The sequence below is a fragment of the Teleopsis dalmanni genome, chromosome 2 (assembly GCF_002237135.1).
Source record: "Teleopsis dalmanni isolate 2A chromosome 2, ASM223713v2, whole genome shotgun sequence".
Classification (NCBI taxonomy): Eukaryota; Metazoa; Arthropoda; class Insecta; order Diptera; family Diopsidae; genus Teleopsis; species Teleopsis dalmanni.
Window position 1 is genome coordinate 157,044,252 of NC_051847.1, and position 72,089 is coordinate 157,116,340.

Sequence of the window (72,089 nt, forward strand, 5' to 3'; positions counted from 1 at the left end):
ACACTACATATTAAATTTTATCAAAATACTATTAGTCTTTTAACAAATTCAGAAATTTCTAGTTCTGTCAAATTGCCTTTAGTTGAGAATAGTTGAGAAAAAATGTTTAAGACATAGGTAATACTGAATAATACTCATTAAATTGAATTTCATTTTTTTAACAATCAACCGAAATGTGAAAGTATTTTTCCATATACATTTATTTTTAAATTAAATTAAATTATATAAAACACATTCATTCATTAAAGGATGTTTTCTGTATAAAATACTTTCATTTAATTAATTTAATAATTATTAATTTATCCTATTCCAAAACTATTAAATATAATAGTAAACTTTAACAAGCTACCAGTATATAAATGTTAAATGAGAATATTAAGGAAACCTTAAAAATATCAAATTTGAATAATAATATTAGAAAATACAACTCTGGTGCATATATTTTTGTCTCTGTATTTGTAGCGTAGCCGTAGTGTAATGTAACGGGAAAAAAATTGACAGCGTTACTTGTACGGCTTATCTTAATGCGCCTGTTGAAGGAATCTGAGACCTATAATTTTTAAATTGTGGAGAACAAATATGCCTAAGAAGCAAAAAGTGTTTAAGCGATTCAATGTGGGAGATTATGTGTTTGCCAGACTTCAAGGCTACCCACCATGGCCTGCTAAAGTTACAAGTGGCAGTACAAGGAATTACAAAGTTTTTTTCTTTGGAACTGCGGACACCGCAACGATTAAAGTCCAAAATATTTTCAAATATAAAGAAAATAAAAACAAATTTTGTACTGCACGGAAATTAAATCAGCCCAATTTCTGCAAAGCAATTCAAGAAATCGAAGATGCTATTAAAGCCAATAATACTTGTAGTGACAAGGATGTAGCCACAAGGCGGGCAAATCGCAAAGTTCTGCAGAAAGGTAATTAAGTGATTTAACATTTATATATAGCAAATTTAATTCATTGGTAAAGTGAATAACTGATTTTATGAGACTACCATGTGTTTTGGAATAGTTGGCACAATTTCTTACGGAAGCATAAATTGGTTAATTTGAATCGAATCAGTCTCTTGTTGCTTTACCAACTGTAAAGCTACATTTATACACAATTTAAACATAAGCTTTTAATTTTGCTATTTTAATTTATAAATTTTTAAACTAATATAGTATAATATACTTTAGGTGTTAGTGCTGAGGCAAAACCATCTAAAATCACAAATTCAAATAATCCAAGAGCAGCAACGGTGAAATTAAACTATAATAACATGTTGTTTGCCATGCTTCCAAGTCAAAAATGCATTGCCATAACATTTGGTAAGAATAAACCGAAATCATTTTCATCTGTTAGTGAACGTGTAGAATGGGAAGCCACAGCACGGAATAAAGCGGAATCATTAAAAGAACGTTTAGAAATTGGTGAAATTACACCAGATTTAGTAAAAAACATGCCTATCGTGGAAGTTCCATTTGAAGACCTTAACTCTGAAATTTCTGCAATTCTTAATGCGAAAATGGTTGAGCGTAAAACCGTTCTCATTGCTGAGAAGGATTTTGTTGCACTATTCCAACAATTACGAAAATGCTTAGGATTGAAAAGTGCAAGTGTTGATAGATGTCTCGATATATTGGACAAGATTAAGATGTTTCAGATAAATAAATTGTCGTTGCTTCGCAATCCCGATTGCATAGACATCATGCGCCGGTTGTGTCGCTATGTGGGAAACCTTGCCAATTGGAATTTAAGCAGCGACGATCTTGCACGATTTGTAACCAAAGCTGCAACAATCCGTGAAAAAGCTATTAGCATATATAATAACTTTAAAAAATTGTGTAACTATAATGGCGAAAAACAGTTTTGGAATGAGTTTAGTGAAGAAGCAAATGCTTTTGAAGAGTTAACACGAAACTTTACCGTAGAACATCGCTTGTTACTAACCAAAACTACATATCAGAAATTATTATCTAAGCAAGTGAGTGTAAGGGGTCAAGTCGAGGAATCTAACTCAAATTTAACTGGAAAATAAGAATGAAATTATCATACTAAGTGATGATACCTAAGATGCTTTAACGATAAATGCTTAGACTTTAATATACCAGTTTAATAAAAAAACTATATATAATCTTCAATTAATTTTTTTCAAAACTTAATTTAGTATTGACTTTGTAAATTCTAGCTTTAGAATCTTACTTAACAAAAAATATTAATTATCATGTTACGGACTTTATCCATTGTGGTTAAATGAAGTATAGTCAATAAAGTTAATGTGAACAAATACATCGTATTTGTTTAGTTAAGTTGCATGAAAAATAATAATAAATTATTTAATAATTAAAATGTAAATTTAAGTCCACGTTTATATTTGACCTCACCAATGTTGGCTCTATTGTAAAAGGTGTCTATATAACTGTGATAAGTACAAGAGAATCAACAAATGCATCTTGGAGGGGAGGCTCTACTGAATATGGAGTCGTTGCGACGTTCATCTGTGTGATACGCAAGAGGATATTGCTTGGACAGCAGCTGGTTATGCTCTTTTACAAGAATCATTTTTGATTCTGCATAAATATGGTCAACATGCGACATGCAGACTCATTTGGTTCATATTGGATAAAATATGTACTAGTTATTGGTTTTAGCTAAAGCAGAGGCAACTCAATAATTAACACTCAGTATTTCACTTAGTAATCAATAGTGACAAATCACTGTGTAAAAAGAAGGCATAAAATACGACTTTTTCCACCATCTAACGAATTTTGACAGGGTTGTGACTCTGTGAATGTGGAAGAAATTGTACACTTTCTCATGAGTAAGTGTACAAATTGGCTTGAATAAGATTTAAAATCATTATAGCGACTTTTTAACTTATCTGACAAAGGTGTCATCCTTTAAAATATAGCTAAACTTATATACTTATCAGTTTGATTCCTTTCAACTTGCATAAAGGAGTTACGTCTTCTAAAAATAGACGCGGGCCTTTCACTAAGTGTATATCATTTATACATTTGAGTTCGTTACTTAGCTATGACAAATAAACGATTATTTAACCGTGGTATCACATCATTATTTGTGCTTAAGTGAGCTTTAGTTCATAAGGCTGTTACTCTAACCAAATCTATTCTTTTTTTAACTGCGGAAATTAATATTTTATATAACATACATATTTGAATTTAATTTTAATCTATATGACTGTTTTTAATTTATTTCATATTTTAAAATAAAACTATTTAATTACTTTGAAGCATTTCCATTTCGTACGATTATTGGCGATTACTTTTAGTTCGTTCCATTGTTTCCCTGCTACATAAGACTCGACATGTAGTGTTCGTCACCATGATGTTTTGGATGTCCTTTTCTTCGTTTGCCTTGCGGGTTCCAATTAATTACTTTGTTCTTAAGAAATTAAATTTTATAGAAAGTTTCTTTAATTTTTGTTATTTAATGCTGAATTTATTTTCAATACATGCATTAATTCATATACAGTCGAATTTCCATAACTCGAAGTTCAATTTTGCAAAGAAAAGGTTCGACTTATGGAGACTTCGAGTTTTTATTTTTATTTATTTTTAAAAGAAACTAGAATTACATCCTATGATATTTATTTATTTATTTGAAATTAAATATAGCACAGAAGTTATAGTCAAGTAAAATACTCAGAAATAAAGGTTTGGGATTTTAACTTTTTTTTTTCATATATTTAGTAAAGCTTTTAAGCTTTATAGTGATCATCAGTTGTAGTATCATTCGTTTACAAATATAAATTCATAATTTTGATGAATAATTACATCCATCGAACCCTCCGAACCCGTTGCGCTTATAATTGGACTCAGTTTATTTAGAGCTATAGTGCTCAATAATCGTCATCTGTAGGAAAGCTTGATGTACAAATTTCATTGTCAAGCTCAATATAATCGTTAGGTGTAGCATTAAAAGTTATTTTATTTACGATTTCAGCGGCTGCCGTTTGCACAAAGAAGCAACATAAGGAAGAAAAAATCAAACATTTGGTTTGGAAAATGGGACTTCCCCTAACAGAAAAATGCATTTATATGTTACTTAAAACAAAAATTCGACTTATAAAATGCACTTTCCCATATTACTATCGGCACGGAAGAAAATTTTTGTTCGGGTTATAGAAAAATTCGAGTTATGGAAGTAGAATTGTATGTAATTTGCTCTCTAAAATCTTGGTGCACTGTGTTTGGTTCGAGTTATAGAAAATCCGAGTTATAAAAGTTCGATTTATGGGAGTTTGACTGTATTTGCATTTTTTATATGGTTTTATAATTTTGAATAGGATTTCGTTTCTAATTTATACTGGTTTTAGTTATATATGTATATTTATTTTATATTCTTATTATATTAATAGTTTTTTTTCAAATAATACGCCTTCAGGCTTATAAAAATTATGTTTTTCATGGAAAATACATATTTTGGAAAAATGAAAATATATTAATGTATTTTAATTCTTTGATTCACTTAATCTTTTGAATCAAGGATTGTTTTATTTACACATGTTTTAAACAAGTTAATAAAAATAAAACTTAAATAACGTATGTAGTTTGACATAAATTAAATTTTAAATTGATTTTTACTTAATTACTGTACGAAACATTAATGTCCTCCAAGACCTGAAGGATATGAAATGTTTTATTGAAATGCTACTATTTCCGTTTGAATACATTTCACTACGAATGTATTGTTTTAGTACTCATGCATTATTATTACATGCATTTATGTATTATTCGATATTCATTTCCTTAGGACAATAGTAAATATGCAAAATGTAAGCATTTTGCATTAAAAAAATATCAAAACTTGGGTTACTCAAACGTCGTGTAACAACTTGGAGACGCTCTGCATTGCAACGAAAATAAACAGTTTTCAGATATTTCAGCATTTTTATTTAGCTTTTCCAAGGATTGTGACATTCGTATTTTGATAACAATGCTCTTAAAAACAATGGATATGTTTTTGGATACAAAAGTGTTTTAGACAAGTCATTATGCTGTATTTCGATATACATTATTCTTTTTAATATGAAATGCATTTAAGTTTTTACTTGGAATTGGAGAATTTGGAAAGACGTTATTATGTTTATTTGGTTTTTCCTTTTCCTTTAATTTCAAAATTTATTTAGTATGAGTAAGTAAAGCTCCTTAAAATAGTAAATATAACAATTATTTTGGCCGGATCGAGTAGTTAAATTTTGAATTAAAATTCTCGATATATACCAAATTTTTATTTGTTTAGTTAAATGTGGTTAATATATATAACATATTTTCGTAGAAATATAAACTTGAATGAAATATTACAAAATCAAAATTTTATAATATAGAACTGCTTCGAATTTTTATAGCTTACAATTACTTTCAGTTGTAAAAACAAATAATTAATGGTATAAAAAAAGTATTTAAAATATTTAACTGGAATACGCATTGGCTTAATTGTTACAGATAAAAGTTTTAAAACTATCAGAAACAATGATAAATGCAAAGGATTTTTTATGCTCGAATTCCCTGACCAGCTACTCTTAGTTCTGTTCGAAAGCAGTTAGTTGGCAACCATTTCGCTATTAAGTGCGTCTGTCGTATGCACCCGCATTCAGATTTGTAGAATTTATGCTTTGCCTGTTGGAGCTGGAAAGTTGGCCAAAAAGTAGTATACATATTTATGCATAAACAAAAGAAATTTAGCACTGCAATGTGGCAGTGGAGAAACGCAGAGCACTCTTAAAATCTCACAAACATTTCAGACAAAATAAGTGGAAAAGTATGAGGTTGGTTTTCCCATATGCGATTGAATATGCCAGCAAATTTTTATGTTGCCAATCGCTTGCAAAATCAACCTTTTCTCCATAGCAATTGCAATTGACCCAATTTTTTATTTTTATTTTCGCTTAATTTTTATTTCCCCGTTCGATTGTATTACGAAAAGTTTTCTTAAAGTAAAAATAATTTTGATACAATTTTCATACGTCCAAAAATTTTTATATTCATATTTAAGCAAAAAAAAAAATATTAATAGAGAATTTGTTAATGAACTTACACACCAAATTCACAAAACTCCAGGGTCGAACATATAAGTACAGCTTTGGGGCAGTTAGTTAATGAACACTGGCTGTGAGCTTTGAATTTGGCAGGGCATGAATTTTTGGCAGGACATACTATAAGCTTTTATTTTTTTATTCAGCACATCAACCCTTTTTATTCATCAATTGAATTTAAAATAATTAAAAAACTGAACTCATAACCGTTTTAATTTTCTTTTAATTTTTCAATTCACTAGCGTCGTTACAATTTTTTTCTTCTCTATAAAGTAAACGTTTATGTATAGAAATAAGTATTTAAAATAAATTCAAATTTTATCTCTAACATTATTAAATTGTTCTGTAACTCTAGTAAATGTAGGCAATTTATTCGAAAAATATTCAATTTTATATTGTGCTTTAAGTGAAAATTGTCGTTTTTAATGTTTTTATAAAAATTTTTCCCGTGAGCTTTAACCTTCTGGGAAAACTTTTAATTGCGAAAACGAGTTCTTCGAAATAAAACCTTTTGCCTTTCAATTTTCTATTCATTTCCCACAATCACTGATTTATGCAACCCAAGATAGATTAAATGGATTCGATGATTATTTGAATCTCACCGCAGGAGATTAGAGAAGTTCACACTGATTATGGCTTTCAATTTCAAAGATTAAAACGCTTCTTCATGCCATCATGTCGTCATGCCGTGAAAAGCGTGAAAAGCGAGAAAAGCGTGTGAAACTCGTGTAAACATTTTTCTAATTCTGCTAAAAGATGCAATAAAGAAAATTAAAATGGCGACTGCGTTGGCAGGAAATAAAGGGGAAGTCCCTCCCTTATGAACGAAGGAAAAAATTGAAATTGAAATAACTTCTACCAAATCGCAATTCGGTAATAAATAAATAAATAAAAATAAAAATCATTTAAATGAATAATAGATAAAATTATGTTAAATATGTTTTAATTGCTGATAATATGACAATTGTGGGATTTGTCACTTAAGCTTTTGATTAGCGAAATTTACTTAATCCTGGAAGTGGTCACACTATTAATGTACTATTAAAAATGCTTGTCAACCGTTTTTTGCTGGAAAACGTTTTAAATTTCATGGAAATCGCGGTTTGAGCAGGCAAATGACGATATTTGCAAATAAAATTTAAAAAAAAAACGCGGTTAAAACGTCCCTCAACAACCGCGTCGGCACACAACTCCCGGCGTAAATCAGAATAAATGTTGGTTATCGGATGTGTCAACGGGAATTTTTCACTTATAATTCCAATTGGGAATTTATTTAATTTTTTACTCATATTTGCGTTGCGTGTTTGTTATCCTTGCCGCTTGTGTACGTGCATACAGTGTTGCGAAATGAGTTTATTTTATTTATTATTTTGCAGATACGAGAGTATGGCTGTCACTTTATTGAAATTGATATCCTTTTGATGTGCGCTATATGATTTTATAATTGACATTGACTGGCTGGTATGCAAATTCGCTTGTATGAAAATTTCATTAAATCGTAAACAAATACACAACAGAAAAACGTAAATTAATTACAGTTGCCACTACTGGCACTTGGCAGTGCGTTTTTGTCTATAATAAATAAATTTATAAATTCCTTAAAAAAATGAGTTAACAAATATTCGAAAAACTTAATTTAAGACCTATTTTATGAGTTTATTTATTCACTGTTTTTTTTTTTTTGGAATTTTATCTCATGTTTTCCATATTAAGAATTATTTGTGTTCAATAACAGTCAGTGATGAATGTTAATAAAATAAGCATTTTAATTTAATTTCAGTAATCATAAAAAATCTTTTTAATATTATTATAATAAAGTAAATGATTATATTGATTACATTAATACAGTACAGATTTGAATAAAATATTGTTTTACATATATTATATCATAAAATTTACCATAATCTATAGCTCATATGCCAATACTTAACTAAATTATGGTCCATGGATAAAATAAATTCAAATGAACTTCAAGATGCATATTAACCCATATACACCCAACGTTCGATTAATTGAACAGAAAATTTTACAATTTTTTTATTTTTTTTTTATATTAGAAAAAGTTTAAAATTTATATATGTCATTACTTGGAATGTATGAAGTTTTTGCTTTATACAATGTTCAGACACACCTTAATTTCGTAAAAATCTTAATTTCATCTTCTTTTCAATAAAATTAAGTTGTTTTTTCCATACCAAATTCAGTTTTAAGATTAGAATGAAATTAAGAAAAATGTAACTATGCGTAAGATAAATTTTCAGCAAAAGATAAAGTTGAGATAACGAAATAGTGACATTTTTTTTAAAATAAATGTCAGTGAAAGTTGACTTTAATAAAACCGTGAAAATATTTTGAAAGTAGTGCAAATTTTTAAATTTTAATAAAGAAAAAAAACTGTAAATATTATTAATTTAAAATAGAGCAAAAAGTAATAATTCACATAACTGAAGTCCACTAAAGATAATAAAACTACTGTATGCCATCCTTTAAAATTATAATAATCCACTTTTAAAATTTCCCAGTTACAAATGCTGTTTGGAGCATGTAATTTTTAACATTCGATTTGTAAACAAAAAACATATGATTTCCTTAATTTGGGGCAGTATGAACACTTTCGAAATTAACTTAATTTAATTTTTACGAAATGAACTTAATTTCATTTTTACGAAATTAATTTAATTTCATTAAGAAAATTTGGCTGTCTGAACATAGTATTATAAAAATCTTTACGACTTTACTCCAAATCCCTCACCCCCTTACTAATTAAGCTTTAAAGAAAACATTACTTTTGGACTACTTTTAAAAAATGGTAAAAATATGAAAAGAAATGAAATATAAAAAGAATTATTATACAGTATTACTAGTTGTACTGGTATGAAATGAGCGTAAAGATACAAATGTTCCGACAGGGAACATTTGTTGTGAACGAGGCTTTATTTTTTTTTGTTTGTTTGCTATGACATGTGTGGAATATATTTAGTATACATCAAGTCATTGTACAGACAACATCATATTTTTTCATCGTGTTAAAAATGTCGAATTTTGTACCAGAAAGTGATGATTTGCAGAAAGCATTAATTTTTTGTTTTCATTTGAAGAAAAGTGGTGCAGAGTCGCATCGAATGCTTGTCGAGGTATATGGTGATCATGCTCTATCAGAAGCAACATGCAAAAGATGGTTTCAACGGTTCAGAAATAATGATTTTGATGTGAGAAATGAAGAACGTGGAAGACCGCCAAAAAACTTTGAAGACCCCGAATTGCAAACGATATTGGATGGAGATGACACTTTGGGTCAAAAGCAAATGGCAGAAATATTAAATGTTGCACAACAAACAATTTCTGACCGTTTAAAAGCTATGAGAAAGATCCAAAAGTGTGGAAAATGGGTGCCACATGAATTGAATGAAAGACAGATGGAAAACCGAAAAAACACTTGTGAAATTTTGCTTCAAAGACACGAAAGAAAATCGGTTTTGCATCGGATTGTTACTGGCGATGAAAAATGGATTTATTTTAAGAATCCTAAACGGAAAAAATCATGGATTAATCCGGGACAACCATCAACATCGACTGCAAAACCAGATCGATTCGGCAAGAAGACAATGCTGTGTGTTTGGTGGGACCAGAAAAGTGTGGTGTACCACGAGCTCCTAAAACCTGGTGAAACCGTCAATGCTGGTCGCTATGAACAACAAATGATAAATTTGAACCATGCATTGATCGAGAAACGACCAGAATGGGCCAGAAGACACGGCAAGGTAATTCTGCTCAATGACAATGCACCAGCACACAAAGCAAAACGAGTTCAGGATGCCAATAAGTCAAATTTGTAAAAACACTGTTAGATTTTTTTTACCATGTGTTTCCGTTAGCTTACACAGATGTTTAAAGTTGAGTGTTCGATTATTCGAACACTAGGAACTATTACGTATTTTTTTTTTTAATAAACAGTGAACTACAATGCAACGTTAATATTATTATTATCGAGCAATAGTTATAGCAATAAAAGCACGGTAAATACTTATTTGATTGCATTCAGCAATTGTGTGATTTCCGGGGTTGTTTATTACACTTTCGACCTTTCTATGAAATCATGAATAAAAAATTTATGCAGTTCTTTACATAGATCAAGGAACTCTCAGTTGATGAATAGATGGTCCCAAATTGGTCGTCTTATGTTGAGCTTTTACCGAGTTAATGCAACTGGGCAATTATATTCTTTCTTAGCCGGGCAATTTTATTCTTTCTTAGCTGGGCGGTTTCCACAGAGTCGTTCCCTTCTTTTTGACTTATTTATTTATTCCTCACAAGCTTCGCCGATTATTCGATAACTGATCTAAGATCTACATACCGTCCCGTGCGGCTAGTGACTGCTCTGAGATCAGATAGTGCTATGTGGGGCAGTCGGTCAGTTTTCGCGTATAGCTTTAGGGCCCTGCCTCTTATGTATTTTTTAACCGGGTCTTTTCTGAGCTCTATTAACATGTCATTCGTACGGATGTACCATAGCGCTTTGAAAAGTCTTCGGAGAGCTTGACTTTGAGCAACTTGTAAGTTCTGGATAATAGAGTTGGCAGATTTGCTTCACGCGACACACCCGTAGAGAAGTGTTTGTTTGATTATCTAACAAAATCACACAAAATGTTTTTACATGGAAATCTAATCCGGTTTCGTTGTGGTTGTGTGTTGTGACAATTGGCACGGGTCGCATACGATTTTAAATTTGATAGCACACACAAAATTTTTCATTTATCGTTGGCAAGATAATCACGAAGTCACAGAGATAATTAATTTCTATCAGATCGCCCGAATGTTGCTGCTAAGGGCTAAGGGAGCAAAAAAAGCATAAAGATGGAAAGATGGTTGAAAAGAGCGGATCTATGATTTTCAACCACAGATGAATCAAAAGTACTAAAATAGGAATAGGAGGAGTTGTTCTATATAATAATGCTGCTCAAAATTACCATCTTGCAATATGGCTAGCTATGCTTAATTAGCCATCGTTAATGTATGGAAATTGGATTGGTTTGTTCATCGTTTTCATGCAGAGAGTATTATAATTCAAAAAGATTTTCGTGTAATTATAGCATATTCGCTTATAATGGCAACGGAAGACCAAAAATCATCTAGTAAAAATGATGACTGTGCCGCCGATAATAGTGACCTTCCTTTACTGTCAATCTACAAGGAAGAACAACCTTAAAATATTACCCTAATCAGGGATGACTTCCTAACACGTAGTGACCAGCCAACCTCCTCACCATAGTATTGTGGGCTTTGTTTTTAATTGAACTAGCTTATTGGTAAGTTTTTTGTCGAAATTGGGTTAAGTAAGTCTTACATTCAGACAAAAATATAATTCTACACAGGTTTTAAATAACAGAGTATTTGTATAAAAAACAATCATAACGATTTTTGTACTTCACCTTTTCCACCTTTTAATATCCTTTATATTAACAATATTAATATTTAAACTTAAATCAAATTGTCTATAAAAATATAATATTATATTAAAAACAAATATTGTAAAAAGAATTGAGAAAAAATGAAAAACGGAGATGAGGACCGAGTGCATTTAAGTTTAATTTGTGGTTTAAAAAACCACAAACAAATTAAATTTTTTTCTAAAGTTCTGTGCAAAATAATTTATTTATTTTAAAAAAATTAAATTTAATTTAAAGTGATTGTAATGAATTGTATATACTTGCAGATATCAAATTTTCTGTTTATTCACGTGTATGTTATCTGTGTTTGACAATAGGATTTTTTGGCTGAATGATAGTAGCCAAAATGGAGCTGTTGTCATAAGCAGATATATCTGATGGTAAATACACATTAGAAATTTCAACAAAAAATTACCTTTCTTGTTGTTCATATACACCTTTAAATGGTATCGTAGATTATCTCTCTATATATGAAAATGTGAAAATTTTAACCTGCTGATTGTGAAAGTTGATGGATGTTTGTATGGATGCTGATAATGGTGGATATGATAAATAGGAATACTACTAAATATGAGTATATGTATGCAGAAAATAATAGTTAACCAAACACTGTAAATATTGAATCTAATTTCAGTAAAGCATTGGTCTTACATTTCAATTAGGATATTGTATTGGCGTTTTATATATAAAAATTGGGGCTTAACAGATAATTAACACTGATAGTCACTGAACTATGTATTGATTATTATTTTATGTTTTAAAATTAATGGCTGAAGGAAACTATCTATAACTTCTTCTAGCACTCTTGCTAAACTTTCAGTTATTGCAGATAAAACTTTCTAATGTGCTGATATTTTAACTTCAAATTTGATATTTTAACTTCAGTAATTTTACATATTTGAAACTTTAAAGATCGGAAAAGAAATAATTTTAGCACAGTTATAGCTAGCATTTTTTACTCTACTTTACTCTACTCTACTCTACAGTTGCCAACGACTATTGATCAAACTTGTGCGCAGGTTTCACTCACAACACTCGATCAGAGGTGTGTATCTGGTATCAAGAAATCCAAGTGCTCCTAAGTCGGGTTCCACTGAACACTGGGTTAGCTTTGTGCAGAATTGCCGAGGTAGCTATGCTTAACACTTAAAGACTTACAGAAAGAGTGTTGACATTTATTCTCTAAGCCGATTCATCCATTTTCTTCACGGGGTGCTGTGACTTAACAGCAAAGGTTTAGATAGGACTGGTGACTTAACAGGAAGGAAATTTTATGCAAACACTTGATTTTAATTGCTACCGGCGGATTTTATTCCAATTGGTCATTTATCGGCGTATTACATTGTTGTGTTTTTGAAAAATTGTGATGTCAAGCCTACACGGCAGATTACTACGCAAAATAACTAGAGTACATGTATTCAATATAATTAAAACACAGTAAAAGTCGCCAACTACTGAACCCAACGACTGTAACTTATTCGTGCGTTTGACATTATTCCGTGTCTTGGGTTTAATATGATTACGAATTTTGATGTATCTGCTTGAGTCCTGCAAAAGATTTGTGTTTGCTCTTGATTTTCTTATAATACCGAAACTGTTTAAGATAGGAAAAATTACAGTAGGTGTTTGAAAATGCCACTTTTGTTTGCTGCATTGGGTGAATGACACTTAACTACTTCACTGCAATAAATCAAATAAAAGTTTTTTAAAATATATTTTAGTTTTGATATTATTTTAAAATAGTAACTTATTTTGATCGTGGCAGGTTAATTGCGCTAATTGCAGACTAAACGCGATAACGTTATTAGGCATTTTGCCTGATAATGCTAATATAATCGAAAGTGCATAATGAAGAAGATAAATATTTGGATGCAGATTTACGTCGAAAACACTGCAGTTTAGAATTCATTTGGACTTCATAGTTGCACACGAGTTTCCATAAATTTTTAATATTGTTTAGTTAAAATTTCATGAGTTGCTTCATGCGTGAAATAAAGTTGAGAGGACGTAATGAACAGTTCAGAATGTTGCCAGTCCATTTTTATGCAAATTCCCACAAATTTTGTTATATTTGAAATTTATAATTCATTTTCAGAACGGAAATGGTTTTAATTTAAGCAAAACAAATTAACAAAAATTGCTGGACTGCCAACGAAGTTCGGGACTCAGTGAATTTTATGGGCACTGGTTCAGATACGACAAATGCAGTACTCGTGCAGTTCATGCAAAATGCGAGTAAATTGAATGGAATTCGAATTAATTTGTGTCCGAATTGCAATTTATTGATAACAGAGAATTTGTTTGTAGTTTGTAAAATTGACGCTCGATTTAGTAAAATTCACTTTAATGAAATTAATTTTATTACATTTTGATTTTGTTGTTTATTGTTTATGTTTCGTGTACTTAAAACTAAATGAAGTTTACGCTCGAAAATACTGAACAATCAAAAATTCGAAATGATTGAAACTTGATTTTCCATAATTTTCAAATTCAGTCGAAACTGATATTTTTCCGGAATGTTGAATGTTTAAATAAATAATGGGAGTAAATGTTATCTTTTAATTGAATTGCGTGTATCGAGAATATCAAGTTACTTTATTTCATTCAACTAAACAAATTTTATATACAAATTATTTCTCCCTCGTTGCAGGAACTAAAATTTGTAAACTACAAGTGCTTTCTGTTGCAACTCGAGATTTCACTAAATATTCTGAAATATTTCACTGAAAAACACAAAATAACTTTACTATTTAGTGTTCACATGTATTCGAAGGAATCAAGGAATCACCCAAACAAAAAGACGAAGAGGAAATAAACAAAAAACCTTGTACCACAGAAACTGTGCTTCCCTCGTTTGCAATTTATCGTGAAAAGTATCCGCACTACTTGTAAGTGCCCCATTTTGTGGCACTTTTGTTAAGAGGTCAAACGATTGGAAGTAAACAAAGTGGAACTACTTGTCAGGTTAACCAGAAGGGAAAATCTGCCAGTTTAAATTGTGCTTATTTCTGTTTACAGTCACTTTTCTTGTTTGACGTTTGTTGTTAAGTGAACAATTTATGTAAAAAGAATTAAATATTTTGTTTACTTCCAAGAAAAATTAAATAAATAGAATTACGGTTTCTGAAGTAGAAAAAATAATGAAAATCTTGTTTAATCTCTTAATGTTGCAATTTATCATTAATAATAAAACACGTGTACTTTTCAACTATTGTGTTTGAATTCTAACATATTCCCAGAACCTAAAAATTGACAATAAAAACCACTTAATATAAACCCCTAGCTTAGCAACTCTAATTGCTTTATACCATGTTTCTACTGCTTACTTAGTAACTTACTTAAGTAACTTCAAGATTTTATCGTTTGCATTGGCATACTTACTGCATAGGAAACAACTTTTATGTGTAGAAAGTTCTTTGAAAGTTTTAAGAGGGTTTCCGGTTTTTTAGAAAAATTTCACTCAATAATATATAACACAAAAAATTAAATATATAATTGATTATTAAATCATTTATGTATATATGTTTTATAAAAATGTTAAGTATTCAATAAATAAAACCAAATATTTTAATAAATACACAATTTTTAGTATATTTGTTTACAGCTCAGCTGTTGTTTATTTTTGTTGTTTATCTTTTGTGGCTGGGGGGCTTATCCCTGCCCCACACTAAACTTTAACTATACTAGAACTATTATCATTTATTTATCTTTTAACTGATGACGGACCGTAGATCAGCATATCTTCCTGTGCGTCCTGAGGTGGACTTAACGTATTAACTTTTGTGAATACTTTTAGGGCTCTGTCCTTGATATATTTTTTCACAGAGTTATTTATTTACATTTTACATATAAAACATTCGATGAATATTAAAAATTTTAGTAATTTTCATTGTGGGATATTTATCATAAGAGTTGCATTCGATATTTAACTCCTTAAATGGGCTGATTTTTTGATAATGAGTTCATTTATATAAAGGTTTTTATATAGTAAATCATCCTCATTAGCAAAACCGCCTAAATGAGACGGTGTGAATGTGCTATTACCATACAAAAAGTTTTTATATAAATGAGCTCATTTTCAATAAATCAGCTCATTTCATTAAAAAAAAGTTGAATGCAACTCTTAAAAATAGATTTCTAAAATTTGGAAAGAAACAACAGCTGAGCTGTAAATCAAGTCACTGAGGAAATAAGTATTTAATAAAATCTTTGTTCTTATTAATTAAATTTGTGATTGATATATAAAATGTATTAAAATTATTAAATATATCAATTAAATATTTGATTTTGTTTTTGTAATATATTGTTAAGTGAAATTTATAAAAGTTCTATCGGCTGCATAAATGAACTAATTATAATCAGATTAAATTAGATAATATTTTGAAAGTGTTGGGAACTATGTCATCACGTCAATGCATACCTTAAGAATTATTGTGACAAACCCACTTTAGTTCCAAAGGTGGATAAGAGTTTAAAATACACCTACTAGGTAAGCAGTGGAAACATACTATTACAATCGGCTATATATCTAACAACTGAAGCACTATTTTTGTTTTTTTTTATATATTAGGAGTAATGAGTAATGGCAATATTACATGTCTGACATTGATATATGTATATGACTTTAAACACCTGGATAGATTATGCCAATAGTTGCAACAAAGAAGTTCATACCAATTAGATCAACTAAATTTTTTGGTTAATTTTGCTCAGCTACAGCATTATCTCACTTAGAGTCAACATAACTATTAAAACTTAACTGTGGATTGGGGAAACGATTTCTTAGAACAAAAAAAAGAACAAAACAATTTTATAAACTTATAAACTCAAAGTTGAACTATTTTTTTTAGAACAAGACCGATTTCTAACATTGTAGTGATTTCTTTATTTCTTAAGGTGCATTTCTCAAAATCTAAACTGCTTATGAGCATTTCTGCAGTTCCAGCAAATCAACCTAATGTTTTAAGAAATGTACTAAAGTCAAATGAGAGAATAAAAGAGTATGGGCATGCCACTTTAAAACAAAAAAAAAAAATAAACAAACAATTAAAGATGTAAGTTTTGCTTAGATATATTTTAAACATAATTTTGGATCCACATTATGGTCTTATTTATACTACAATATATATTATAAAATATACAATTAAATATATATATATGATAAAATATAATAGTAAATATATAATATAATATGTATAACTATAAAATGTTAGCTATTAAAGTTAGGGGAATGTTTTGGTGTGGATGCCAGTACACATAATATAAAATAAATTGAATCTGAAGCATCGATTTATTATTAAACTATATATAAATCTAAGCCAATTGACATCAGTTCACCATGAATACTTGCTTCTATAGCAAATACCTAAATTCTAAACTAGAAACGAAAACATTGAAAAATAAAAATGTGTTCCTAAATCGTCAGTTTATATGCTAGCTATATCTAAGTCTAAAGTGATTTAATTTATTTACAGTACACAGTTTTCATTCTTTAGCTTCAAATACATAGATTAGAAAACAAAAAAGTTTTTGTAACCGGAACATACGTCTGAATCCATGGCTTGTATAACAACTATATCTGAATCTGAATTGATGTTAATAAAATTTCGTACATTATCTTACAAGAATATTCTGTACCAAATTTGAATATATCTATTCAAAATAGAGAAAACTTATATCTGATTGTTTAGTTTATGTGGCTATAGAATATAGTGGTTACAATTCGGTCAATTCGAGAAATGAAGTCTTGTTCCAAAAAGTATCTGCGCAAAGTTTCATTTGAATTGCTCAAAACAGAAAGATTAATTTCAATTGACAGACGAGTAGGGTGTAATTCCTCAAGCTGATTAAGGAAATATATTATACATTGTGACCGAAAAGTTTCCGGAAATAAATAAATAAAACGCAAAATTCTTAATCTTCATCAATATTTATTTTATCTCCTTCAAAATATGCTCCATTAGAAGCGATACACAAATGCCAACGTTTCTTCCAATCATCAAAACATTTTTTATAGGCGCTTTCCGGTATGGCTTTGAGTTCCCTCTGCGAATTCTGTTTTACGTCTTCTATGGATTCAAAACGCGTTCCTCTGAGTGGTAATTTGAGGTTGGGAAACAGGAAAAAGTCACACGGTGCAAGATCAGGTGAATACGGTGGCTGTTCGATGGTATTTATTGAATGTTTGGCCTTAAAATCGTTGATAATGTTGAACAAATTGAGGTGAATCGGAACAAGCCGGGCGTTGACACGTCGCATACACAAATTGTCCACCAAAATCAAACGAGCCATCTCACGACCGATGCCTAGCTCTCGTGCTATCTCTCTAACACTCACATGAGGATTTTTGAACACGATTTCCTTTGCCTTTTCAATGTTTTCGTCGGTGGTAGAGGTCGAAGGTCGTCCAGAACGCGGCATGTCTTCGACGGTCGTACGACAGTCCTGAAAGGCTTTGTACCACTCATAAACTTGAGTTTTCGATAAAACTGATTCCCCATAAGCCTTTTGTAGCATTCGCAACGATTCTGCACACGAAATTTCGTTCGAAAAACAAAATTTGATGCAAACTCTTTGTTCAATATTTTTTTCCATTGTTTTTTTCGCAACGCACTACTGAGGTGAACTGGTTTCAACAGCTGCCGTAAACGAACTGTCCGACAGATCGCGCTCATTTTTGGCATAGTAATTAAGGACAGTGCTGCCAAACTACATAAACTTAAAATATCGAAAAATATACAGCGCGCGAATTTTAAATGAGAATTTCCGAAAGCTTTTCGGTCACAATGTACTTCATGGTGTCTATGATGTTTTTTTAATGTGTTACAGAAATCTTGATTTTTAAAACTTTTTTTGTGTGAAGGGTATAGTAATTTCTAAAATTTAATGTTTTCAACAGTTGTAAATACATTGTTAATATTTTTGCAGTGTAAATTTTGTTTAATAAATCTTAACTCATAAGGAACTAGTTTTGATTCACCGGTCTTAGCGCATCTTCACTGTACTTGTTAAAAATTGAGCGAAAACACAACAAATTTGGATGATTTTGAGTGAATTGACTGCGATGAGCAACTTTTACTCAATGGCTAAGTCAACACTAAATTTGTTGTCGACTTACTTAGTTTCGTTTTGGCTAACTCAGTTAGCGGTTGTCAGCGGCTTAGAGGCGTATAGCTTCGTTGACTTGCACCTTGATATTTTTTAAGGTTTTACTCTTAGACACTTCTTCATTTTTTAAGCTGGTTTCTACAAAATCTAAAAAAAAGGTTAAAAAATTAAAGTGTCAACAACCCAAATGGGATAGCGTATTTATTTTACATGAAGGCAGTCCCTAATGAAAGTTTATCTAAGTTAATGCGAGTATGTCTGTTTGTTTGTATGTTTTCGACTTATGAAATCAGTAACATTCGCTGGATGATTTTAGTTTATTGACTTACTTTGTGTGCTTAAATCTGTTGACCTACCACAAAGTTGTGTAAAACGTGAATTTTGAAGCGCTTAATGAGCGCTACTTTGCCCGTTGAAGTTTTTTACTTTACCTTACGAGGAGTTGATTGTCGTTTGAGAGAAATTCGTTCCACTTAATCAATAAAAATTGAAATTAAATTATATGATAACATATATCAGGTTTAAAAAAAGAGGGCATAAAATAAAAGTATTTTATTATTTTATAATAAATTATTTCACGTATATATAAGCGTAAATATAGTCATAGTAATGAAACTAAATACTTTGAACGTCTGTAAGCCAAAATATTTGTGCTTGACATTAAGATAAAATAACACCTAAGTGAAGCCATTAAGTAAATTTAACTTTAAACTTATTTCCATATATTAATGGATCCATACACATAACCTTAACATGTTTATTTTAAAAATGTATAAATTTTAAATTAATCAATGTAATAGGCATTAGTAAAAATTAGATTTCTAATAGACATTGAAGTATCTTTCCAGATAAGAAATAGCTTTAAAATAAATTTGGCCGTAGTAACGTATTGTATCGATAATAGTTCAAATATTTACATATGTACTTCATTTATCCATCATAAACACAAGTAAATAAAAACTTAAATAATTTGTCTTATTTATTTTGAATTTAGGATAATATATTTAATTTAATGAGATATATCTGAAATAATATCTTATATATTGAGATACATACTTGTAAGTGTACAGCTATAAAAAATATGACCAATTTCTACTTTTTGAAATTAAAAAAAGTATTTTATTTTATTTGAGTTTGAAATGATTGTGTTACTCCTCGGGGAGGTGTGTAGATCTAAGTTCAGTTACTGCTTAGTCTGATGAAGTGATAAACAATAATTCAATTAAGGCGTACAGAGCGGTTATGAAAAAACCTCGTAGTTAATATAGAGTAAAAGTGTTCAAGTGGACTGACTCAACTAGGCACAACATAATAATATAATTATTTTAATTACATTATCTTATAAGAAATATAAAAAAAATTTAATAACTAATAGTGAGTGTAAAAATCAAAAATTTTTTTTTTTCAGGAAGAAGGACCTAGCGGTCCAGTTCCTTATTTTTAGTTGACTTAATTTTAATGTTAATTTTAATAAAATAAATAAATAAAATTATTGTTTATTTACTAAAAATACAAAGTTTTATGATTTAACTATAATTCCCAATAAATTAAGATTGATAAATACTATTACATACCACTTTGTATTAATAGGTTTCTCTTGATTAAATGACAGCCTATAATTTCAATAATGCTGGAGGCCAACCGTAGTGATTGAGGATCTATATTGATTTCATGAGATGAAAACTTATTCATTCTAATATTGACATAGAATTTCGTTAAGTGAGATTTAAATCCTAAAAAGCTATTTGTAAATAAATCATCAACTATATTTTATAATCGTTAGATTATTGGTAATTTATTTCATATTACAGAGTTTTTGTCACTTTTATATTAGCTATCTGAACAAAGAATTAAGTTAAGTGGCGAAATTAGACAAGTTTGTTTAAAATAATTGGATGGAAGCCAATTAATTATAATTTATTTATTTATAAATCAATCAATTGATACAAAACAATACGTTCCCGTGTACTAAAGATTATTATTGTTGCTTATAAAATTATTATATGCCTACAAATATAAGACTGAAGTCCAATGTCTTTGTTTATAGGACATAAAATAATTTCTTTATCCTTTATTAGCCTGCACGTACATTAGTCATACCTCAAATCGCAAAATTTACAACATTATTGTAAATCTAGTATCTTCATTGCTGTTTTATCTTTACATTTATTAGTCTACAACTTCACATCACCATAAATTTCAAAAAATTCATTTCTAATCGATTTATGGTAACGGCACTTCTTATTTGGAATCAAAATTTTTCCCTGATACATTAATGATTTGAAAGCAAGAGATTTTAGTCTCAATATGAGAATCTTGATCGTGCTATGTTGATGGTAAACTAGCAATTATAAACTTTTCTTTATAAGAATTATTTTCGAGAAATATGCTCCAGAATAATTTTATGAAATTTAATCCTTTCATTAAAGGTCAGAAAGATGTATTAGTATTACTCAAATCACGCATTCATATTCATATGTACTCGTATCACGTTCTTCAAAGAGAGAGACTTTTGCCTTCTCGAGACATTTTTTGTTCTACTTAAAAAGTATTAAATCATCTATTACAAATCAATCTGTAAAAAATAAAATTTTTGTCATTTATAAACCACTTTCAAATATTAAAAAAAAATATTTGTAACAATTAAAAAAACATTCAATCAATGACAATTATCCTAATATTCTGTGTTCTAATATATTATTATATGAAAGTTTCTTCAGTTATACCTTCATTCATGTCATTCTGTTAAAAATTTGTCCCGAAAAGTTGTTCACATACTTCTTTCTAATCCAATTTCAAAGCAAATAATCGTCTGAAGTTAAGCAAATCCTCAAAATCGTTCTACTAAATATTTTAATTTTGATCACATCTTCATTGAAAATATTCATAAAAATTAAGTGAAAAATTGTTTGAATAATTTTCTTATATATTTTTTTCTTCGATTAGTAAACAGCAAAATTCAAATTCTTTGCTCAGAAGATTTGAAATATATTTTAATATTTTTTTTTACTCATTCGATCGATATGGGTGGCAATTTCTTTGGGTTTTTAAAGGAATTTAGAAGCTACAACAAAGACCTAACACCTGTAGAAAGTGCGAAACAGGCTGGTTCCGTATGGCGTCAAATGTCAGACCATCAAAAATTACAATATACTTTTGAAAAAAGGGTGAGGAAAGTTCAGACATGTTCTCATTGCGGTCAGAGGATAAAAAAGAAGCGACGTGGACGAAAACAGAAGCGTAAAATATCTGCAACAAAAAAAATTGACTACATTAAGAAGAGCAAAGCGACCAAAAAACGGCAGAAACGCCGTCAAAATTTCTATTAATAACATCTTATGGAGGAGTGGATAATTGTGAGTACAACTTGAATTCTTAATTGATCTTCAATGTTGATAACAAATACATTCTCCAGATATTGGTGGCATTAAAAAACTAGTTTCCAGTCCGTGACGCTAGCCACTTATTATTTGGCGTCTTAATATATTGCAAAATCGTACTTCTAGTACGTAAAAATAATGTGAGTATAAGATAGTTTCAGCTAATTTTTATTTTAATAATTTTTATTGTGACATGCTTGACAAAAAAAATTAATTTTTGACAGAAATTTGCCTTCTGAATTCATTATCTGATAACATTCCGTCCAATGCTGTCCAATCCAATCCAAAATGCTCTATTTATGGCGAAAAGTAATTATTATTCTAAATTCAATAAAAATTATATCAATTTATTCTCAAATACAATATTTTGCAGCTGTTCGTAATGTTTCTACATATGTGTTACTTTGATTTAAACCTGAAGACTTAATTTTATTAAATTATTGAAGGTATTAATAATTATTGAAGGTTTGAATAGAATAAAAGAAAAAATGATTTCCTTTTCAGATACCCTGTCAAATTAGAAACAAATTCTAATTGTATTGTGCAAATTACATAAAAGTATGTTTACCGAAAAGTGTGTTTTATAAATTATTTCTTCAAATTTACAATTTAATTACAATAAATTATTTAATTTATTTTTAGTTCTACAAAGAAAAAATTAAAATTTATTTGAATAAAATGAACAAAATGATGTCCCTAAAAATTAACGATTGCTTCAATTCTATTGATGAAGGTAATTTTAATATATAAATAGATTAAGAAGCAGTTAATCGGATTTAATTAATATTAATTAATATATATATATATATATATAAAATATGTAATATTTTAGTATATATTACATAATATGAGTACGTGAAGAAAAACACTGAAAAATTATAAATTAAATTATATGGTGAGTAAATTATTAAATTAATTTTGTAAAATATAAATTATTTTTAATTAATTAATATTATTTACTGTAAGTACAAAAAAAATTTGATGATGGAAGGAATACTGGAGCCTATTTTAGAGGAAATCGCAATAACGAAACTATTTGTATCAAACAAACTGAAAATTATGAGTAAATCTACATATATTTTATATATTTATATATTATATATTTTATGTAAACATATTTTATTCTATATATTTATTTTAATCTGTACAAAAAAAACTAATAATACCTAAAATTAGAAATAAAAATAAAAAATATAAAAATAAAAAATATAAAAATAAAAAATATGAAAATAAAAAATATTGAAATAAAAATAAAAAAAACCCGAACTACAATTTCTTCAATTAATTTCTGTTTTTAGTTTTTTTATAAAAAAAAATGAATAAAGAACCAGAAACTTTCTATTTGAGGTAATCACAACTTGGTGTAAACACTTAAGTCCGGCGAAGACAATGTGATTACCAATCCCTTAAGCGCCAGAGCAGCGGCACTGAGTATTTTATATGATAAGCAAACACTGGGCTTTAAAAGAAATGAAACCTTTTAAGCAAATTATTTCTTATTATGTATTATGTAAATTATTGAACTTATTTTAGAAATTGTGATGAATGTTCTAAATAGTTTACCAAATAAAGGTAACGTTATGCTCTTATCTTTCGATAGTTCAAATAGTTGTTATATATGTATATGTAAATTGAATATAATGTACTAAAAAGATCAAGAATCCAAAGATCCAGATGAACTAGTTTCAAGAAAGTATTAAATTGATATTATTTTGCTTTTTTATTGTTATTTATTCAAAATAGTGTCATTCGGGATCAACAATACACTAAAATGTTTTAATAAATTTTTCGAAACTTTTACAGAATTGCGTTTTCTTCAAACTTTACTAAAAATTTCTTTACAGAGAGTGAAATCCTTCATTATCACAGATGTGGCTAACGCTTCTATAGTTCGTGTATTAAGCTCAGAATATTACGATAAAGATCATTGTGTATACAAATCACAATATGTGTACTAAAATAGCATCTCAATGTTTATTGTCTAGGAAGATATTAAAATAATTTTTGTAAATTTGTAAAAAAATAGCAATAGGGAAATATTAAATAAATTTTTCATGCGTTCTTCTTTACTATAAATGTGGACAAATTTTTATCCACATTTCTCTTCTTCATATTAATATATGCATATTACCAATGCTTAGTTAAAGATTTTATACTTGATGTTTTAAAATTTTGAAAACAATTTTAATTATCAGATTTAATTAAATAAGACCCTGGTCTTGAAAAAATCGATATGAGAGCACTGAATGCGTTTGCAAATTCCATAGCATATGCAACTTTGAAGATATTTTAATTCTCATGCGGTTTAGGAATATGACATTTCCAAATACATAATTTTTTTTAATAATAACTGATATTTTAAATAATAAATTTTTAAATTTTTATCTAATGAGCTTCGTGAAGTCAATATTTTTGTTTCAAATAAAAACCTTTTGAAGTTTAATTTTTTGTGTACAAATGTTTATCATAACCAAATGTAGTGCCGCCACTAACATTTATTTTTTTTTGGAGGCTTCAATGGAATATTCAGCGCACGTCTAAAGTATTAAGTACACGTGTGTAAGAAGATTGGCTCGTTTGTTGCTAATAAAAATACGTTGAAATCATTATGAGTTGGTTTTGAGATTTTGAATTACAACTTGCAGAACTTTATTGCCCACACACCAAAAATATTAGCAAGCAAACATTGACGCGATCTATTGTGACTTCGTCATGAACTGTGGCTCTTAAGGGACTTTCAACTTCAACGCAAACTATGTTAATTGAAAACTGACATCACTGCCATCTGCCTGAGTCTAAGTTGTTTATTCGCGTATTCTATTAAACAACTCTCAAGTGTTTACAGCTGCAGAGTTTGTAATTATTTTCATTTTAGTTGCGATATTTTTTTCTTATAACAACTAATTTTTTCGTAGTTAATTATGCAATAGTTGTAGCCATAGACAAATTGGCACTATTTTACTTGTACTCAATATTATATTTATAACTTTTTAGAACTGCTTAGAATTATACATGCAGAATACTATATTCGATTAATATTATTGACACATTTAATATTATATTTGTTCTTTTATTAGTACGCCTGAAGTTCGTAGATCTTCAATAAGTATTTCAAACATTTACTGAATGTGATTGTCATCTGAACGGTGCTATAAAATCGTTATATATCTCCGAATTTCCACGAATTATCTTCAATCAAATAAATCCCTATTATTTCATGCATAGTCTACTTTCTATTTATTAATTGCATCAACCTGGGTTTTCGTTGCTATCACATATTTAGTGAGAAAAAGAGCAGTGTTTATGTTTTTAACTAAAAAAAAAAATTTGCAAAGTGACAATAAGGCCGTGTGCGAGTTCGAGTAAATTGATGGTAAATTAAAGGAAATAGTAAAATTTGTCGGTATGACACCGAATGTTGGTATCTACCAGAATTTCAAGTAGGGTAAATTAGATAAAAATTAGATGAATTTGATAAATAAGTAAATAAATTTGAAACATTTAACCAAAACTAATCTATAAGTGCAACAAATAAATAAATAAATACTTAAATAAGTGCAGTGCAAAAAAAGCCCTACAAAATTTCTATTTACTTTACCTCATTTTACTCAAACTCGCACACGGCCTAAATAAGAAATTGTAAAATTTCTGATTAGATTATACTGGAGTCACACGAGAGTTTTGTTAGTAATTTAAGTTGTCAAATATTTTAAACTGACATCTGAAATCAAAAAGCAAAATTATCAATTCATACGACTAATCATTAAAATTTGATTGTCAAATTTATGAACCTGCGTATTTGATAAGAACAAAGTACACCGTTTCACCTATCGTCATACTAAGCCTTAACTCGTGGGACAGGCCTCATACTATGTGCAAAGTAAATATTTTGTGAAAGTAGTCAAAAAATGTGGAGATGTGATAAATTGTGAATTCTAGAAAATCAAGTTGATTTCAGCTTAGACAGTTCATATGTGCAAAGTTCAATTATGGGCTGAACTTGTAAATGAATCCTAGAGACTAAATCAGAACAGATAAATGTTTTAAATATAATGGCTTTTAAACATTTTTTAATAATCTAAGTATAATTATTCTTTTTTTAATTTCTTGACCCACGGAATTAATTCCTGCATTTATGTGAAACTTGTTGTAAATATATATTTATAACAAAATAATGATCAGAAGTTGAAAAGTAAATAGTCAAAACATCTGTAATTGTTTATAAACCAGAAGATAAATAATATTTAATTCAGTCACAATTTTCAGTTTAATTCGAATATGTTAACACGTTGTTCCTACATTTTAATAATACTGCAGCCACTGTATGTTCCGCTCGCAATACATATATTGGAACTTGAATCTTGAAAAAAATAAAACAAATAAATAATTATAAACAATAATTATTTAATGAATATATCACGTATAAATAGTTAACACATTCATATACATAAATGGAAAATACTCAGTTGCTAAATATCTGCATTCTTCGCAATTGCAATCATTTTTGGTTTTTTGAGAGAATTGATGTTTGCAAAACCGTATATGGGACTAGAAGCTTTTAATTTTATAAATTAAACCAAAAAATAAAAATACATAATAAAATATAAATTTCAATCAATATCAACTTTTGTAGAGCATGTATACATCCTAGTTATTATTGGATTATTAAATACATATATTTTACAAAAGTCAAATATATAGAAGAGATTAAAACAACTTCAGGTTTTATAAAAGTTTCTAATAAATAATATAATTAAAGACACAATCATTCTATTTAAAAATTGTTTTAAATTTTTTAGTTGAAAAACAGTCGTAAAAATTATCGCATTTAATCGTTATTTTTGGATAAAAAAATGTTTCCGTGCTATTTTTTTCAGTTTCCAAAACCCAAAATACAATTTCAAGGAAACCTTTTTGAACCGATTACGTTCACACATAAAAGTCAAAAGAATTTATAAATCATATTTTAATTAACTTACGAAGAATTTATGTGGCCTAATTTTGATTAATTTTAAGGTATATTCTCAATCTTAAGTATCTTAAGAGGATCAATACTCAAGTGACGAGGCAACTCCGTAACCATAGTAACCCTGTTACTATGTTAATCGGTTATTCATATCGTTTTATGAAATCGTGATTAGCCCTATTAATTTTTTTGTATTTTCTTTAATAATTGTGTTTGGCCAGTATACCTGTACTGGCCAAGGTAGAGAAAATAGTGTTGTTGTCTTGCGTACATTTCGGACAGCTCAGATCATTATGCCACCGAAAAGACCTAATGATTTGGATCTTCTTTATTGAAACGATACGGATCACATGTGAAAGTAATTGGCAATGCATCAATCATGTCAGCTGTATTTGTTTACAAAATTTTGTTTTAATTGTGTGAGTGTTCTTATCTAAAAGAATAATTGATAAATTTGTATATATAAAAAATAAAAAATCAAAAAAATTTTAAATCTACTGAAATATCTGAATTATTAAATGTAAGTTTTTGTTTATTATTTACTTTAAAACTTAACTTTAATTTCGTAGTACGGTAAAGATTTTAACAGAATCATCAAGCAACAGTGAAAATGACTCTTCCTTTCCTTTTAAATACTAGTTTAAGTGCATTAAGATCAGGGGATGAAATGCATCAACATAAATAATTGGGAATTTTATGGAAACTTTTTTATGGAATTTTTTACCAATTTTTAGATATAAAATAGCTTTTTATTAATCACATTTTATAATCCGATGCGTCTCTAAATCAAACACGACGTCCTGCATTATGTATTTCTTACGCCTATAGTTCTGGAATTACGCTTTTCTGCTTTGATAAGAAAGCAGTAATGCTCTAGTTTCTTCTTTTGTCCAATTGTGCTGCTCATTTCAATTCAAATATGAATAATAATTAATTTTAAAAATAAAAAAGCGCTGCTCTTTGTCGCCAAACTCCATGTTTTTCCTTGTTGTTTTGTTTATTGTTTTTACTGCACTATATAGTATATTACTATCATATTGTCAACAATATTTTGCATATAATACGTTTCATTTTTATTTTGCACATACATTCCACATTGAACCAGAATGAGCCAGAACCAGAACCACTTCAATGGCTGGTTCACCCATTATTATTATTTCGCTTGAAGTATTAATCGGGTATTTTTCTAAAACAAATTACGAGATCTAAAAAGACATACTGAATTAAGTTCCTTACTAAATTTCACCTTAAAAGACATTCTCTAAGACATTATGTAGGATTCTTAGTACCACATTATCTGTATATTATAACTTCAGTTTATTTTGGTGGTTTACATATAATCAGAAAAAGAAAATATTTGGGTATAAATTGTTAATCATTGTCATTGTTAATGCGAAAGGTTCTTACATAAAGATTAGGGTTTCAACTTATTAATGTAAAGACAAGTTTATAGATCATAAAAAATTAATATGGTTCTTAAGGTCTGTCAAACATGTCTGTCTGTCAATTCTGTATCATAGAATTTAATTCAATTTTACAAATTCTCATTACTTGTATTATAATTTTATAACCAAAATAAAATTCAGAATTTATGTTTCGTTAAACAAATTACGAAATTGTATGCTTCTCACGAGATGGCGAAAACTAAACGATTATTTGTATACGTTTTTATTGGAAAAGTTGCTGAGGTAACTAATAAATTCAAAATTTTAGGATACACTTTATGGAGTAACAATTAGCAATAAGGTACAGATTTTAGGTAATAAATTACTACATTGTAAAATTTTAACTAAATAATTAATTTACTACCAAGGTCCACTAGTCATTAATTATTGATTAGCAATGTATGGATTTTATTCCATATTTTCTTTTGTTCTTGCCAAATGTTTGACATTTTAAAAAAAATGTCTAGTTTTAAGCGGGTACTACACATTATAGTTGGTGCCACAACTTGGTGGAAAGACGATTGATATTACACATCATGCAACATATATACTGTAAAATAAAATCATGCGTGCATGTAAACGATGTTTTCGCTTCTGCCCCTTTAAATAGAATCAAATTTTGCATGTAAGCCGACAAAAATCCGATTATATACGGAACAACACGAGCAAGTCGGACGAATAATCAAAATATTTTGATTTCCATTCATCTGTTCGTCATGCCGGCAAATATTGCTATTACACATGAGACTTGGTACAAATTTCGCATTCAACGTACCAAGTTGTAGCACTAAATATGATAAGTAATAAACGCTTAATAAACATTATCAAATCCATTAATAAATGATTATAAATTGATTCTTTAGACATTTATATGTTAGCCTCTAATTATAAATCATTTACATTTCTCATGACATTAGTTTATCCAAATCTTTGGATTCTTAATCTTTTTGATTAACATGTATAAGTACTATCCGAACTATTGAAAGACAAGAAAAGCATAACGTTACTTTTAATTGCTCAACTATTTAGAACATTTGTCACAATTTCTCCCAAAATTTCTAAAATAAGTTCAATAATTTACATAATACATAATAAGAAATAATTTGCTTAAAAGGTTTCATTTCTTTTAAAGCCCAGTGTTTGCTTATCACATAAAATACTCAGTGCCGCTGCTCTGGCGCTTAAGGGATTGGTAATCACATTGTCTTCGCCGGACTTAAGTGTTTACACCAAGTTGTGATTACCTCTAATAGAAAGTTTCTGGTTCTTTATTCATTTTTTTAATAAAAAAAACTAATCGTTACAGAAATTAATTGAAGATTGTAGTTCTGGTTTTTTTTTTTTTTATTTCAATATTTTTTATTTTCATATTTTTTATTTTCATGTTTTTTTTTCGTATTTTTTATTTTTATTTCTAATTTTAAATATTATTTTTTTTTTGTACAGATTAAAATAAATATATAGAATAAAATATGTTTACATAAAATATATAATATATAAATATATAAAATATATGTAGATTTACTCATAATTTTCAGTTTGTTTGATACAAATAGTTTCGTTATTGCGATTTCCTCTAAAATAGGCTCCAGTATTCCTTCCATCATCAAATTTTTTTTGTACTTACAGTAAATAATATTAATTAATTAATAATAAATTATATTTTACAAAATTAATTTAACAATTTACTCACCATATAATTTAATTTATAATTTTTCAGTGTTTTTCTTCACGTACTCATATTATGTAATATATACTAAAATATTACATATTTTATATATATATATATTAATTAATATTAATTAAATCCGATTAACTGCTTCTTAATCTATTTATATATTAAAATTACCTTCATCAATAGAATTGAAGCAATCGTTAATTTTTAGGGACATCATTTTGTTCATTTTATTCAAATAAATTTTAATTTTTTCTTTGTAGAACTAAAAATAAATTAAATAATTTATTGTAATTAAATTGTAAATTTGAAGAAATAATTTATAAAACACACTTTTCGGTAAACATACTTTTATGTAATTTGCACAATACAATTAGAATTTGTTTCTAATTTGACAGGGTATCTGAAAAGGAAATCATTTTTTCTTTTATTCTATTCAAACCTTCAATAATTATTAATACCTTCAATAATTTAATAAAATTAAGTCTTCAGGTTTAAATCAAAGTAACACATATGTAGAAACATTACGAACAGCTGCAAAATATTGTATTTGAGAATAAATTGATATAATTTTTATTGAATTTAGAATAATAATTACTTTTCGCCATAAATAGAGCATTTTGGATTGGATTGGACAGCATTGGACGGAATGTTATCAGATAATGAATTCAGAAGGCAAATTTCTGTCAAAAATTAATTTTTTTTGTCAAGCATGTCACAATAAAAATTATTAAAATAAAAATTAGCTGAAACTATCTTATACTCACATTATTTTTACGTACTAGAAGTACGATTTTGCAATATATTAAGACGCCAAATAATAAGTGGCTAGCGTCACGGACTGGAAACTAGTTTTTTAATGCCACCAATATCTGGAGAATGTATTTGTTATCAACATTGAAGATCAATTAAGAATTCAAGTTGTACTCACAATTATCCACTCCTCCATAAGATGTTATTAATAGAAATTTTGACGGCGTTTCTGCCGTTTTTTGGTCGCTTTGCTCTTCTTAATGTAGTCAATTTTTTTTGTTGCAGATATTTTACGCTTCTGTTTTCGTCCACGTCGCTTCTTTTTTATCCTCTGACCGCAATGAGAACATGTCTGAACTTTCCTCACCCTTTTTTCAAAAGTATATTGTAATTTTTGATGGTCTGACATTTGACGCCATACGGAACCAGCCTGTTTCGCACTTTCTACAGGTGTTAGGTCTTTGTTGTAGCTTCTAAATTCCTTTAAAAACCCAAAGAAATTGCCACCCATATCGATCGAATGAGTAAAAAAAAATATTAAAATATATTTCAAATCTTCTGAGCAAAGAATTTGAATTTTGCTGTTTACTAATCGAAGAAAAAAATATATAAGAAAATTATTCAAACAATTTTTCACTTAATTTTTATGAATATTTTCAATGAAGATGTGATCAAAATTTGTAAAGTTAAGTTCAAGAAATCAAAATCGTGAGGATTTGAAATTATTATTATGGATTAATTATGGATTAATTGAATTGAATTGAAATTGGATTAGAAAGTATTCTTTCAATGACTGTGATAAAATAATGAGATTATAATGTTTAACTTGAGAATGGGATTGCTAATCTGTAGAGTCATAATAAGACAATAAGTATTTTTCTAATTGTTAACTTTTGTTGTTTATAAATGACAAAAATTAATTTTTTTAACATTTATATATTTATCTTAGACAATTCAACACTTCTCAAGTACGATATTAATATAGTCTCAAAACAAATTTTTTTTTTAGACACTAAACGTCATTTGAATATTCAGATTAGCTAAAAATTCCTCACATTTAACGAAGGAGAAGGTTCTGTCAACTTTTTTCTGGTCAGCCACAGATCGAGACGGGTGCAAAGAATGTCTCAAGGCATTAATGATGGCACACGATTTTTATTTATACTTTTAGTTGTAGACTAGCTTATTTTATTCCAATTCGTAGTGCTATATGGCGGAATCGAATTATGCGAATTTCTTCACAGTTATTCTGTCATCAATTTTAGTCTAGCCTCGTACTACCGTGTTTTGACTTGGCAGTACCTCCAGTCATTTATACTAATTTATCAAAAGTGTCGAAAAAAATTCTTCACACTACGGGGATTTGAGTGGTTCTTATCTATTTGTGTGGATATAAATTGTAACCAACTAAATTAGTTAAGATACAGTGCTACCAACATCTGAACACACAACACACAAATGTTGGGAATAAGAAAAACAGGCTTTAGAGTAATTATTGGAAGTGTTTTGGTTATATTTTAAAAATGCGTTTTTTATCTTCTTAAGTCACGTTTTTATATTAAATATTTCTAACCAAAGTTTGTCGGCAATTAATTTATTTTGAACAGTATTTAGAATATCTATTAATGTACAAAAAAAATCCATATATCTTTATAATTAATTTTTTATTGTCTATGAATAAAATTACTAAATGCTTATAAGAATATATGGCGTAGATCATTATAAACAATGCAATGCAATGTTTTTGACTATTTTATAAAATAAATTATTGTTGTAAACATAATTTAATTGACTATTGAAATCTTTAATTAGGAAAATAATTATATTTCTTATTTTCCTATAATAATAAAATAAATATACTAGACTTTTATAGTGAGACATTCAATTACTTTGATGCAATCGTGACATCTTAAAATTGCCATGAGTTACATTAGAAATGCTTAGAAAACGTACGAGTATTAAAAAAAATAATTTATCGTGAGAAATATTTCAAGTTAATGACTGATTAGATGACTAAACAGAAGTAAACTAATTAATTTTTTTTTAATTCAAAAATACATCAAATAGTTTAATAAACAATAACATCGTAAAAGTAGTAAGTTAGAATTAATTATCGTTCAATTACCATAATTAATTATATATGCATAATGTTATATATTCCATTACAGTAGCATTCCAGTAGGCTGTAAGAGGCTACTGTAATAAGTAGGTATGTCGTTAACAAATTTTAACCCTGAGTGGTTAGGTATTATTACTTATTTGAAATCTATTGAATTGTATTAAGTATATATTTTCTGAGTTAAGTTAAGACCATTTATATTTTAGTAAGTTTCTAGATATTGCAACTATTTTTGTGAACAAAATTTTGAAATGTCAAAGTGTGAATCACAAAAAAATGAAATTAAAATAGGCCATTTTGAGGTGTTAAAACTTACAACATTATTCATAACTTTGTTGGTATATCACATAAATATTTCTCTGCAAACATATCACATCTTACTTTGTCAAGAGTATGACATGGAATTATTATGAATCTATAGTATTGAGCGGTCTTTATTATTAGTAAAACTGATTTATTGCTACGTTAATTAAGCTGGTAATATTCACAAAAACTAACTTTTAACGATAGTTCTACGTAATTAATTTAACTTAGTTTTTAAACATTCATATTAAAATAATAAAACACAATTTAGCAAAGCAACACATAAGTTTAGTATGCCATAAAATTATATAGCTCCTCTGGTTATGACGATGTGGCACTGCTGGATTGTTTGTCCGTCTGTGCCATGTACATTATGAAAGACAACGGCCACTTGTTAATTAAAAATGGCAACAATTTAAATTAAAATTAGTTAAAAACTAAAAAATAAATACTTTTTGCACTAAAAATTATTTCCTCATAAAATTTTACTATGAAAACATCATCTATATGGAGGTCGTGTCTATGAATTTGTAGATGAAGATGTTACGGTTTCGTGTATTTGATGGCACTACTCTTCGCATCAGCACCTCATTTCTTTGATTAAAAAAAAATGACTACCAAGTGTACGGCGAAGGCGTCATCAACGCATTTTTGTAGCTGTGCCTTGATGGTTAGGGTTTTTTTTTTATAACCGGACAGAAGTCGTAGGCGGTTACATATTTTTAGATGATTTCATGAGCAATAAAACTCATCCACACTTACATTTATGTATGTATGTATCTGAGCACCAATGATTTATTAAAGATATTGTGCATTTATAAAAACATTTTATAAGTTTTTATGCTCGATTGAGTTTTTTGAATATTTTGCGCCAAAGTCATGATTATTAAATTTAATTTCTGTTTAACCTTTTCTTTGAATTTTATGCTAAGAATAGATGTTATTAACAAAAAATTACATCCTACACTCTAGGTAAGTGAGTATTAATATTTTGATGTATTATTATATATGGGTACTTGAAAAAATGAAAATTAGCTAAAAAAATTTATATATACTATACAGCTCATAATACAGCGAAGCTAATTGGATTTAAATTATAATATGTTAGGATCAGTGTTCTAGCCAGGATGTTTCGAGAATTCTATAAAAATATTCATCAAAGTTGAAATAGAAATAACATTCGTAAGTAATTCGTCGTTTTTATAATGAAAATTATGTTACAAAATTATTTATGTCACATAATAAAAGACAAAGTAAGGACTATAATAATCTTTGTATAATCTACGTCATTGTATACTATAGTTATTTATTTCATCATCACCTAACAGCTTTATATATAAAATTAGAACCGTAACCTATATTATGCCAAGGCAGTTTATATCAGAAAAAATTTCTTGACAATATTTTTGTATTATATTTTGAGTAGATTTGATGTCAATGGCGAATTTATTACCTAATACTACCCGCCCTCTAGATATATCACTCTATACAATACACATTTACAAAAAACCACTATTTTTTAAATAGATAAAAGTAACATCTTCCTTACCAGTAAAATATTTTTCTTTCCCAGTTGTTAACTTTCATGTAAATTATATGTATTTCAACAAATAGTTCTATAAATCAGAGAGAAGGTTTTTTTTAATGTAGGTGTCATATATATAATTTCGTACATAGATCACAATATTTATAAACAAACGATGAAAAATATTATTGGAAACAAAATAATTAATTAATTAATTAATTGTATGACAAATAATCTGTCAGGAAATATTGAATATTCCAATCAGAGTTTGAAGTAACCAATATAAAGCTAGTCCCCTTCAGACTAAATTTCATGATTTTTCAATTGTTAAATAAACAAGGTTAAATGTTTTGGTTATATTTTAAAAATGCAATTGTTGCTGTTTTGGAGTAATATATTTAATGTATTAAATATATTGGAAAATACCAATCATTTACATTAATTCAATAATTTCATTATTTGCGCCCATCATATTAATTGTTTAAACTCTTTCACGATATTATAATGTAAGCAGAAAATACGAAAATTTGATCGAAAACGTGACCAAATCAGAACAAATATAGCTGTGAAATATATATATATATAGCCTCTTTGATATTCTCTTGGTGAAGCGTTAACTTGTTAGAATGTGTCTAGTTATAAAAATTATTTTTTTTTATCATTGGTTTATTAATTGAATCTTTCTAAATAGAAATTGACAACAATTCTATTTAGAATATTCATATTTATTAATGATTTTCTTTTAAAGCGGTTTAGTGCAGTTGTAAAGATAAATGGCGAACATGAGATTTGGGTGGGGTACCACAAAATTAACAAAAACAAAACTTATTGTACAATTAATATAGTTTAAATCTAGCAGTGATTACTCGTATATACTTTAATACTGATCGTAAGTAACTATTAATACAGAGTGATTTTTCCAAATAGAGAGTAATGAATCATATTCTTTTATATGTATTATATATTAGGTTACATTATATTCTATATGATAAAAGGTATTAAATCATAAGTATATTTTATAATACTTCATAAGTATTATGCATCACATCTGTGATGCAGAAATCTGTTTCAGGATAATATACCTGAACGACCCTATCGTAGAGACTGTATTATTATAATATATAGAATATAAGCATGATTATATGACAAAAAGTTGTCTTAACTCACGATGATCATTTTTACATAACAGTCCTTGAAGGACTCAAGTTTGTCGGGCGACAGTCTCCGTTTTTGCCAATTTTTTACTTTTTTCTCCAGTTGATCTATCCAAGTGATAGATTTTTTGTTATGGCGAATTGCTGATAAAGATTTCACTTTACGATTTGTGTCTGGTATCATTACCCCATAACAAGTCCATTACTTTTTCACCAATTTAATGGTAGAACAGCGAGTTTCAGTAAAAAAGAACAGCAATGCAACTATTTTTTTTGCCACTGAAAGGCCTTTGATATTGAAACTACATCAACTGTACATACATTTACTGATATACGTCATTGTTTTATTTTATCAAGTACATCATATCGCTTTCTTTCTCTCACTCTCTCTATCTTTATTATATTGATTATATTTATATCGTTTTATATTTATATTAAAAATTAATATTTTTTGTAACTATTAATTGCTCATAAATCAAAACAATAACTACTTAAGCTGTTCTCAAAGTTCTATTCGCCAAAATACTGGAATGAATGAATTTGAATACAGTATGTCCTTAAACATTTAACATAATTAACTTTAAGACATTTTAATATAACCTTCGTAACTTCGTATTATTACCAGTCTTTTTGCAAAACTCGAGACTGAAAAACGTTAAATTTCTTTTATTATTTTAATAAAAATTTTATCAAACTGCTTTTTATGATATTCATAAATTTAATACATACTAGTTTTAGTTTGTTTATTGAATTAATATTTTTTATAGCAAAAATTAATATTTAATTTTGATATAAAATCAACACACCTTGACCTCTTTTCCGTAGGGTATTCATACGTACTCACTTATGACCGACCAAGCAACGAATATTTACATGACTTTATGCAGCGAAAAAAGTGATCATCGCGCTAAAAGCTGACATTTATATTTGAGATTTTGAAGTATGACTGAAGACTCGTTGGACTTGGTAATGAAGTCGATTCTTTAAATATAATTAAAAAAGAATAAATATATAAATAGCATTTTATTAAGCGTCTTTTCCAAACTGCTTATGTTTAATTTACACACTTAGAAATCATTAAAGTAATCAAAAATCAAGTGCTCACCTCAGTTGTTGCTGATCAAGAATTCAAGAACCTTACAGACCATTCGAAGAGAAAAGTTCATGTACATTTTTTGTTTATAATTTTTTTGTTAATAATAAAACAAATATTCATATAAAACTATTTATATGCCGTTATCTAGAAACTAATAACATATTTGTGAAGTGATTCTGTAATTACTGTATTCAAATTGAGCTTGGCTGACAGTTGTAAAATTACAAAAGCCGGTACGATGACTTGTGATTCGTAGACAAATAAATATAATGGAACGGCTTGACATGAGACGTTGGACTTAAGCAATTTGAAATTGGAAGTAAATATTTCATCTTAATTTATTTACTAAACAAGTACATAAAAATGAAAATGGTCAAATGTCATTTGAGGAAATCTTCATTAAGTGGCTAAGTAGCTGTAGGCAATCAATCAAAATGAAGGATTATATAGTGTTTCTACATAAATTGCAAAGATCTAGCTTTCGCAACATGCAATGACACCTCAGCACTTTTTGATAGGATTCTAAGGCATTAAATGTTGCAACTATTGCCGTGGGAACTTATCTATTGCCAGGAGTTAATATTATTGATTCCTTTCTTTTTTTTTTGTTTTTTTTTTTTGATACTAATATTTAAGTTAAACTTACTAATTTTATTTCATATGCGTATGATTTTAGTTTTTTTCATTCAGCTTTTTTATTTATAGTATTGTTTGTCACGAAATTTTAATTGGTTTTTATTGAACAAAAAAGCAAATACCGCTCAATATAAAGTTATTAAAAATGTGATTTTACTTATTTAACACTAGAGACTCAACTTCATAAAGTTATGTCTAATGTAACTTATATATTTTTTAGCAGATGTTAAGTTGCTAAGTAGTACTGTTTTACCAGTTATCCCGTCTTATTATAGCTCACACTCATGTTGGAAAAAAAAAATTGGTTAATTACAGATAAATATTTACATCTTAAGCATCTTTTTATCGACCATTTGCTTACGTGCTTAAATATTGGTGACCCCAATAAAATTGTCGGGCGGTTTATTTGCCGATATTTGTACAGGTCAATATATATTTAACATAAAAAATATTGGATAAAATTTATAATTAATTTTAGACTTTTAGAACTTTTTAAGCTTTTAACATGTACATAGATAACATAGTCTATGGCCGTGAAGAGCATAGATATAAAAGTGCTTTAAGAACAAAAAAAAAATACCGACATAATAGAATTCAAGATTTATTTGTTTGGATATCAAATGAACTATGTCTCAAACTGATGTATATAACAATTTCTTGATAATGTCTCACGGAACTTTGCAAATGCAGTTGAAGCTGATGAAAAGCCATTCATATAAAAAATTTATTATACAAATTCTCTAGATCAGTTGTTCAGAACCTTAAGATTTTTGGAAACTAGTAAAGCCTATTATATTCATTTTTGGTGTATTATATAGCAAAAGTATGTGATGCTAGTTGAAAAAAATAGCACAAACTCAGCACGAATTCTGATATTTATGAATGAGCAAAATTTAATGGAATAATTTATATTAGAAATAATTTCAGATTTGACGTCACAGTTTGCGTAACAGGGATTTAACTTACACTAATAAATAAAAACCAGGATCACCTTTAGCGACATGGAACCGGACAGAAAGCAGCTTTGAGGCTACTTAATTCTTAGTAAGTTATTTCTAACATATTCTTTATCTTTTCATTGATTCCGCAGCAAGTCGCAGAAAACTTCAGTAGTAAGTTTGTACACGGAAGTGGTTCTCTAGTAATTAAACGTATATATAATTCAGTCATTGGTGTTTTATATCAAACATTTGATTGTAGTTCAAACCAAGTACAGTGCATATGAACATGAGCTGATCGCCTTCTATCAAATTATCCGGCAATTTTAATACGCGCTTAAAGCCGTGATTTTATTTATACAGAGCAAATGTTGGGAATTTTTACATTCCAACAGAAAAAAGCAAAAACGGCGAAAAGTTGGATTACAATACTGCAGATATGGCGGTATCGTGAGGTTTCTAAGATGCAGTGGATAGCAGATGAGCATAGCAAGCTGCAGGTGTATAAACTCCCGAGTACTGATATTAAATTGTACTCCGCTGCTTTTAGTAGCGGAATCTGGCGTTTTCTTCCAGAAAGATGCAGCTTGAATTTACTGTTCAAGAAAACTTTTTACAATTAAAATTAGATTTTTCTGATTGGAATTTTAAAATTAAAAAATAGTTGTATGCAAGTGTTTTTAAAAACGCAAAATACGTAATTATTAATGATTATTAATGTATTTAAAATTTAGAAAACTCTTAAATAAAAGCATAATTCTATCAGCAAATGTAATTTTTATTGTTACCAGCAGTTTCTAAATATTTTTCCTAAAAGAAGAATTAAAAAGTTTAAGAAATAATAAAATTAAATTATATTAATAAGAAGTATTATTATTTATTTAGTAAGATTCTTAAGATTCCATTGCCGTTATTTTGGTACTCATTGTTTAATTATAAAATATTGTCAATATTTTAAAATTATAATAGTTAATCTAAATATTAGAAATAAAACAAAGGATTTGTAAGAATAAGCAACGAGGATGAGAAGTTTTGCTGAATTTTTCCTTTCGAAAGTAAATGAAGGATTCTGTAGTAGATAAAAAGATTTTAAATGCGTGCATTTGGATCTCGATTCGTAAATGCACTACATAAGGTTGCTTAAATATTTCTCTAAAGAGTTTTCCGGTTGCTCTTTTGAGACTTTGACACCAGATATGGGCAGGACGTCACCATTTGCAATTTCTTTAGCAACGTGTACCGACCAATTGGTTAGTTGACATTCCAAACTTAACACTGATTGAGTATTGGTGTAGATTGAGGTTGTGGTCGGAATATCTTTACGGTTATCACTTTTAACTTTCAGAAAATTTTTACGATTAGAACGATTATCGCCGTGTGGTGAATTGCTGCGTTGAATGTTTGAGTCCGAATCGCCAGAATCAGACGAATCAAAGCTATTGTCATAAATGTCCTTAGAATTCCCTTTTAATTTGATTTTGGCTGGAAATGGCTCATCTGGCACAATTTCAATGTTACCATTTAGTATATCTGCATTCTCTCTTGCGAGATCAACATCAAGCCAATCGTGTATAGGGTCTAAAGATTGGTGAAAAAGGGATGGTGTATAGAGAATCTGAAAATATTAATAAGCATTTCTAAGCAATATGTTTAAGATGATTTCATATGTCAACTAGATTTATATATTGAAGGTTTAAGAAGTACAATTATTTATATATTACATCCAAATCATCCTCAAATTCCACGGATAATCTTTTGTCAGCCATGTTTAAATCACCTCAGGAAAGAATAATAACACTCAAAATTATTTAAGTGTTTTTTAAAGATAAGTACTACTAGAAGCTATGATAGATTGAAAGTTTTACTAGAGCAATGAAACTGAAGTGTCAAAAAAATACGTCGCCATGTTAACTTTCATTTGACAGATATTACTGTAATATAGAGTTAACTGTCTCAAATTTTAAAAGTTATTTTGTACTAGAATGCAGTGCAGAAAAGAGAAAGTACTATAGTCTTTGTCTGGCATTTGTCAACTATAGAAGTAAATGTAAATTTGACAATTTAATTTTTTAACACAACTGAAATTAAAGCTACAAGCAAATTTTAATTAATATTGGAAAAACACAAACTCAGTGGAACATTCTTTGAAGACACCAATATTGAAAAATTGTTACTGAAAAACTATTTAATTACAGTGCTAATACAGGTACAAAAAAAAAAAACATTTTTTAAAGAAAAGATGCTATTATTTGAGCATCTACATATATATTTTTAAGTACAGGGCACAGCTACAAATGGTCATGTGAATAATTTAACAACTTTTGCAAATATTGAAAAAACTTGAACAATTTTTTCCATGTTGTTTAAAGCAAATAATATTTGTTTTAACCTCTCTATACAATTTTTCGTTTTACCACCTATTCTATATCAAAAAAGTAACCACTCTCAGCGGACTGAGGCTTAAAGACTTAAACTGTTGACGTTCGATTGCATTCGGACTTGGTGTTGTTCCATCAGTCTATCCGATAGATGGGATTAGAGAATCGGACTACCTAGGTCTTTGCTTACACTTCGGCAATAACTTTGCCTGCAGAACTCTTTCAAGAGGGGAGTGGGAGACAGTATTGCTTACAACGCCAGGAAAGATAGCAATCTACACCGACGGGTCTAAGATAGATAAACGCATTAGATCTTTCAGATTCCACCTTAATATTTAAGGCAGAAATCTCCGCCATCCTTAGAGCATGTGCTCTTGCTTGGAAAATGGACTATCGCAGAAATGAAGCCTGCATTCTTATTGACAGTCAGGCAGCCATTAAAGCCTTATTAGTGGTCCAGATTAGTGCAAGAATGTAAGGAATTTATTGATGCACCAAGTGGAGGTCCAAGGTAACTCTAGTTACCTTACGTTTACTGTGTCTATGTCCAAGCTTAACCAGAATTAAACTTAGGAATCTAGAGTCCTCTTCTTCCACATACTCGGCGATATCTCTTGCCTTAGTATTGGCCAGATTCTTGCCTATGTAAATGCCTCTGACTGGTTCTAACTTGATCTTTTCGTTACTACCCATTATTATGGGGTTTAGTGGATTGAAAACGGCTTTCTTAGTTAATTCAGGAGGATTCAATTCTCCCTCTACCACAACTAACTAACTAACGTCTTCTGTGAGTAATACATTATTTTTCATATTTATTACCGTTTCTTGTATTTAATCTTCTTTTCAATAAGTTTCTATATTCATATTACATACACCTATTTATAGTTCCACACTTTTACCTGTTCCTGTTTTATATCTGTTCCACATTTTTAGATTGCTTATTTTCTATTCATCAATTTATTTATCAATTTATCAGTATGTCTAAACATAGTATAAGAAAGAATTATGTTCAGTTGATTCAGTTGATGTGAAATACCACACATTTTTCAGCCTTTATAGACCCGAATGTCTTTTGTCTTTAAGCTTTGCTACTAGGTCGTATTTAAGATGTTTTGATAGCTGCATTCTAGATACAAAATACAGATACATTTGTTTAATAGGCTATTTAAGAAAATAGGCTAGTAAGTCTAAAGGGCCTTTTACACATTTCATTTATTTTAAGGAATGAATGGGTAAACATCGCTTAAATGTATCCATGATTTTATTTTCTAGTATATTTGTTGTTTTTTTCTAGTACATGTCTAAATTAATGTCGACTAATTTGATATGTAATAGCAAGCGACGACATCGATCGCTGACAGCGACCGAAATGACAAAAACATTTCATATTAATAATTAAAGATGGTGACTTTAATAATTTTTTTAATATAAACTAATCGCAATGGTGAATAAATTGAATTCTGTGGGGAATATATCAAACGGTGTGGTGTGTTATTTTACAGCACTGAGAGTGTATCGCAAAATGTGTCAGATGTATCAGATGTCTTTTCTTGGTATTGATAAATTATACTTTTTTGTAATTTCATAAAATTGCAAAAAAGAAACTTTAGTGCAGTTATAAGTAATTGTGTAATATTTGAATCCAAATGAACAAATTACATGTGTTCTGCACAGCTCAACGATCATATTTAGTTAGAAGTAAATATTTAATAACTTTGTATACAATACATAATTACGGGTAAAAAAAGTCTATGAATATATTCTTGACTTTGGAAGTAGTCTTTAAGAAACGTTCAAATAAACGCAATATTGTATTACGTGTGTGCAACTGATAATTCAAATTTATTATAAATCAATATCAAAGGTTTAATAAATTATGTATAAAGTTTTAAGTTTATACCTATTTAACTTACAGATGTAACAGTTTATTATTTATTTTATTGAATACTTCTTTGAATTTTAAATACCTATACACATTTAGAAAGAACACCCCGGATTTATACAAAATCTAACATTTAACTGAAAGGATAGAATATTTTTTTACACTGATAACCCTGCACCTACTCTGGTTATAATTTCGGCGAGATTTTCGCGCTTATATATATATTTATTAAATTTTCATATATAATACGTATTATTGTTTAAACATAAAACTCTTACCAAAGTCTAGCTAATGTAGACTCCATGTAATTTCAGTGGCGTACACGTAAATAGTTTGGTTTTCTACTTCTGATGTGCTAATATAAATATTGCATATAAATATCTAAAATTAAAGTTCTTATAATACAGTATATTATTTTAAATAAAATCAAATAAAATATGCTTTTAAAAAGCGTTAATTGCAATATTTATTTTTAAGTAATACTATTTTCTCCAAATTTTAATCCAAATTTGTCTTTTGCTCTAATCTTGAAATGATCAATTCACAATAACATGACCATGACTGTCTGCATAACATAGCCCTTAAAGCCTCTGGCAGTTTAATTACAAAGCTAGCATATTAATAAATTATTAATGAATATATAATAAATAAATATTAAGTAAATATAAATATTAAATAAAAATAAAAATTAATATAATTAATTGGTCTCAAAAGGAAAATACAGTTAGTCCACTCCGAAACATAGGATCACTAAATTGATTAGCATTTCCGGATTTATTTAAAGATAATGGACAAAAATCAATATAAACTTTCCAATCGGGTGTCTTTTACACTGATTATAATTATGTAATGAACAAGATGTGTTCACGATATCAGTTTTCAATATCCATGCAAAAATGTGTCTAATTAGAATTCGATAATTTTAAGTGCTATAATCTAGCTTGTATTTTCGATGACTTTTGAGAACTATCCATGCAAGCAAAGTGTGTATTGTAGCTGTAGTAAAATACATACCACGACGTGGAAAAGCTGCAATAATAATCGTTCAAATTTTTTTATTTACAGTAGAATATTGTAAACTATATGATGAATCAATCAATTATATCCAATTCTTCAAATGATAATGATGATAGTATGCCAAATCCACCAATCCAATATATCAGCCTATACACTGACGACAACATACGCGCAAATTGTGCACCAGCGCCACCACCACCAATTCATGGTATCTATCAATCTTTCGGTATGTTTGTAGATCCAAAAGAAACGGTACCAGTATCATTGGAAAATAATAAAATAAAAAGAATAATACCGGTGCACTTCGATCGTCGCGAAGAAATGAAAAAATTAAATATGTCGATTTGCATTTCGTATTTAGACATGCTTGATGTGTTAGGTACTGATGATAATGAAGAAATATTGAAGCAGAAGGTAAGATTAATAAAATTTATTTAAGTTAAACTTATTGTTTTCAAAATAATTTGCAGCTGAAAGATATTGAATATCTTTTCATTCATTTTCACCATTTGATTAATGAAATGCGTCCACATCAAGCACGTGAAACTCTTCGTGTTATGATGGAATTGCAAAAACGTCAGCGTGTTGTGACACTATTATCATTCCAAGAGACTATGGTGCAAGTTTGGAATATGATTAAAAATATTTTTCCTGATTTCGATATAGATGATCCAACTGATTATTCTAACGCAGATTCACAGTTACGCAATGCTACTGAATGCAACAATTTACTTCGTGAAGAAAAGGCTGCTAGAGAAAAATACTTACAAGAACTTGAAGACATAAAATCACAAGGCTGTTCGAAATCAAGCAGCCAATATAAGGAGAATGCTGACAAGATAATAAATACTTCTGCAGTAGTAAGTGATAAGAAAAAACCAACATATCTGGAGGAAGTAATGGCTAAACATGATAAAGCAATGTCTGTATTTAACACTTTAAAGAATCAAGAACAAATAAAAGAACAAACTAAGTATATTTATAAAACCGAAGATAGCGCCCAATTGAAAGAAAAAATGCAACATAATAAGCCCAGCCTCCTGTCCGTAAAAAGCTTAAGTCAAAAAATTTCGGTTGAAAACGGTTATAAGAATGTAATTGAGTCAACAAATGAACCAGCTAGCAAACGTTTCAAATATAATAATGAAATGAACAAACAAAATGGGTTCTATAGTCTCACTAAGTTTGATGAGATTATGTGTACACTTCTGGATGCAATGGATTAAATTTTTTAACCCAAGAATTACTTTATTTAGTTATCACATATTTATATATACATATAAAAGTTTAAATTCAAAATATACTTCACACTGAATTTGCTATACATATGCTAAAATATATGTGTTTCTAAATAAAAAATAAATTTTATAATTTCCTGTAATTATTATTAACTAAAATTCTTTAAAATATATCAAAGAAATAAATATATAACATTAATAAATAAATAGTATTTTTACTGGGTTATATTAGTTAAAACTTTTAGATTTATTAATATAGATATCAGTGTGGTTAAAATCAGTTATATGATACACTTCCAAATACTGTCCGTTATTAGCTTATTCTTCTTCTTCTTTATTTGTCGATTCGATTTGGAATATAGGTGATCAGATGATAGTATACAAAATATACAAAATATAAGTTAACATAAATACAATTATTGCTTAGTCTGATGAAGTGATAAACAACAATCTAGTCAAGGGTTTTGAAGAAACCTCGCAGTTAATAGAGAGTAAAAGTGCTCAGATGCACTGACTCAACTAGCCTCAACACAATAAATACAAATTTTAATATACGCAATGTTATGAATTTTTGATTATTACTAAATATTTGTCCCTATTTCTAGCCGCATTTACAGGGTTAGCTATATTTTGTATTCCGGTCCATTATCTAATATTTTTTAACTATGCAAAATTGTTTTTATCCGATTCCCTATTATCCTTTGATTTTGGCTTGTATGATTAATTGTACCAGCTTGTACTTACGATTTCTTATGGTAAGCTTGCACTAACAAGAGATTTAGTTATGCGAACGAAAGCTACTATGGTTTTAACTCAATAACGATATCCGAGAATCGAAGGACGAAAAAGGACCCATCCGAATGCAGTATCAAGAATTTTTTAAAATTGGATAAATTTGTGGAACTTCGTGATAAGGACATACATATTTATTAGTGGGCTAGAATTTTTTTACCATGAATTCATCCAACCCTTCTTATAAGACTTTAAGCAATTATATCAATTATGCCTAATGAGTTATCTCATTAGGCGAAATTATCTTAATTGTACCTTAACAAGCAATCAATTAGAGCTCATGACAAATACGTTAATGCATATAAAAAAAAGAGTATAATATAAAGCTGAAGTGCATATGTATGTAAAGATATGTATGTTACTTTAGAACATAAGTTCTTTACAATGTTTTTTCTTGCCGAGAGTGATGCGTCTTTATGACGAAAAGAAACTATTTAAAAGTTAGATGGATTCGAATAGCGAAGAAAAGACACGAACAAAAGTTTAGTTAATTTATTGAAATTTGGCTGACAATACTACTCATGATCAGTGGTTTTAGAAAATATTCTAATAACTTTTTAATTAGTTTATAGTCCGTACATAAGTACTTCATTGAGTCTTGTCATTAGAAATAGTATATAATATTATTTAAATTTCTTCCACTAGACATCTTACAGTAATACATTTTTTACTGTATATACTTTTGAAGAAATTTTTATTAACTTTTTATGGATATTTTTTTATCCTGCCCCATATTAACACTAATAAACACACTACTTAATTAGTCTCACTGATAACATAACTGAATATGTACGAATATATATAAAATCTTCATTAAGTGATTGGCAAATAAAAGTAGTTCACATCTAAGATAAACTTCCAAATCTATCAATGGACACAAAAGTTAAACACTAGAAGCAGAAATATTATGCAAATTGTTAAATCTAGTAAATAATTTTTTAATTTCATGAATATATTGACTATAATTCTAGATAATTATGCAGTTTTAAAACTAAATAAAATTATTATTTTAATTTTTGTTTATATTAATTTATTGAGATTATGTGTGAATAAATATCTATTAACGAATGTTTTTGTTTTCCATAACTGGAAAAATTAGTTGACTCAGTTAAATATTATAACAGTTCAATAATGTTGTTCAATATATTTGAAATCAACTTTTAAAAATTGATGAGAAAATAAATGAATATATCGTTTTTAAAATTTTGATGAATGAATGAGCAAATCTTTAGCTATTTTTTTCATCATAACAGACATAAATAAGCACAAAGGGAAAATAGAGCACGATCGACAAGTAATGAGAATTTCAAATTTGTACATTCTGTATTTTGTTTATAGAGCTGTTTTTATATATTGGTTGAACTGTTAGTAACATAACTGGCCATATATATGCAAACTTATATACACATATATATATAGTTGGCACGTACGTTAGCATGGGATATGCTAACAGTAAAAGGACCTATTTTCCTACAACAGGTCCGAGAATAAGGTGATATAAAATATAAATGTATATATATATACATGGTATACCATATCTATATATATATATATATATATATATATATGCCATATCTTACCCAATGCTAACGTACGTGCCAACTGAATACGATTTTTTTTATCTAACAGTTCACGGTGAAAAATAATATTACTGTAACCTTCCTAAGTATCTAAATATTCGCTCCAAAAATATTTCTCAACTGGAAACTGTGGCAACAAAAGTGCCTATTATTGCTTTTTTAAGCTATGGTCTATTAAACATAGAAGATGAAATAAAGACTTTTTAATGAAATTATCATTACTTTTCGATCTAACTGGTGCAAGACTGCCCTGATAAGCTAAATCTGTTTGGCGAATCAAATTAGCTGTCGATTCTTTGAGTACCGAGACATACTGGCTTACGTGGAAACGAATACTCAGATAAACTATTCTGGAAAAAACATTACAATGTTCAATACACAATGTCAATTATTTGACATTATGTATGTTTATCTAATTCAATCAACATATTTGAAGTTGACCTTTCTTGATGCATATTAGCACAATTCACATTAGTTATTGTTACCTATAACAATAGGAGATAACAGGATTGTATGAACTTATCAAAATAAAAACTTAGAATCAGAAATCATAACAGGGCACTGTAAACTAAAATACCATCTTGCAAGACTGGGTATACCTAAGGTTGCAAACTGTATATACTGCGAAGAGAATGAGGCTACACATGTGTTGTTAGAATGCCCTACACTAATGCACAAACGAAATAGATCCTGGGAATGTGTATTCTTACGGAAGAGTCAATAAAACTTCGTAAAGTAGGTTCTATACTACTTTTTATTGACGCAACAAGGTTTAGAGACCTTCTCTAAACCCAGAAGAAAGCACAATATAAAACTAAATACAAAGTACTAATATCATCTGCTTACAATTGAAATATGAACAATGAAAAGCTATTCTAGAGTTTTTACATAACTTTCTGACTAAAAGCTCTTTAAAATAAAATAATAAACTTATGCCAATGTAAACGATTAAACCAGAAATTGATTAACAATATTTATTATAGCTGCTCTACTTAGCACTATCTAATCTCAGAGTAATCACTAATCGCACGGGGCAGTACGCAGATCCTAGATCAATCATTTAATAATGACGAAGATTATGAGGAATACTCAAATTAGTCAGTGAGATGGGTGGGACTCTGCAGAAACCCCCCAGCCATCATAGAGTAAAAGTGCCCAGATGCACTAAATCGGAAAAGGCCCAACATAAACTGCAGTGAAAACATGATATCACATTAAAATAATAAATAAAAAATTTAATTTAAAAAAAATTTCATATAAAAATATATTGTTGCATTTTTTTTTTTTGGTAATAACAAGTACTCAAACCAGTACTACACTGTACCTGTTTTTTGTCGACTATGAGAAAGCTTTTGACTCCATCGACAGAGAATGCATATAGGCTGAGCTAAGAAATATTGAAGTCCCAGAGAAAATTATATCGGTCATACGTGGCACCTATGAAGGATTTAAATACTCAGTTGTACACAATGGAAAGATGTGTAAACCTTTTGCTACTGTTTTAGGCAAGGTTGTTTGGTGTCAGTATTGATCTTCCTCATTGTAATAGTTGCAGTAACATGACGGACGACCAATCGCTCATGAATCATCTAAAGTTGGTTTACTAATAAACGCTGCCAAAAGAAAGGAAATACGAATCAAAGCATGATCAGAAGAACCGCTAAAGCTCAATAATGAACCAATTGAATGCGTTGAGGTGTTTCAATATTTAGGTATCATTGTAATGTCTAGTGGAGGTACACAAGCAGATATGGCTGACAGAATAAAGAAAGCAGTGGCCGCATTTACACGACTTAATACAATTTGTGGTTGTCAAACTTTTGTAGAACAAACACTAAAGTCACTATATTTAGGGCATACGTTTTATTAGTTCTTCTTTATGACTGTGAAACATGGTTTATGACAGAACGACTGCAACATAAATTTCGCAGGTTTGTCAACCGCTGCTTCCGCACAATCTTCCGCGTTTTCCGGCCTAATATCATCTCGAATGAAGAACTGTGATCAAGAGCAGGCATGATAGATATAAACATCGAGATTCGACGACGAAAATTCGACCTAAAACTGCATGGATGCGTTCCACATTAAATGAGATTTGCTTGCACACCAGAAATATAAATTACAACCCTATAAGCCAGATTAGGGAAACGGCTTTATATAGAAGACGATGGAAATTACTGCTATAAAGCTTGTTCCCAGCATAGAGGTAGCTCGAAATTACTTGATGTCAAGCAAAGCGTAAATAGTAATAAATAATAGTACTCGAAATAAAAATTTATGTACTAGAAGTTATTTTTAACCAATATCTCTGACCCACATATGACCAAAGTGAATTTAAATTCCTTATAAATACAAATTTAAATAAAAAAAATAAAAAATACAACCTTGTTAGAAATTTTTTTTATTAATACTTTGTAGTTATAAATTAACTAATGTCAAGCAAATAACTTAACAGTTTAATTTGTATATGTGAGTTAAGTTTGTCAACCATACCAATTTTATATTGATATAATAAAAGTGTATCCGATCTTAGGTTTCAGTTAAAAGTTTGTATTATTTAAAAAGAAAATGGCTAAGAAGAATATACAGTTGATGAAGTTTAACATTGGCGACCTGGTTTTTGCCAAAATTAAGTACTATCCAGCATGGCCGGCAAAAATAACAAAAGCCGAAAAAAATAAGTTCATTGTGTATTTCTATGGAACTGAGGAAACTGGAATTGTTAAACCCGGGAACCTTTTTAAATACAAAGAAAATAAGACAAAATTTTGTTCCGATAAAAATCTAAAGCGTCCCAACTTTCGCGAAGCAGTTGAACAAATTGAAACGGCTTTAAAAAGCACAGATACTGGCCAAAAATGTACACCGAATGTAGTCGTATCCGACACAGCACATGATAAATCTATTGTGGATGATTTTCCAAGCGATAATACATTTGTCAAACAAAACAAAAATATAAATCCAGCCAAAATTGTAAAAAAGGATAAAAAACGAATAGGCGGCAAAGCGGTTAAAAATATCACAAGAATTTCTCAAGGGAGGGTCTCCAAAAAAATCAGTCGCAGAGGTCGAACAATTAAAGTCAAGCAATTTTCTAGGAGTTTCATAGGTGTACTAACACATCAAGCACACCGCAGAGTTCGAAAGAGAAGTATGTAAAGTATGATGTATTATGAAGTATGATTTAATAATATAAAAAAAATGTAAGGTCACTTGAACGTGATTTGTAAGACATGGCATGATATCTTAAATATTTGTAAATTTGTTTGTTTGAACCAAATAATTCTTCTGTTCCTATAATAATACTCAGTTGGACACGATTTGTCAAGCTATTTTTATGCAACATTTATATAAGCTTGTGTATAACTATTGTAGTTTTTAAGTTAAAAAACTAATATGATATATATTTTAGGAATCGGTGTAAGAAAAGCTAATATAAAATCAACAAATGAGACTGATTCTAATAAGCCAACGTCGACGTTGGAACCAAAAAATGATGACATGATTTTTGGTCTTATTCCGCCTAAAAAATATTTTGGCATAACATTTGGTATGAATAAACCGGAATCATTCACAGATGCAAGCGAACGTGTAGAATGGGAAACCGCAGCACGGAAAGAGGCAGAATTATTAAAAGAATGTTTAGAAATTGGCGAGGTAAAACTAGAAACAGTAAAAGACAGACTTATCTTAGATGTCCCACTTGAAAACCTTACTGGTGAAATTTCTGAAATGTTAACTGCACAAATGGTTAAGCGTAAAGCCGCTGTCATGGCTGAAATGAATTTTCTTAAACTATGTGAAGAAATACGATCATGCTTAGGGCTGAAGAGTGTATACCTTGATAAATGTCTAGAGCTATTGGACAATTTTGAAAAGTTCCAATTAAATCAATTGATTTTGTTGCGCAATCCAGACGGTGTCGACATCATTCGTCGCTTGTGTACCTATGTAGGAAATTTCAAGCAATGGAATGTAAGTACCGCCGAAGAAGCACGTCTTGATACAAAAGCAGAAATAATCCGTCAGGTTGCAGAAACTGTTTACAATAACATTAAGGAATTGTTTGATTACAATGGCGAAATACAGTTCTGGGACAAATTCACTGAGGATGCAAAAATATTTGAGGAGGTAACACAAAACTTAGGTGAACGACGTCGAGTGTTATTGACCGAAAGTTCTTATCGAGAACTGTTAGCAGCTAGAAGCTGAGTTAAATGATTTTTAAGATACGTAAATCAATAAAATGATTTAATAATACAATATACACATTCTTTAAAAATCATTAAACCTTTTAATTTCTTTTTTTAAAAACATTAAATTTACCACTGTATTTTCAATTTATGGGTAATACTTTCTTAAAAGAAATTCATGTGATGCAATATCAATTATGTTTAAATAAAGTAGCATCATAATAATTGACTAATTTTTGTTGGTTAGATGCTTTTGATCTGATTTTCATAGCATTCAGTAAATTCCGGAAGAAGTTGCGAGCGGCATTTGGTCATCGATAATCATCTTAAATTCCATTAATGCATCTTTTATATATAACTTTTGCAGATCCTCTATATCTTGATAAGTCGGTTTGGTTCACCTTTCCTGCGCACAGTGGTATTTCTTTTGAAGACTTTGTTGAGTAACACTTTGTTTTAAACAAAGACAATACAAAAAGTTACATATTGCACTACTGAATTCCTTTTAAGATAATACGTATTTTATTTTATACATTAATTTATGTTTATGCATTTTAAAAATGAATTTGTTTGGAATATTAGTAAATATTAGTAGTACTGTTTATTTCCTTTTTCGTTTTTTACATTATTCTGGCGTCGAGTTTCGATTAATTATTTAGTCTCACCTATTTGGATATTTACGTCGCATTACTAAGCGGACAGCTGTTTCTTCTCGGAAGCTTTTTACCACGTCTATTTCCTTTTTTTCTACATGATTATCCTCTTTGAATTGTTTTACATGTTTTCGTTATTATAACTGCTGTTATCAACACTTTAGTGTCGGAATTCTAAATACATATATATGTATGAGTATGTTATGTATACGTATATATGTATATATTGTTTTTATGTTTATTAATCATCTTTTCAAGCATTTCTAAATAGCTTATTACTGCTGTTAATTCGGTTTAAAGACACATACTTTAAACCGTTCTCTGATAGGAACCGACAATAATAAAAATTTTTTGGAATCCTTAAACGAGCACAGTTCTTGAAAACAATGAAGAGCAGATTACACCTAAAGGAAGGAAGACTGAACAAAACAAAGGCATTACAGAGAAATAGTTATAGCTGCTAGAGAAAAAGTTGACTACCAATGATATATACACATTTATTTTAGATTTGTTGCCGTTTGAGGTAAACAATTAAATAGCATGTGGCCTAAACCTTTAACTCGTCTCATAGGGTCCTTTCGTCCTCTACCGACGGACCGAAAACGCCTAACATAATAAGAACATGCAATATTTAATGCTTTTACAAAAACAAATAGCACTGAAATTTAACAATAGGCCTTTTCGGTGGCTCTAAAGTACGACAGAAAACAGCAAGTTGCTGGCTTATACTGGCCTATACTAGCCGAAATGTACACAAAACAACAACACTATTTTCTATACCTCGGCCAGTATAGGTATACTGGCCAAGCACATCGGCCAGGGAAAAAAAAGTGTTACCAACGCAATAAGCAAACTAGGTATTGTGAACCTTCATTGGAACTTCCAAAGAATATTGCAATCATATGTCAAAAATTATATGTAAATAAAAATTCAAATAGAATTCAAAAATTTCATAAATTTAAAAATTGGAAAAAAAGAAAAAATTTCAGTTAAGTATGGCTTTGGTTAATTTGGCAAATTAACACTGACTATAAGTTTCAAATTTGGAAGGGTATAGATTCGATATTTGATATTTGCAGTCTCAAAAAATTATTTACGAATAATTAATTATATGAAATAAAAATTCAAGACCAATGATGATGGGTACTTGGCAATAATCAAAAAAAGCTATATGATCCGTTAAAAATTTAATTAATAAAAAACAAATAATTGTTTTTTAATAATAAAAAAATAATTTTTTGTTTTCAATCATTTTTAAATAATCTTCTTGATTCTTGATTCTTCTTCTTGGGTTAGTGCTATTACGCATTTTTACTCTATAATGGCTTGGGGGTTTATCTCTACCCCACACTAGGCTTTAACTAGGCTAAGAAATCGTATCATTTATTTGTTGATGATGGACCTTAAATCATCATATCTTCCTGAGAGTCCAGAAGTGGACTTGAGGATTGTTAGGGCGAATTAAGTTGCGTATCAACTTTAGTGAATAATTTTAGAGCTCTTTTTAGAGCAGCTATTCCGTTTGTATTTCAAATGTTTAAGCTAATTGAACCGTTTCTCAAAAATGACCCCCAGATATTTTATGTTATCCTCCCACCGTATCTCCGTGTCACAAACGCTCACTCTTGGAGGATGCTGTCTTCTTTTTCGAGTTATAAATATAGCCTTGGTTTTGACATTATTAATTTTAATCTTCCATTTTTGGAATAATATTATTATTGTGATTCACATTTCAATTCAAAATAGGAACTATTAAGTAAATAATTTCTTTCATCATTCATTTTAAGAACATATGTAATATCCTTAATTTAAAAGTTAAAATTCTTATTAACAAGTGTTGTTGAGCCAAATTTAAAGTATTTCTGCATAGGGACGTACTTTTTTATTAACCCTAATTTATAAGATATGTAAGTACTTGAATGTATTAAAATTTGAGTGAATTAAGTAAACATAAAAAATCAATTGCTTAATAAATTATATATGAAATTTTTATTAACCACTTATATTTGTTTTAAAACTAGTAGTAATTAATATCAATTCTTTTATTAAATATTAATTTAATAAGTAAGAGTTAGAATCATATTTGCATTGTAGTTTCATATTTAGATACTTTGTTGCTACAACTTTATTTTGTATAGCATTTATTTTTTATTTTGACTTTTTAATAAAATCGCAATAATATTTATTGTGCAATTTTATTTTTGTTTTCTTGTTTGATAATAAAATATATATATAAAATATGAAATAAATATTTATAAAATATTTTTTATTTTGAATTTAAGTACATTTCTGAAAGAATTGCAAATCAACAGAAGAAACTTGACTGACGAAATTTTATTAAACACTTTTATTAGCCATAAACATAAATTATTTTTATGTATAAAGGTGATTAGAATTTTTAATAATTTTTTATTTTGAACAGTAAAAAATAATTTTATTTTTGTGTATTTTTAGAATGCTGATATTTAATATTTTTTTTTTGTAAAAAATTTTAATAATTCTTGTTAAAAAGTGAATCTTGGTTTGTAGGTTTTGTTTTCTTTTCATTTTCTCATTTCTTTTTTTAATTCATTTAATTTATTATGTTTTTGTTTAAAAAATTAAGACCTGATTTTATGTTAATTTTTTTCCAAGTCTTTTGTAATTTTTTTTGAACATCTGTTTAAACATACAAATTTAGTTAATTAAAAATTTATACAAAGACTTTCGATTACTATTCAAAATAGTCAAATTTCCGTTGAAAGCTTGGATTGAAATTAAAAAAAAAAATAATAAACAGAAATAAAATATTAATTTAAAGATTATTTTATTCTTAATTTATTTTTATTAAAAAATATATATTTTCTACAATGTATATTAACATTAACATATTTTTTTGACTTGCCTTAACCATCGATTCGAAAAAATTTATTTAATATTCTTTTATTTTTTGATTAAAATAAATAAAAGCTCAAAATAGAAATGATTTTATGCAAAAAAGTAGTCAGCTATTTGTAAATATTTCAGTACATTAAAATTATATTTATTTAGAGATAATTATAAATTAATAGCTTTTTATGTTCGATTCGTGCAAGTGCTTAGTGCAAGTATGGGCTACTAATAGCGTGTGTATGTAAACATCTAGAAAACTATATGGTTTATGTACATATACTTCAAATCTACATAAGCATATAAACTACCATAAGTGCTTGGCATCCAAAAAAAGTTCATCGTTACTCTTAATATTGAAAGCGTAAAGCTTAAACTATGAAACCCCAATTTTATTGAGTGCGGTTTTTCCAGGCTAAGAACGTCTTATGGTTTTGAGTTTTAAATTTTTAAGGTATACAATAGAAGAGAATAATAACCGATTTATATATATTGTGAATATTTCAATTATGAGTTTTATTTTCTATTTTGAAATTCATATCAAAACGAATGACTTCTGCTTTAAAGTGGTAATTTAATATAGAAATGTACAAAAGGATTTGAGGGCAGCAATTTTTCTCATTCAAGGGCTTTCATTTCAAACAATTCACTCACGCATATAAAATATATACATAACCTTTGCTAAAAAAAAATAACCTTTGCTAAGACGTTTTTAATGTAGAAAATAAGTAATTAAAGATTCTTAAAAGTAAATGTTTTCCGGAATAGGTCGACCATATCAATCTGCTTGTCTTTTTCTTAAATTTTTGTTTCAACATAAACTACTCTCTACATTGGTATGATCCACAAATGAATTTAATAGATACGCTTTTAAGAATGGACTTTCAAAACTTGCCGAACATCAGTTAAGTATTTTTCATAGTTGCCATACAAGTCGTGATTACATCACTCAAAATCACTTCGATTTGGTTTTATACTTTAAATTAAGGTATATTCAAATTAAGGTATATGCATAACTATTATTTATAAGTCGTTTGTCTTACATGTGCTTCTGTATGGCGCATAAGCACATCCTAAAGAACTATGAGCTGTACGAGCTTTATCGCGGCATTAATATAATTCAGTGAATTATATCCAGCATCTTGATTAGCTTGGTAATGTCATAAGAATAGAAAAATACGCTCCAGCGAAGAATTTTTTTTAAAGCGGTAGAAGGCCTAGAAGACGAGCAAATGAACTGCAACAAACAAACCAAACACCGACTGAGTGAGCAATAAAATGCAGAATATTCCAGGACTAACTCTTCGGAAACATACAAGAATATTTAATAGACATTTACAGTTAAGTTCTCATATCAAGAAATATCAAGATATCAAGAAACATAAGATCACCAAATATGCAACAGTAATTTGTACTAATTCTATATAGATAGTTTAATTATTTTGTTTGAAAATAAGTCTAAAACATGTTAATAATATTCACAATAATAAAACTCAGACCAATAAATTTTTAAATAACATTTCAAAAATTTTTTTCTAAATTTTGAAATAATTTGAAAACATACAACTTTAATATATATACTACAAGTTGTATATACTACAAGTTGTATACAACTATAATGAATGAATATAATATACAACTTTATATAATATACAATGAATCATATAAATGCGTAGGAACATTATATAGGTTATAAAATATTTATATAATTACTTGGAAATTATTGCTAATTTACTAATAAGTGAGGTTTCAGAAGACAAACTACAAGCTATGTATCCATATCTATTAAATTTAATTCAGGGGCCATTTTTAACCATTTCGTCGATCATCGGTTAGAAACACCGGTTCAGGAATATTCGAGGGTGCAATCCAAATATGAATACGTATACAGAGCGATTTTTTTTGATTTGACAAGTTTTTCTGATTTCGTGTTAACAAAACGACACAAAATTATCTGTTTTTGTCAGACAATTTTAAAAGATTTACTTAAAGAATATTTAATTTAGTAAAACTGTTTGACTATTTTGTAGTTTTTTATCTACACCAAATACTTCCAACTTTTAAAAAAGGAGTTAGAAATTAATTCTTTATCGATAATTTGTTTTTTACTAAAATTTAAAATTAATTAATGTACAAATTCAGGTTTGAATTTTTTAAAAAATATATTCAAGTTGTGTTTCTATAAACTATTAAGACAATTTCATGAAAACCACAAAAAATCACCAAAAAAGCTGTTTTGCATAAAAGAGAATTAAACATTAATTGTATCAAAATTAAGCATTGAAAATTAATGCTTTTATATAGAATTTAACTAATTTCTAAGAAAATAATTTTATATAATTTAAAATAATTTTTTTATGTTTGAATTTTTTTTTTTTGTAAAGTATCAGTAGTATGTTTAAAGCTGGAAATCGAAGATTAAATCAAGTTTAATGACTCAAACAAAAAAAGTAGAGAAATACTAGTTTGGGACGACCATAAAAATTTACAATTATTTGATAATTTTCAAATGTGCGTTACTGTAAGTTATATTCTTGTCGAAGATTCAATAATTAAAAGATACAAAATCCGGTTTACGAAGATTACTAATATTGAAATATTAGTATCAGTTATAAAAAAAATATTACCTGTTAATTGTGTTTGTATACTGTATGTTCGAATAAACGCCTTCGGACACATTATTTTATTTTTCAGTTACTGAAAAAGGCATTAATATTTATTGTTTGTTAAACCAATAATTAAAAGACCAACGACTACCTTTACAGATTGTTCCTAAATTGAAAATACCAAATATAAGCTTCAAAATATTTTGTTAGACATTGTAAGACATTAAAGAGCAATAAGTCAACATGAGTATAAAAAATTTAAATAAAGTAACTCTTCTTTCAATATATTAGAAGTAATTGAATTAGCTAAGGTGAGCTATGGATCCTTTTAATAGAGTATCTGCAAAAATATGTCATAGTGATAAAAGGACCCATAAAATAATTATCGAAATTTGTTTCACTTTATTGAGTAATTAAAGAGAGAACACATTAATACGTTAGCCACACGGAATGACGTTGAATCAAGTAAATTAAAACTATATAACAGAAATTATGCCTTAGATTTGCCTTATAAAAATATTTTCAACAATAATATCCATTTTCGTACTTCAATTAATACTTTACTAATCGATGTTATTTATACCGTTTTTACACAATTTATCCGATCCACATCGAATTTTTCAATTACCTGATGTCTTATTAAGTAACAACATTGTAATTTTTGTATTCATTAAAACATTTGATTTTTTTCTCAATAGACTCCTCTTACTTATTGCAATGTTTTCAATGAATAAAATGCTTCTGCTCAAAAAGTATCCGGATTATGTTGTTTGTTAACTACTCCTGAAGTAATAGACCTCTTTCATCCAAGTAAGGGTGTTATGTTGGTACACCCTTTCTTGACATATGGTATAAATTTGAGCGCCATCTGTCAGTTTGTTTATAGCAGCTGTTAATGTGAGACTACCTCAAGTGCATTTAGCGATTTTTACTATGAAAATTCTTATTGTACGCGATTTTACGCCAGATCTGGAGCCCTTTCGTTTTAAGCGTTTTGAGTCGATTGAATCGGTAAAAGAGAATTTGTTAAAGGAACTAAAAGCTATACCTTCACGGGCCTAAGAAAAGTGTATGGAAGATTGGATTAAGCGTTGGCATATGTGTATCGCTTCAGAAGGAGCATATTTTAAAGGAGATAAAATAAATTTGGAATAAAATTTAAATTTGTGTGTTTTATTTACAAAATCCGAGTACTTTTCGAGCAGAAGGTATATATATACAGAATAGACAGAGTTAAAGTTGTAGTTCGATTAACTGTCAGGACATTTTACCCATAACTATCGTTTCAACAATATCGGTCTGCCTAAAGTAATAGAGTTCTATCTCTGTTATAGTAAATTAGGGTTAATTAAGGCACAAAATGCCTACTATGGTCAAAGGACACTATTTTATAAAAAGATGCTTCATCTTTTAGCAATCTATTTATCTATTTCTACTTAATAAAAAAACTATATGTAAACACAAAAAAAAAATTATAAGGAATATATGTGAATACATCATAAAATATATGTGAATACATCATATCATAAAGATTACATAGCTTTAAGCGGATTTGTCATTTTGTTTTAACGTTTGAATATTATATATAGCCTACAAGGATTGTGTAAACTACCTTGTACATTAAGATGGAATCAAACTGAGTATTTTTTTTATTTTAATAACTTATTAGATGTAAGATTTATAATTATTTACAAAGATATAAAATACATATAGTAAAGGTCTCAAATCAAATAGGTAAAATTAGGCCCACAGCAATTACAAGATTTACAAATAGTATAGAATTGTTTTTGTTGAGATTTAAGGTATATAATAGATCTTTTAGGTCGGGGTGCATTCATAGACTATTATTTAATAATATGCCTCTTTAACAATTTTTAACAACATGTGTCTCAATATTAATACGAAAATTAAAAGGTGTCAGATTTCATTACTTATAATTTATAAATACAATTGTTTTAAAATAAATTTGTTTCCAAATAAGAAAACTAATTATGTAAAAATTGATTTCTAAATAGTTTTTTGAGTATTAAAATGATTTTCTTTTAATAACTATAAAACCATACCCAAAACTTAATACTAAACTATTTACTTTAATAAAAAACTTTGATTGCAATTTGATTATTTTGAACGATTCATTAGTCAAGAAAAATTTTTTTAACAATAGGTAAGTAATTATTTAATTTTGGTAATAGATTATATAATTTCTTTATAATGCTACAAAATAAATCTTATAGACACAACTGAAAACTACTTTTACCTGTTCTGTGAAACCACAATTTATTTTAAAAATGTTATGAATAAAATTAGTGTATAAAAGTAAATACTATTAGTTAAATACTATCATATTTATTTATATATTCACTTTCGAGGAAGATAAAAAAAATTTGAAGGATTGCATAGAAAGAAGTTAAAACCACATTCTGGAATTGCTTTTACCAATACTAATAAATAATAATAATAATAAAAATATACAATAATAATAAAACAGTTAATCCATTAACTTATGAAAGACTTGATTTATCTGATGATATTTTAAAATTTATATTATACATATTTTAAAAATTTCGGCAGTTCTTTTGAATACCTGAAGTCAAGCTTAACTATATGCCCCGCCAACCACGAAATAGAACTTTTAAACAAATCGACAATGTTTGAAATTGTTGTAAATATATATGTCACGTATGTTTGAAAAATATTTTAAGCATATTCTAGATCAGGGCTGTCTAAAGCCTGACCCCGGCTAATATTTATGCGTCCCGCGACATGATTTTAATCTACCACAATTATACGAATTTTCTTTTGGTGTACTGCATTATTTAATTTTTATGGGATACTAAATAAATGAATTTAAATTGTTAAATTTATAAAACTACATAAATTTAATATTATAACCGTATTTTTATTTTTGTCGAGAAGAACCTTGTACGTACCCTTCAATGTGTACAGTGGTATGTGCGTATTGGCCCACTATCGCATCTGGTCTGGACAGTTCTGTTCTAGATAATCTTCTAATATATTAATGTTTGAATTAATTAATATAATTATAATATAGTTATAGTTATTTATTGAGTTATATATATTTATTTATATTATTTATTTATTTATAATTATTTTTTATGAAAAAGTTTAATACAGCTTATTTAATATTATTAGTATTATTTAGTTTTTATTATTTTCAAATAAAATAAAACCTAAAAAAATAGATTGTAAAACAAATAAGAAAAACAAATAATTTTTTGTAAGATAAGATATCCGAACAAGGTACAGGTCTTCTTTTCAATTCGCTTCTCTTAATTACTGTCATTGGCGACTGCTAATGTGAAAAATGTCAACTCAATTACTTGTTTAAGTAATTAGCGTTTATAATTAACCGTTATTTTTCAATATTTCTAAGTCTTCGGATAAAAATTTAGCAATAAGTCAAATTTTTAAGTTTGTTCTCGGGAGTAAATCATCAATTGAGAAATTTTGCATCTATGTTGAAACCATTGCGAATTGTAGCTTAAAACTAATCTTCAAAAATTTATACTAGTATATATGAATTAGTTTTAATAATTTAAGCTAAAATTTGAGGCAATTGCAATTCAAGCTAATTGCATTGAATTTTATATGTAAAAAATTTTGCAATTTATTCCTCATTAGTATGATGTAGTTAATTTCAAATAACTGCAGAACGTGGTTTTTTACTTGGCAATTGACACATGACAAAACGCTGTCTAAGAAATAACATGTATGTATGGTATATTTCTTAATAGATTATTTCCTGATATTAAAAAATCATCTTTTGAGCATTTAAATTTAATCTCATCCAGTAATTATGAAAAGTTCTAAAATCACATATAATTTATACATACTATAGATGTCCAACGGCATACAAAAATATCCTTACTAACACAATACTTACTACACTTTGCTCGAAGTATATTATATGTGCTTTAGGTCAGCAAGTCATATTACAACGTAAGCATAAGTGGTAATTTGAAGCTTAATATTATTCCATTCCCAGTGAAAATACGCTAAATCGTACCAAAGTCTAATGCGCTTCGTTAGTTGAGCATGCAAAGTGCAACAAATACATTTGCTGCCTAAATCAAGGTACGCACACTTAAGTAAAGAGAGGACGATTGTAAAGACTATTTTTATATGCCAGATAAACAATAGGTGTTCTCGGCCGCTCCAACGTGTGGCAAAAACTAACAAGTCGCTTGTTAAAGTCTCTAAGTCACATATGAGACTTTCAGAATATAAGTGATTGAAATTTTCAATCAGGGTCCCCAATACAGATGGCTTAAAGCTTTCATAGTATTTTTTTCTACAGTATCTAATATGTTTAAACACTTCATAACTAGTTTGTTATATAGAGAATACATTGTTGTTATTTTGTGTACAAATTAATGACTAAGCAAGCGATTTTGTTTTTGTGAACTTCAGAACGGCCGCATACATCTAATATCAAATACATGCATATGAGCCGAAAGCAAATGACAAACGTTAACTATTTTATATATTTAATAAGAGAGGTATTCACTGTTACGAGTAAATAGTTCGGCAGTCAAGTATCGTAGTAACAATGCAATATGATAACAATAAATCTCATTGTTGTGACCAACATAAAAATGTGACTCTGTAAACACTACTCAAATTTTTAATCTGCAGAATTCATCAAGTGTAGCAGGCATTAAAAATCAACAAACTAAAATTACCATGCACTCTGACTGATTATATATATAATTTGTTTGCTACTGAACTTTTACAAATAAATTATCAATGTTAAAACTAAACCTCACTAATGGGTTCATAAATGTAACAATGCATTGAAACTAAAACAATTCTTACAGTATTTTAATAGTACTTAACTTTGACTAAAAAACTATTTGATGTCTTTTAACATCATCAATACACATTCCAAATGATTAAAAGAAATAACTGTAATAAACACAAATCACATAAAATTGTTTTAAAAATAGTTGTAAAATTAAAAATCATTATTGAAAAAAACAGCATTTGATAATTACTTAAAATTTATTTCAATCTCTATAAACAATAGTTAAAATAGATAATAAAATATTTATTGAGATTAATTAAACTACAGTTAAAATTATTCCATAGAAAAAAATCGTAACTGTACATTTTACATTCGGAAAAGTATGTGATTATTTTAAATAAATTAACTCATCATATATTCATATTAATATTGATTTATTATAATAAATTGATATATATTCAAAATAAATGTTTCATTTTGATTTATTATGATATATGTGATTTGTAATTTGGTTTTAGTTAATTTCATTTTTGCCTAGAGCAAGTAGATTTGAATCAAACAATATAGTTTTGCCTAATTATTTCAATTGGTTCAAAGCACAGTTTAAATATAACACCGAATTTTAATTAAAATGAGTCCAAGATTATGATTTAACTATAGCAAGTAAGCTATAGGGGTGTTCACGATCTCGATAATCGAATAAATCGGTAACATTGTGAGGTGCCAACAATAAAATACACGACTACTATATTAACGAGTTCGTTCGAGATCGTTAAAACACTTATTATATTAAATAATTTAGAGAAAGAATCTATTTTAACTTTATAAAAATAATCATAACATAAATTAAATTTTTAATATATTAAAAATTGAAAATGTTTTCAATTTCAAAATAATTTAATTTAAATTGTTTAATTGATTATTTTTACCGTTCACAACCTATAAAAATAATAAAATTGTCATCTCGAAATTTTAATAGAAATTTATTAACAATATGAGAATGTTGTTGATGGTCCATTTGATGTCAAACCTTTTACTTTTAATACCTTAACTTTTTTTATCTTTACTCACTCTTAGGAAATATTTCCCTTTCTGTGGTTAACTTTTTTAGATGCTACTTGAAATAATAAAAGTGTTGTGTTTATTATGTGTATTGGATACCACACAAGTACATTCCTACTCTAATTATAGTCCTGGATTATTAGTTCGTTAAATTTTGCATTTCATTTTTTTGCATTTCAACTACTGCTGAATTTTCTGATTTATTTGCTTATCTCTAGTTTTGTAAAATTATCTTTGAAATTAGTTATCTATTAAATGTTCATTTATGACAAAAGTTTATGCACAATCTCGCAACCAATTCCGCAGATGCAAGTTATTTGTTTCCATAAAGGTTTCTATCCAAAGTCATTCCAATAATAATTTCATTCCATTTCAATAATGCATAATTGGTTCCCATCAATTTTAGTTTATGAATTGTCAGTCGAATCTTGTTAAGATTAATCTTCAGCTTTTCTACAACTTACAGATTTTCAATAATTACACCATCAACAAATGATGCAATAAAACTTGTACTGGATATGAATATAGATATGTATATATAGACGAAATAAAATACTTATGTGAAATTTACTTAAATCGATTTTACGACACTTAAAATGTTAATAAGTTTAGTGATTATCGAAGCTTTGTGAAAGGAATAATAGATTTTTTTCAACAAAATCTAAAATGTTATTTTTAATTTAAAGTAGCTGCATACAACAACGATCACTGTAGTACCACTATAGCTCAATTAATATATTATTCGTAATTTTTATTTAAAATATTGTAAAGGTGCTATTTCATACATGTATGACTGATTTTTCTTAAGAAATGATTATTGGCCTAAAATTGACAGGAGATATCACTTAACACATTTGAGTGATGTGTCTGTTAGTCGTCTGACTAACTAAGAAAAACAAATTTTTTATACCCAAAATCGATTAAACTCATCATTATAATCTCCTTCACAGGCAATATAATCATTACAACGCTTCTCTAACTTGTAAACGGATTTGTCTTTTACATCAAAATAAGCTTCAGTTTCAGCAATTACTTTTTCATTTGAGATGAATTTCTTACCGGCGAGCATTTTTTTGAGATCAGCGAATAGCCAGTAGTCGCTGGCGACCAGATCTGGACATACGGTGCATGAGTTAGCAATTTAAAGTGTAATTCGTGCAATTTTGCCATCGTTTTTATTGACTTGTGACATGATGTATTGTCTTAGTGAAACAAAATAATTTTTTCTTCGCCATATGCGGTCGTTGTTTCACAATTGCCGTGTAGTAGTTATTATTGAAAGTTTTTCACTTTTCGAGATAGTCAAGGATGATTATACCCAAAATACCCAAAATCCCAAAATACTGAAGCCATAACCTTCTCAGCTGACTGTTGTGCCTTTGAACGCTTCGGACGTGGTTCACCGGCTGCAGTTTCATCCATTGTCACATATCAATGCAAAAAATCTGATTTATTACGTGTAAACATGGCCAAACATTGCTCTGAATCATCAACACGTTGTTGTTTTTGATTTGAAAAGTAAACGCGGCACCCACTTTGAAAAGAGCTTCCTCATGCTCAAATGCTCATGCATAATTGTAAACACACTGCCTTCTGTTCTCTTTACGGTCTCAGCTATCTCATGCAATTTCAATTTACGATCAGATATAACCAATTTCTGAATTTTTTTGATGTTTTCTGGAGTAACTACCTCAATTGGACGACCAGAACGTTCACCATCATCGGTGTCATTACGACCACGTTTAAATTCAGCAAACCAATAACAAATGGTTTTTTTCGATGTATCAGAGTCCAGGTAACACTTTTGAAGCTATTACTGAGCTTGTACAGTATATTTTTCCATCAAGAAGCAATGATAAATTAACATACAAAATTGTTTTGAAAATAACAAAAGTAGCTTTACTTAAACGACTGTTACTTTTGCTTGTCTAATCGAAATGTCATGAAATTTTACACATAGCCTTTTGAAGGTTGGTACTTCATAAACTCCATGTGGAGTTGACAATGGCAGCGCCATCTGTGTGTCAGTCGTCAACTTAATGAGCGATATAATATTTCAGTTTCCAGCTGATCTTAAACTTTATTTAAAATTCAGACATCCTATTCTGATCGGCAAATTTTTAGAATAAGAGTTTTTTATCACTATTTGGAACAAATTAATTTCTTTAGCTTGTACACTTTTTGAATAGACCTCAGTGTGTTGATGAGGTCTGTCTATAATTTTATTATGTGTTTTTATTTGCAAAATGCGAAATTGATATTTTTACGTTATTTTAAATTCTTCAATGGTTAGCTGAAATAGAATCCTTCAAGAAATGTTGAATGAAGGCATAAATGTTACTTATGATCACTAGTTTTATAAAAACTAATGATTTAGTGACTTTAAAGAAGCATATATATAAAATCATAAACAAGGGTAGTTAAAAATTTTTGTTAATATTTGGTTTATCGTTTTTGTTAAATCCTTATATCTATAACAGGTTATTAAAGTCATGACTTTTACTCTATTCAAATATGTGTAACCTTGATTTCTTCATAATATTTTAAAGAACATTATAGAAGTTTGTCAGCAATAAAGAAATGTCATCATTCTAATGCAGAAGCAGTATCAATTATTTAAATTCAACCAAAATTTTTTTCCCAAGACCTTAACAAAACAATTTGTTTCAAAACAATTTTTATCGCCTTTTCAAAAATTAAATTTCCTGTTTTAAAGAATTTAATTTAATTTAATTTTATCTTTCTTATTTGCTTAAAATCATGTTCAAGTTTGTATAACACTTATAGCTTTTTCGCATAATTAACGTTTTGCTATTTGCATCAGAAATAAAAATTTCAATGGTGTCCATTGCAGAAATTAATGGACAAAAAAAAAAGATTGTAAACAAAATTCTTTTCGAAGAACAGATCCCATTGTTTAAAAAAAAACGAATCTATATTGCAGATACATTGTTTTTATGGTGAGGTGAATTTGGTGAAAAAAATTTACTGTTAAATCAAGTTTATCTTAATGATTAACAATTAAATCATTTAATTTGTTAATGCACAAGTAGTGGGAAGTTAATAAAAATGTGATAAACGTTTAAAATCATATAAAAACTACATAAAATTGTTATATATTTAAATTAATTAGTAGCAATATAAAACAAGTTTAAGTACAGGTGATTTTAAATCACTTTTAAAAAAATTCTTTCTCAATAAATTAATACCCACTTCTCCAAAGTTATAAAAATCCTTCAATTTTTAAATGAAAATACATAAATGAATAATTTATAATTAATTAAATACAAATATTTAATTAAAATAATTAATAATAATTGTAATTAAAATATATAAAAATGATTTAAAGAAGAATATTTTAAATATTTTATTAATAGAGAAGTTTCGAACAGTAGTGAGCTACAACAACAAAAATTATTTTTATATTATTTTAATGAATTGAATTTTTGACTGACCACTTAGCTGTTTAGAGTATTGTCAAATTTCCATCATCAGTGGTCTTGAAAATAATTCTTTTAATTATTCATAAATAATTTTTGAGACTGCAAGTACCAGGAATCGAACTGGTGTTGTGGGCACATACACAATAGGGTGTGTGTTAAACGGTTTGACCGGCAATGAATGAAAATATAAGAATAGCCTTGCAGTAAGTATTCGAAAAACGAAAAGCTGTTTTAGACAAACAACAAGTCAAGTGACGATTTCAATTGCAATAATTAATTAAATTAATTAAATTAAATCGTATTGCAATAATTTGTAGTTTAATAATAATGAATTCTCGAATTTAAATAAATCTATATAAATAAATAATTAAACAAAATCGTTTCATAAGTGAATATAAACTAATATGAACTAAAACTATCGATGTTAAGCAAACGACCAACATTTCGGAATTAATATTCAGACGAGATTTAATGCAATAATTTGTAGTTTAATAATAATGAATTCTCGAATTTAAATAAATCTATATAAATAAATAATTAAACAAAATCGTTTCATAAGTGAATATAAACTAATATGAACTAAAACTATCGATGTTAAGCAAACGACCAACATTTCGGAATTAATATTCAGACGAGATTTAATGCAATAATTTGTAGTTTAATAATAATGAATTCTCGAATTTAAATAAATCTATATAAATAAATAATTAAACAAAATCGTTTCATAAGTGAATATAAACTAATATGAACTAAAACTAGAAACTATCGATGTTTAGGAACTAAACGTAAACGACCAACTTAAAACGAAACAAACATCCTGAGCAACAGTAATATTCAGGGCTCCAACTACATCAGCAACAGCCTCAACCACAATACCAACAGTACGAGTGCGTCATCGAGAGTAACAATTATTACAAGCAACAACTCGATTGCAACTTTAGTAGGTAACAGAAGTTTCGAACGTACATTTTTCTGCAGCAGCGACTGAAACTGCAACAGCGGTAGCAACAACAACCACCAAGCTGGAAGCAACAACATCAGCAGCAACAGGGCCGATATCAGAAGTACCGGAACGTATGAAGCACCAACTAGCATAGCGAAGCAGCGACGGCATCTAGGGTTTAGGAATTAACTGAATTTAAATAAAATAACTGAACCTCAACCTCATGCGTTGTCTTTTAACACACTTAGAACTACGACACTGGTTGCCTACTAAATTTGAAGCTCAGAGTCAGCGCTCCTTTACCAACTAACCCAAAACCGTCTTGACTTTGAGTATCGCACATTATGTTCTGGAGTTTTGTTAATTTGCTGTGAAAGTTTTTTTATTAACAAATTCACTTGCTGTGTTTATATTAGAACGAAATCATAAATCAGCTGTGAAATAATTTAAAATGTCATATTGACGTTAATTCAAATTTTATATATTTTAATAATATTTAAAAATATATCAATATAAATATATAAATAAAATGTTTAATATATATATAATTAAATAAATAAATAATAAAGAATATAGTAATAAGTATTATGCCATACAAAATTTATCAACACATCACTATACTGTGAAGTTGGGGGTGACCAATATTGTCCTTTTCGGAAATAGTCTCAGCGGAGATGCTGCAGACAATATTTGAACCCAAATATTTAACACTTTCTACTTAAAGTAGATCAAGATGAATACTATTGGTTCATTGTTTTGTTCAGAGGAGCAAAGTTTAAAAATATTCGAGTTTCTGTATTTAATATTTTATCATGTTGACTTTTTAACAAAAACTCAGAAATTTGCTAATCATTATGTACACCCTGCAGCAGATATGTGGTATTTTTTCAAAGAATCAATGAGCCACTTTATATCAGAGACCGATTAAACCAACACGGTGCTCAATAGAACAAAACACTCAAGCAAAAAATGTTTGCAAGATAATAAGGTATATTGAAGAGAGGCAAGAAGAGACGCGGCGTCAAGAATGATAGGCCTAGAACCATTCTGTGTTCTAAGCAAAGGAGCTCTATCCATTATTATGAATGACGCAGAGAAAAAAGAGAGAGAACTCTATTGGGTAATGCTGCCAAGACTCTCACAATCTAAAATGATTTTAGGGACTTATAACCTAAAACGCTTTAAATATTGTATAGTACAATCAAAAACTAACATAAGAATTATTACGGAATTACTGACCAGTCACTGCAGATTGAATAATCACCTATCGAAGTTAGAAATTCAACCCAACTCAGACTGCAGATACTGCAGGGAAGAGACAGAAACGGCATACCATGTGCTTGGGGAGTGCCCGGCACTGATGCATAAGCGAAAGAAACACCTAGGAGGGTATTTCATGAATCATAAGGATTCAAGACTGGGGAAGATAGGATCCATACTGTCTTTCATTAAAGAAATCGGACTTGGAGAAATACTCTAACCCGACAAAGGGGCACAATAGATCTTTTAGGTCTCAGTGCACGATCCCTTACTCAATAATAATAATAATAAGGTATATTGATGTATAAAAATTTAAAAAAATTAGTTTTCCGCAAAAATGATTAAAAATTTTAAACCATATAAACTCTGAACAATCGCAATAACCAAACTCATTAAAAACGTATTAAGCATCAATTTGGAGGATATTTAATACTCCTATTTCAAAAATACGATTTTAGGTATTTGAAAAAATCGTTTTTGGGATAATAAAAGTTAAAATATAAACTATTTCTGTAACATCCCAAACCTCCGTTAATATTAAAAATGAAAACCTTTCCCACTGCTATATATTTTTCCGATTCTTTAATCAAAGATTAGTCTTCGGCTTTTACGGAATGTTCATAGAAAACATATATTTTCTTTAGCTTAAAGACAATATTAAAACTTTTATGAATAACACAAAGATTTTCTTAATAAAAAAACGATTACTTCTTTCAATTTTGAATAATTTATAGCACTAAAATGACAAAAAAAAATCCTCAAACTGAAATAAACTATTAAATAAACTGAGATTAATACAACTCAAATGCAAAGTTATCGAAGAGATCTGAAATAGTAAAATATTTAATTGCTAACGTATAACTTTTGACACTGGCAATTAGTTGCTCGTATATACGACTAATTAAACTTGCTAAGTTTTAAATTAAATTCCTTGTTGTTGAATACTTTTTAGAAAATAATTTATTTGCTCTTTCTATTAAATATTTTACTTTTTCGGGCAATTAATTGGCAATTTACTGATGTGCATAGAAACAAAGATATATGTATTTCAGAAACTCTAGTTTAGGAATTAATATGCTACATATGAGTACATACAAAGGTTATAGTGATAATTATATTTAAAAACCATAATAAATTTATCATTATCTTTATTTATAAGTAAACTAGTTTATGTATCTATAATATTGTTCGATTATATGAGTATGTACGAATATATATATCTATTTGTAAATTTATTTGTACGTAGTTAATATCATGTATTTTCATAAGTTTTAAAATCAACAAATCACATACAAGTCACATACCTTTTTAATATTCTACAACAAACTTGTCATAACATATAATCAAATATCTTATAGCAGTCAATTTAACTCTAAAAACAGCACAGTAGATAAATCATTGTATCCGTTTACAGACATTTGTGGACACAATATAGTATATATAATATTGATTTAAAATAACAATAATCAATAAGTAAACTCTGAAGACTTTGTTTTTCTTATTTTATTTTGCATAAAATAAATGATTAATTATTTCGTAATAAAGTGGCGTTAGAAGGGTCACTCTATGAGCCATTCAGCTCTTCAAATATACATATGTAGACATGCACACCGCGGTTCGACATACTGAACTCATCGCAATTAAATCGCTAATGACTGAAATAAACAATTTTTAATTCCTAGTTTTAACGTTTTTCGATTTTGATTGTAACTGACACTTTGATGGAAGACATTAATCAGTTGATTGAAAGTGAAATGTCCAGAAACCAGTCAAAACAATACCCAAATCAATTAATATGTTTATGTCGTTAATATGAGCAATAGATGGAGGATAAACTCATTAAAAATCAAAAGACAAGCAACAAAAAGAAACATCTTGAGATTTAATTTTAGCTACATGATATGAGCATCAGAATAAGGTACCCGGAAACTCTTTTAATTATATCAAATATAGTTAAATAAGAATTCTTAAAAATTGTATTGCGTAAAGATTACCTTAAAATTTACGTTAGAACATAACTAACTCAACTTTTAGCTTCGAACTGACTAGTCAATAACTAGTCAGTCAAATAGAACTAACTATTTTTAATCATAAGATGTGCCACTATTTGGTGTAAAAATGGCATTTCTAAAACAATAAATATAAGTACATTTGTAAATGTACAGTTATTACCTTGATTAGAAGAAAAAATTATGAATTTTTATATATTCAGCACACTAATCCCTACTGTAACATTAGGTCACACAAAATATAACATTATTTAAATTGCATTACATGTAATGTTATTACTAAGATTAATATGATTATCATATCATAATTTTTATTTGTATTCACGTATGCTTTTAAATATAATTTGTTTTTTAGCAGGTGTAGAATATTATTTTGAAAGAAACTACATAAAAATTAACTATTCCACTCTTTATTCATTTAATAGATAACTTTATTGATAAAATTATAAAATCTTAAGACTGGCATATTGTAGCATCATTTTACAAAAATTGTTTATAGCTGATACATTACAGCACATTAACACTGTTTCATTTAGGCAGTTTTGCTCAACATAGTCACTAATGAGGATAATTCATCATACAAAGAGCTTACATATAAATTAACTAATTATCAATATATCAGCTCATTTAAGGCTAAAAATGTTGTATTTAATAGTACATTCACACTGTCTAATCTAGGTGGTTTTCCTCTCTATGATCACTAATAAGGATGATTTTCCATACAAAGAGCTTTCATATAAATGAGCTCATTATAAATAAATCAGCTTACTTAAGAAGAGAAATGTAAATTTCCCACAAGGGATATTACCAAAATTAG

The 72,089-nt window shown here is 28.3% G+C and overlaps 4 protein-coding genes and 2 long non-coding RNA genes across 9 annotated transcripts; 4 read left to right on the top strand and 2 right to left on the bottom strand.

Moving 5' to 3' along the window:
* Positions 1–468: 468 nt before the first annotated feature.
* LOC119685974 lies at positions 469–2,100 on the top strand. Its single transcript, XM_038100409.1, has 2 exons — positions 469–916; positions 1,178–2,100. Exons 1-2 carry the CDS (start codon positions 580–582, stop codon positions 2,017–2,019), a joined length of 1,179 nt encoding a protein of 392 aa, XP_037956337.1. The 5' UTR covers positions 469–579; the 3' UTR covers positions 2,020–2,100.
* Positions 2,101–21,521: 19,421 nt separating this feature from the next.
* On the top strand, positions 21,522–23,039 carry LOC119685985. Of its 2 annotated transcripts, none has more exons than XR_005252847.1 (8): positions 21,522–21,949; positions 22,009–22,113; positions 22,198–22,282; positions 22,347–22,419; positions 22,478–22,547; positions 22,616–22,706; positions 22,806–22,868; positions 22,940–23,039. It is a non-coding gene; the product is annotated as an uncharacterized LOC119685985 (long non-coding RNA). The 2 variants fall into 2 exon arrangements; XR_005252848.1 differs by having other exon boundaries at positions 22,478–22,531.
* Positions 23,040–29,906: 6,867 nt separating this feature from the next.
* On the bottom strand, positions 29,907–31,418 carry LOC119685986. 2 transcript variants are annotated; one of them, XR_005252850.1, is made up of 8 exons: positions 30,991–31,418; positions 30,827–30,931; positions 30,658–30,742; positions 30,521–30,593; positions 30,409–30,462; positions 30,234–30,324; positions 30,078–30,140; positions 29,907–30,006 (listed from the first exon to the last, which is right to left on the bottom strand). It is a non-coding gene; the product is annotated as an uncharacterized LOC119685986 (long non-coding RNA). The 2 variants fall into 2 exon arrangements; XR_005252849.1 differs by having other exon boundaries at positions 30,393–30,462.
* An 8,169-nt stretch (positions 31,419–39,587) lies between these two features.
* Positions 39,588–40,505, bottom strand: LOC119685565. The gene is made up of 2 exons (XM_038099884.1): positions 40,305–40,505; positions 39,588–40,198 (listed from the first exon to the last, which is right to left on the bottom strand). Exons 1-2 carry the CDS (start codon positions 40,347–40,349, stop codon positions 39,710–39,712), a joined length of 534 nt encoding a protein of 177 aa, XP_037955812.1. The 5' UTR covers positions 40,350–40,505; the 3' UTR covers positions 39,588–39,709.
* A 63-nt stretch (positions 40,506–40,568) lies between these two features.
* On the top strand, positions 40,569–45,188 carry LOC119685564 (mediator of RNA polymerase II transcription subunit 7-like). Its single transcript, XM_038099883.1, has 3 exons — positions 40,569–40,789; positions 43,909–44,274; positions 44,331–45,188. The coding sequence occupies exons 2-3, from the start codon at positions 43,927–43,929 to the stop codon at positions 45,084–45,086; spliced, it is 1,104 nt and encodes a 367-aa protein (XP_037955811.1). The 5' UTR covers positions 40,569–40,789; positions 43,909–43,926; the 3' UTR covers positions 45,087–45,188.
* Positions 45,189–49,898: 4,710 nt separating this feature from the next.
* Positions 49,899–51,718, top strand: LOC119686302 (PC4 and SFRS1-interacting protein-like). 2 transcript variants are annotated; one of them, XM_038100856.1, is made up of 3 exons: positions 49,899–49,939; positions 50,004–50,621; positions 50,883–51,718. In XM_038100856.1, the coding sequence occupies exons 2-3, from the start codon at positions 50,039–50,041 to the stop codon at positions 51,680–51,682; spliced, it is 1,383 nt and encodes a 460-aa protein (XP_037956784.1). In that variant the 5' UTR covers positions 49,899–49,939; positions 50,004–50,038; the 3' UTR covers positions 51,683–51,718. The 2 variants fall into 2 exon arrangements, with proteins under 2 accessions (XP_037956784.1, XP_037956783.1); XM_038100855.1 differs by lacking the exon at positions 49,899–49,939 and having other exon boundaries at positions 49,946–50,621.
* The last annotated feature ends 20,371 nt before the right edge of the window (positions 51,719–72,089 follow it).

Bases quoted from the DNA above. Each gene is read 5' to 3' on its own strand.
- LOC119686302 (XM_038100856.1), top strand. From the start codon at position 50,039: ATGGCTAAGAAGAATATACAGTTGATGAAGTTTAACATTGGCGACCTG. The intron at 50,622-50,882 runs GTATGTAAAGTA...TATATATTTTAG, and splicing joins CCGCAGAGTTCGAAAGAGAA to GAATCGGTGTAAGAAAAGCT.
- LOC119685564 (XM_038099883.1), top strand. From the start codon at position 43,927: ATGATGAATCAATCAATTATATCCAATTCTTCAAATGATAATGATGAT. The intron at 44,275-44,330 runs GTAAGATTAATA...AATAATTTGCAG, and splicing joins AAGAAATATTGAAGCAGAAG to CTGAAAGATATTGAATATCT.
- LOC119685565 (XM_038099884.1), bottom strand. From the start codon at position 40,349: ATGGCTGACAAAAGATTATCCGTGGAATTTGAGGATGATTTGGAT. The intron at 40,199-40,304 runs GTAATATATAAA...TAATATTTTCAG, and splicing joins AATTTGAGGATGATTTGGAT to ATTCTCTATACACCATCCCT.
- LOC119685974 (XM_038100409.1), top strand. From the start codon at position 580: ATGCCTAAGAAGCAAAAAGTGTTTAAGCGATTCAATGTGGGAGATTAT. The intron at 917-1,177 runs GTAATTAAGTGA...AATATACTTTAG, and splicing joins TCGCAAAGTTCTGCAGAAAG to GTGTTAGTGCTGAGGCAAAA.